Source organism: Gadus chalcogrammus, chromosome 18 (genome assembly GCF_026213295.1).
Source record: "Gadus chalcogrammus isolate NIFS_2021 chromosome 18, NIFS_Gcha_1.0, whole genome shotgun sequence".
NCBI lineage: Eukaryota > Metazoa > Chordata > Actinopteri > Gadiformes > Gadidae > Gadus > Gadus chalcogrammus.
The window spans coordinates 9,316,873-9,379,372 of record NC_079429.1 but is presented as its reverse complement, the minus strand read 5'-3'; the positions used below and the strand labels follow the sequence as shown (position 1 = coordinate 9,379,372).

Genomic DNA, 62,500 nt, shown 5'->3' with positions numbered 1-62,500 from the left:
CACGGAAATGAAAAACGAAACACAGTAGATTAAGACTAAGTGTCGTGGATAAATCGTCCTTTAACATGTGTTGGCCCAACAACATAGTATTGGAAAGCATCGCAGGCAAAGGGACGGGAGGTATTGTGAAATCTTGATTAGGTTTTTTGCTCTCCTTTTTTGCATGGTGAGAGAGAGAAAATCCATCACCCTCATGTGAATGCAGAGAAGCTTGAGGTTCAATGTCTTCCTAAGAAGAAGCACCAGGGATTAGTATGCAAACCAAGAATAACTGAAACCAGAGAACACACCCTCATCATTGTACCACAGTCCCCCCTTTCTTTTTATTTTCCTCATGATATAGATCAAACGGAATGTGAGCAATGGATCACGTTATCAATAGATAACCATATCTGTGTTCTCCTGCAATATATTTCCATAACCGAACATGACATATTTCATTTACAAAGAATCTCACGATCAGAGGGCTGTTGTGCTATGAGTCATCCTGCTCTGATTCCTCATGTCCTCATTGAAGACTTTCAAGACATTTTTAATTTGCATACACTACCCACATTGTAATTATACAAAGCTGGTTGAAAATCGATAGAGTATTCCTTTAAAAAAGACCTCTCTGTACAGAAAATCGTAATTTCCCAGAATGAACCGCTTCCATGTTTGATTGTGCTCCAAGCCACCATGAGGGCTTCCTCTAATACCTAAACAATGGAATTGTTTCCGGATATACCCCCAAATTATACAGCTGCAGCATAGTGGAGACTTCTGCCCAATTAAAAAGCATTAGAGTTATTTCCCTGCCAAAAAGTACCCATTCATGAGAACGACTCCTCTCTGTTTAAACCTTGACTCGTTATGTTTATTTCACAAATTATTTTGTTTTGGCCTTGTGGACTTTACGAACCAGACATGTCGGAAAGTCCTTATTATGTGGTCTTGGTCATATATGATTGTATGGGGCTGCTTTGTTTCACTGGGAGATACCGCATATAATCGCTTCTCATTCTTTTACGTTATCAAACGTCAGAGGTATGGCCCTTTTCTATCCGGTTTTTCCATATTTAGTGCTAAATGCTTCCAGTAAACACTCTTGTTTATGAAAGTATCTGCCGTTTACGTAGCTAGGTTGGGAGGTAATTAAATCAGTGGTTGTTGTTTTTCTTATTCGAGACCCACTTGTACGCACTTCAGCGATCAGTGATACGTCTGCACAGTGCATTCGTTTTCATGACTGAACCAAGCAACAAAAATAATCAAATAACTTTCACTGTATGCACAAGATTATCAAGAGACTTTCAGTGAATGCTATCGTGCCTCCGAGAAAGAATGAGCCCAGGTGTTTACACACAAAAGACAAAAGCGAACCCAGCTGTAGAGAAATACTGCCCCAAGGGTAAAAACAAATCCAGGATTTGAGGAGATTATTTTTTTAGCGGTGGTGCATGTGTGTGTGAATAAAGAAACGTGATGAGTCATGCCTCCTAGAGAGAAAAAAGAATGAAGCAACATACCATTTCTTCAGGCATTTGACTGACAAACCTTGCAGTAGTTTTTGACAAGTATAGTAGAAGTAACAAGCTATGATGAAAAGAGTGAATGACCAGTGGTTTGCTTTCTTATCTACAGGAGCCAAGCTAAAGTCCTTGGCTCATGTTTCCCTTTGGTGTGTCTCGGGAGACATTGACAACCCTTAAAGTGACCACAGAACCATAACACTCAACATTCAACAAGCCAATCATCGTGGGGGAAGCGTCTGTAGGGTTAAGGATATAGTAGTCGGATGAAAACTATGATTGATGCAATATTGTTCATATTAAAAGAAAACCTCAACAAAATAATTCAATTCATTTTACATACTTCATCAGCCAATGTATCACGCGCCAAAAGGTTTATACACCTCTTCGTTAACTTTGGGAAAACATGGCATCCACATGTACGTCTAAAATGGAGGCCTGGTAATGATCAGCCTCATCATTCATCATTCTCTCTTTTTCGGGGCCACAAGTGGAACATGTGTTCTCCCGGTGAATATTAGGATAAATATCAAGCGTTCATTCATCCCTTAACCTGTCAAACAGATTGCACAGTGAATACCTCTTGGCACGAGGAATTCAAACGCAACAGAGGCCTGGTATCAAAAAGGATTGGTCCTGAATGGACGGCACTTTGTTCTTTTTTCTCTCTTGTTCATTAAAGCAAACTTTGAAAGAATCAAAGTCAGGTGGGGTGAAGGGAGACGCAGGTGTTTCCCAGCCTGCTGGCCATTTCTCAGACGGCGTTAGGTGAGCGTTAAGTGTATGAAAAGAGCCCGATTAGAGCGGTGTGCTATAGTGTGCTGCTAAACAGTAACCAGCTGGAGATGAGGAGGGAGAAACACAGGGGGGCCACTAACACCTTCGGCTAACAGGTACGGCGCGCACGCCTCCTCTACTTCACATGCTCAACAATGCTTTTGTTTCAGCCTTGGCCGGTGAGCGAACAACATCTGCATTTCATCTACCTGATGCTGCTCAAAAGGTTCTTAAACTCAACATTGTACCTCAGATTCACGTACTTACACCCCCTCCCGGCTAAACCACTGTCACTAAATCTGTAATATTGTTGGGGTACATATTTCCTGTATTCACCTCACATTGGTGCAAGCCCCTCTGTTGGTCTGAGGAAGCCATCCATCTGAGGCTGAGAAATATCCTCAAGAGAATTGAACACTCACAAAAAGGTATGCAATCACACCCCCACTCACACACACACACACACACACACACACACACACACACACACACACACACACACACACACACACACACACACACACACACACACACACACACACACACACACACACACACACACAACCACAGATAATATAATTTGTGCGTCCTGCTGACATACTGTTATTTGTACAGGAAGTGCATCGTCTCCCTGAGAAGGAGTCGGAGTAATGGACCCCTTCCCTGTACTTGCTGTGCTACAGCTTTTCCCAACAGCATATCTGTTTCTTACACAACCGAACGCGGTGCATTTTCATTGCAGGGTCACTGGCGAATAACCTCAGATCCATCGCACGGCAGACTATATCGTCAAGGCTCTCAAGTCCTATTAAATATCAGTGTGCCTGAGCATGAAACGACTGATCCATTCGTCTTGTCTGTCCCACGTCTAGAGTTCTGTCCGGCCGGTACTAGATAATGCTCATTCCATCTGCCAAGGAGAAGCCTGTTCTGCTGCAGCACAATGAATTTGGGCAGCACAAAAGGTGAAGTCAGTCTGGGGAACGCTGCTGACACAGACAAAGGATAGAGCTCAAGTATAGCCTCTTAGTATAGAGGTGGGTATGTATTCGAGACACTCCACTGAGGTCTCTGTTTGGTGTGTTTGTTGACGAGTGGGACCATCCAGGGGGGGGGGGGGCGGTATACTTGAAAAAATTAAAAATAAGAAAGCGATTCTGTTGAAAGGTGGCAGCTTTTTGATTGACACCTTCATACAGATAGGCTCACACAGTGTCAATGTTTTCTCCGGACACTTTGGAGCACGGCCTCGCGGAAAGGCATGTTTGATATTCTTAAGCAGTCGAGTAAACACTTGGCATAAGGAAGCACTTGATTTGGCCGAGGCGATTTGAGTCAGACTGTGGAAGGGAAGAAGGGGGACATAAAAGAGGCCCTTCATGATTCTAACTGGCCCATAGGTTCAGGTTTCAAACAACGCAGTTTAAAAAACCCTCTCAACCAACACGCACGCACACACACAGACACGCACACAATAATACACACACACACACAAACCCCCCCCCCCCCCCCCCCACACACACACACATACACACACAGTAATTTGCACCACTGCACACATGCAAAAACAAGTTCAATGTTATACACTTAAACATATGTATACACAACCTTTAAGTTGACTTCAGAATTCATATATAAACACCTGCATGGTACACATATTTACTTTTAAAAGCATACATACTTCAGGTGAACAGACGTGCGTCCAGTAAAAAATAACAAATAAACAAAAAGTGACACACACATGCACACACATACCGATTAACACCAAACACGCCACTGAAATGTCTGTAAAATGTTTGTAGGGTGGATACATGCGCACAAGAATGCCAGGCAATTGGTTGTTTATTGTAAAAAATGCCAGGCATCCTGTCTAGTGAAACCTTTAAGGCTCTGTAAATGAGTTGAAATGCAGCCAAAGGTCTTTGCAAAGACAAACACTTACAGCTAGGCTAGCCTCCACCACATTCTGGCAGGCTGTTCAGAATAAATACATTAATCAAAGATAAACTATTTATATTTGGTTAGGACTGCTCTTTCTTTTGTTGGTAATTGGTCTGGAAACAAAGGTGCTCAGTGTCAACATATAATTATGCTTTGAGGAATTAATGTTTTCCTTTCGTAAGTGGTTTTGTCGTAGTTTTCTCTTTATTCTGTCTTGCGCTTAGAATTTCGATAACATAGTTTAATGATATCTATTCTTACATTCAGTACTTATTTTCTTCCCCAGTTCCAGGCTAGTTTAAAATAATCCCAATTGCTGTACTAAAATCCCCCTGTGCTATATTTATAATGGGAAATTATGCGAAGCATGTAGAATATTCCTATTTTGTCAAAATAAACACTCCTATGTGCAAGAGTCACATATCAGAGTAACTTTGAGTTTAAGATACAGACATGCAGCCCACATGATGAATAAAAATGAAGTCACAAGCTTTATTTGATCATTTATCATTATTTTGCTAACATTCAGAATGAATATATGCTTTCTGAAAAGGTGAACCACTCCATTCAATCTCAAGACCATTGTACAGTATCGGTGGTTCACCATGATGGACTCACCCCTCCTATTTAAAACCATGTCCAGCCATGTATTCTGCTTTGAAACACTGTTCAACCTTACGTTCTTCACGACCTTAAACTAATGAACTGATTCGTATCACCTGTTTGCCTTCTACCGGCACATTTGTCAACAGTGACACATGACGAACAAACAATTATCCACCGTGCAAATGTTTTTCGCTTAGATATGATTGACCCTGGTTCAGGGAGAATGTGATGCCACTCAGCCACAGTCACAACATTACTTTAGATGAGTGAATACAAAGCAGAATGTATTGAGTCAGTCTTTGCACTGCCACCTATGCACCTTTTCACAGTTATGTGGCACCATCTGAGTGGTAATTAACCTCAGGTGCCGCCTCTGGGACTCATGTTTTCTGGCACTTTGTCTTTCGCTATAGGCTGGAGGGAGGAGAGCTGTGTAGCATGTAGCATTTTGTGTTTGGGCCTTTTCTTTACCATCTATCGAATATATTTGCTATCATATAGTATGTTTAGAAGGCAGTGTGCAGCCAGTATGATGACTTTGATGGTGGTGTGGCTGCCTACATTCTCAAAGTCTCAACATTTATGAGTTTTAACTAATTGTTGATGAGATGATTGATGAATCTCAAATGACGGAGGAGACGAGGCAAACACCAACAGATTGCGATACAGATTGGTGCAGCCTTTTTCCCTGGACGGTTCCTCATGTTTAACAATCAACACTTCACCCCTCGGACCACAGCTGAAAGTACTACTGGTCTTCCACAATAAAGGTTTGTCCTTCAGGGTATAGACCAGGGAAGAGTTGTTATCATTTTGATAATTCCAGATCTATTCCCGTTCAATGATTAATAACATGGATTAATGTTTTTATTGTAGTCCTGTGGATATATGTAACTCGGTGACACTACGAACAAGGGAAAACTAGAATTCACTGAATATATTTAAAAACATGATGCTTAAAAATTGGGCTTAACATCAATATTACTGCTGGATTTGTATATGTACAAGATAGTCACATGGTCATGGTTCAAAAATCCACAATGTACCAATTTATTCATCAATAATTGCCTCACAACTTCATTACATTCTCGTCCAACAAACCAGAGACAGCTCTTCAGTAAAATGGTGGTCTCAGGATGCTCTACTGTTGTACAGGGCACTTAATTCTGCCAGAGAGACAATGCTAAATGAGGACAATTGAGCAGATGTTTTCCATCGCCTCGATTTCAGCGAAAGCTTAACTTGTCAGTTCCTTTAGAACCAATAAAGCAAATAAAGAATTGAGCTTGACAGCAATATAGATTTCCTATTTGAAGATCTCTCAAGAATGCTCACTTGAAAAATGGGAGATCTTGTATTAATTCCTAGGGGACATGCATGCTGTTTTCATTATATCATACCTCTTATGAATTCAGCTTTAGACACCAAGTTATAACTCACGTTTTTAGGATTCCAAAAAACAATTGCGTAGCAACCCCAATATTACTGAGACAGCGTATGGGAAGATGGTCCGGTTTTGACAATGAACTCTTTCAGGTGAGTGCTCTCATGTCACATCCTTGCCTCCTCTGTGCATCCCTCGGCTGGCAGGGGGTACATGAAGCAGGAACACATTTATCTGACGACCTCAATGGATCTATGACATGGCGGGAGAAAGTGGAGCAGTAACAGGCTCTGTTCTATGAGCATGGAGCCTCTGCAGTTCCTCAAGATGTATGACAAGGAAGACAGCCCTGATTACCCTTGGTTAACTAAGCAGGATTGGACTAGGACCGGTTTCGACTTTGTTTGGTCTGCGGTCAAGCATGTACGCATGTGCACGTTTCTGGAAGTGTGCACACATTTCTTTGGACTCTCTATTTCCCAGGCAATGGCCCTCACCACCCGCAGGACTGTACTGGAGTAGGAAGAATAACAATAATCACAAAACCTTAGAGTTCAATAAAGACGCATGCAAACAATCAAAGAATGCAATAAATAATCAATGCACATGGCCTAATGGGAAAACCACATGGAGGAGAAAGTAGGGTTCTGTCTGCCATATGTGCATGGGAAGATACGGCGAGACCTTCCCGTGACCTCTGGAAACCACAGTGCTCTGACGGCTATTCCCCATACGTCTTGACAAATTTGTGGGCTATGCGTTTCACCAGCGACCGCCCGAAACCCTGCTCTTTAAGAAGACCGGCCAAACCAAATACAGGCCGTACAATGGCTATGGCCTGGCTTTAACCTCAATGACCTTGCCTTGGGGTATGTTGCTGCTGGACGCATGGCGCACAACATTAACTGAACTAGCGGCCTGCAGAGAGTCATCTAGTCTGATGCCACAGGGCATGTGGCACCATCACAACCACCACCACCAACACTATTGTCCTCCACACGCCATGTGGCTGGGCACACCCATTGATAACAGTGGAAAGTCATGAAAGAGTGTAAGCCATGAAAGTGCCCTGCCTTGTCCGTCTAATAAATCGCGGTGAACAAACTTTAAAAAGAATGGGCTGATGTCATGTCACAATTCTTTTTACTTTCTTATTGGAAAATTAATGTGCTCAGTACTCAATGTTCTTTTTTTGTCGGGTAAAAGAAAAGTAACATACAAAACACAACGTCTCCTCCGCACACGTTTTTTTTTCGGGGAGGTTTGGGCGGATTTATGTCGGGAGAGAGGAAGAACAGATGGACTCTTAGGGTTGACGTGAGCTGGGGATAAGCGCGGTTTTTCTCACAAACCGCTTGCACCTCCCAGAGAAAGCATTCAGACCTTTGGGAGGCATAGAGTCCATTCCTCATGGCTGTTTGGACGAGGGCTTTGGGTGAAAGAAGTCGCTCTGTGAGATTAATGATCCATGGCCAATTAGAGGCTCAGCCCTCGGAGGCCCGTGTGAAGACACCGTGGTCTCAGACATAAACATTGGGCGGCCACTGGGGCCAGTGAATACCTGCAGTCCATAGAACGAGGGGCAAGGCCTCGGACCAACGGCTGGTGAGGGAAGAAGCTATTGTTGTCCTTAGTCGGGGTTTAGCGTAGATGCTCTCCCAAAACTCCAGATATGTCTGAACAATGGGAGCTGCTTACATTTTAAGGGGCCAACAACAGCTTGTCCCACCGCCACTGATACCCTAGCAGATCTCCCAGGTCTCTCGCTGATGCCATCCCAAGCCCAGGACCAGGGTGAAAGGGTTTGAGGGGCAGGGGGGCGTAAGGGGAGGGGGGGGGGGGGGGTGAAGGCAGTTTAATTTGACACCCTGTGGTTGACGAGCAACAGGGCGCCAGCCAGGGGCTTGTTAGACCCACTCTGACAACAAAATGTTGCCCTTGAAAATCAATTATGAACAGGGGAGCGTCTCCTGCATCTGTTCCTGCTTAGAGTTATGTTGCGCTGTCTGTCTTCCCCTGTCCTTTAACGGAGGTCTGACTCCACAGCCGTCGGGATTGGCCGGCCCTGTGGGATTACTGATGGCACTAAAGCCTCCGGGACAGCGATTGTAAATCAGCGCCGATGGACTGGACTGGGCGGGTTGGGAGGGGGGGCGGGGGGCATGGAGTGATGACAGGCTTCAGCGGGCCCTGTTATTTGACTTGGCCATTTATTGGGGTTCCATGGGAGAGGGTGTTCCATTGAGGATGCTTAGTGGTCTTCACGGTGGGGGACATGTAAAACAAGGATAAAAAATGATTTGGGCCATTCGTCCAGGGCCATATGTGACCAGCGTGCCGTCTGTGTGGAGTGAGAAAGTCTGTCTGTATTAATGTCCATTAATGGCCCTTCAGCACTTTGCTTACACAACTGGGGACCACTGCTACCTCCAATTGATTCAACATGTTACCTTTCACGTGACTAGCGAGCGCCGGGAATCTGTGTTTAAAGTAGAACGCCGGGTGAATTCCTGAACTCTTTCAGTCTTTCACTCTTACAGCCATTTCTCAGGGAACTGGACTACCAGAAAACTACTAGCATTGTACTCCACCATCAATCTTCAAAATTGCTCCTTTCCCCTCTTTCAGATGGGACTGTGTTGATTCAATTCAGACTAAATCCCCCAATTGCTTTTAATCAAACACTGGGGATATTCGACCAATTGCTGAATCTGAAAAATTAGGAGAATTTGTATTTCTTGTTTACATTCCAAACAGTTTAATCCAGTTTACAGACTACTTTAATTACAGTAGAACAGCGCGCGTGTGTGTGTGTGTGTGTGTGTGTGTGTGTGTGTGTGTGTGTGTGTGTGTGTGTGTGTGTGTGTGTGTGTGTGCACGTGCAATGGATGAACTGAGTATCCCTAGGTTTTTTTATTTTTTTTATTTTATTATTATTCAGGGATAATATTATCCATGATATTATATTAATATCCATATCCCAAACCCGATTCAAGCCTGATTTAAAGATCATTCTGCAGATAAAAGTATATGACATTAGGTGACCTTGGGTGTCTTGAAAGGCGCCTCTAAATTAAATGTATTATTATTATTATTATTATTATATGACTCTTTGCTCCTATATGCAGCAACAACAATAACAACAACAACAACAACAACAACAACAACACATCCTCCTTCAGTGTACTTGTGTGTCCCCCAGAGAGGATTTTTACAGCCTCTTCCTTTTTACTTTTCAAGATGCTGTGAAAGAAGTGTGATAAAGGACCCTCAATTGGGAGGACCACCAAAGATGGACTTGTTGTAAAGGGCCTCATTTGGAACAGACTTCAGTAACTCCTCCCATTGTGACCCAAGTCATTCAACGCCATTCGGTCCATCTGCTCTTTAGGTTTCTCCTTGTTGTCTACCTTATGGACAGAAGGAAGTGAAAGCATGTCTGGGTTTGTGACCTGCAAAATGTTCCTGTGTTTAGCCTTTTAACCACTGAAGCATGAGATAGGACTCACCCATAGAACTGGAAATCCAACGCAAATCTGAAAAGCAGATAAGTGTCATAAAACCAACCCTTTCAAAGAAGGTTTAAAAAAAAGAGCACATCGATAAATTAATCGTATTCTTTATCAAACACACATGATATACATGTGTTACTTGTTCTGCACGATTTGCATTTATTTGATGTAGCTTCAATTCCTCAGAGTTAAAACCACAAAGTTGAGTGGCAGTGTATGGACAGGGCAGGAAACGAGCAAAGAGATGAACCCATTTCACTGGGGGTTAAACAAAAGTCCCATTCATTGGCAGATGATGAACTATTCCTCCCTAAATAATGCTGTAAGCTAATATTAGTCTTCCCGCCACGGCAGAGGAGGGACAGTGCACACAAACACACACACACACACACACACACACACACACACACACACACACACACACACACACACACACACACACACACACACACACACACACACACACACACACACACACACACACGCACATACATAAGCACATACACAAGCAAGCATATGGACAAACACACTTACACACACACACAAACACACACACGCATACAAAAGCACAAGCAAGCATATGGACAAACACACTTACACACAAACACACACACAAATACAAAAGCAAACAAATGTACGCACATATATATACACAAACACACATGCACATACACAAGCACGCACATGGACACACACACACACACACACACACACACACACACACACACACACACACACACACACACACACACACACACACACACACACAATACTCATGAATGAGTCTGTTTGTTAATGTGAGAGGTCCTGACATTCTGTCATTCATTCGGGGAGATGACGGATTCAACAGATTGCTTCAGTGAAAATCCCTGTTCACAGAAAAAAAACATGACCCCCTAGATAATGTTAGGAGCCTTGACCTTACCGTCAAGAACAACCACTGTACCGCATGTTCAACATAATAAGAAATAATAAGAAATGGAATATTCCAAAAGAGTGTTCAGGGAAAAAAATAAAGGATGTGAAATTAAAAAAAGCATAAAGCTGAGGTTAAGGATTGATAGCAGAAAGGAGAAGCGGGTCACAGCGTAATGAAATCTTGTAGAACAGCGCATAATGGCTTTCTCCTGCAATAAAGGTGATCCTGTGCTGGCTCTGAAATGGCCTGTGTGTGTATTGTTGGCATTCATCAGGGCCGCATCTTGATGGCACAAGGAAGATTACGTGATGTAATCATGCCTGGGGAGCAAGAGGCCGGCTGGAGGCCGGAATGAACCAGATGAATCAGGAGAAAGGGACACACAGTTAGCATCACGCAGCACTGAAGGGTTATGAAGATCTTCATCATGGGAGTCCAGATTTAATTTTGCAGAGGGAATGAGATTCAGAGAAATTAAGAAATGCATTTGATGGATGAAATCGCCTCTTGAAAGTGCCATTGTCTCAGATTGTATACTATTAGGAATTATAATTATATGATAAATCCTAATTAGAAGTATTGATTTTCCAAAATAAAAGCAATTAAATATATTGGGCTGAAGGTATCATACAATTAATACATCATAACCTGTGTGTATATAATAATAAAAAATAACTGGTAATTTGACAAGTTTACATTATTGTTTTAAGTAAACCGACGCGTAGGGCACACTGGCCCTATGTTGGTGTTTATTGCCGGTTGTGACGCCAGTGTGCAGAGACCTTTACCCCTGAGTATATTAGATGATTTTAATAACACAAGAAAACATTGACTGTTATTCATTTTAATCCTTTCCTTCTCTCTGCAATACCTGTTTTGGAAATGAGATGCGAGTGCAAACATTAATGCAATGCATTCCTCACCGTCCCACCGGCCAGGCTGTCTGGATCCCTGCCATGATCACACACATAAATTACAAGGCCAGAAGCAGAGCCAGGTAAGGGACACAGAAGGGCGGGGGGCAAAAGGCCAGACATTGAATTAGAAGTAAATTGAGATTCAAACAAACCCCATCTCAGATTTATTGGTCAATGACAGTGTTCATCTGGCGGGCAGGGCTCCCACAAAATGAAATTCCAGGGTAATTCCCATCTGCTGCTCCCGCTCCATCTATCTCTCTCTCTCTCTCTCTCTCTCTCTCTCTCTCTCTCTCTCTCTCTCTCTCTCTCTCTCTCTCTCTCTCTCTCTCTCTCTCTCTCTCTCTCTCTCTCTCTCTCTCTCTCTCTCTCTCTCTCTCTCTCTCTCTCTCTCTCTCTCTCTCTCTCTCTCTCTAGTTTCATGGTTGAAACTTGATGTCATATACTCTCAAACTATGAATCAAGTTGCCTCTAACAAGCTGCAGTATAAATCCTAACAACACAGCATGCACAACTGAACGGTTATGGGTTTATATTCAGTATGATACTTACATTTAAGTTCCACAAAGATATCTATTACAGTGAATCTCGAATCACACGCACTACTAAACTATTTTGAATGTATCCATATTTTGTCTATCCAATTTTATAATAAAAATATTGAAAATCCGGATCTTTATTGTATTCACAAAAAATATTTTACTTTTGTATGTAACGTTGGGTTCAGGGTCCAGGTTATAAATGCAACACACATGTGCCCGGGCGCGAGCATGCGCACGTTGCACAACGGCTTGACAGCGGAAGTGATTCTCTCCCTCAGTAGGTCACAATGGCGGCGCGCTGCATGTGAAAAGGACATAACGCGAACCGGCTCTATGCTTTGAGAACATGTTTAAAACACCATGTACCAGACTGTCAGGTGAATAAATACAATATATTTGCGGATTGTTCTTGCTGCGTTGCATGTGAAATGGTATCCTCATGATAATTTGCTAAATGTAACCCTGGAAGCGAATACCTAGGCTAGCCACGATAGCACACATTACTAGCTCTCGTCTATAAGGTGGCATAACTGGTCGGATGTTGACCTTATGTGACCCTGCTATTATGATTCCGTAATAAACCGTTTATAGGCACTATCCGCGATGTAAATGTGGACTAATTTGAAAATGTTGATAACCCGTTTTTAATGTATTTAACAAACCCATACACCCTTGAACGTTCTTGTTGGCACAGTGCTTGGTTTTAGATAGTCAACAGCACTGACACAGCATTGGGAAATAAGTTATCTAATTGTCATGGTTGGTGTAGAATGTACGTCCCAGCGAGAGCTTGCATGGTGACAATAACAAAGTGTCCTCTATTTCTAGGTCTGGTCGGTGCAAGTGTGAGCCAGAAGTTATTAGGAAATGCTTCCATCAATTATCAGACTGCTCGCAGCCTTATTCATTTATATAGGAAAGACCCATCGAATTGGATAACATACCAGCAGCTGCATTTCCTAAAACGCCAGGTAGGTTGTTGATAGAGGTGCATCCACATTTGTTTAAATGTCATTTTATGCAAGGATTTCTAGTCTGCATCTCTTAATAGTTTTAAACCAAACTTACTATTTAAGACAGGAAATTAGACTGTTTTAGTTTATAATTTTCTAACATGTTTTTGGAGGTTGACTTCATACGAGAACTTGAAATTGACAATTATGATTTTGCTCCAACTTTGTTTATTTTACATTTTTCAGTATGTTACAAAGGGCAGCAGCGAGCTCCATCAGCGAGCCGTCCCTAAACAGACGCCTGCCATCCCAGTTTTGGATGAGAGGGACGACAGTGTGGTCCAACGGGTGCAGCATGTACAGGCTATCTATCCCCCGCACCCAGCAGACATTATGCCTCAACCAGATGATGTCACCAGTGAGGAAGTGGTATTGCCGGTAATATCTAATGCACTGCCCTCGGCTGAAACGACCTTACTGAAGAAGGGGAGGGAGACATCGGATGAGACGCCACATTTGCACGTGGAGACAGATGAGGCCAGAGAGGCCCGTCTGGACCGACAGTGGAAGGAGCTCAAGGTCGACGTATCCGAGCTACCGGGTGTCTATGCCAGGCTAGCCAAGAGCAGACTAACAGGTACAGTGCTTCAAATACTATGGTCATACAGAAGAGGCTTTTATCCAAAGTGCATGCATTCAGATACATGTCCTTATGGAGGAGTGGTCTAGGGGTAAGGCTTCCAGTGTTTCCCATACATTGACCAATGTGCGGCGCAGCGCCACAGAATCAACACCAAATTGACAAATTCTTTTTTTTTGCGATTTATAAAGATAAACATCGTTCCGTTCATTCATCTCCTCATAGCACTCTTTCTCCCTTACATTCTCGTTCACATACGCACACGAGCACGGACACACAGAGACAAGCGCGCATTCATGCCAGTGGTGCGCGGGTACACTTGTAAACAGCTGATTCGCCCCCGCTCCTCCTCTCAACGCGCCTATCAAAGGATAACCCGAAGCAGCGGGATATTTGGCACAGAGGAGACGGTCGGGCGACCGTTTTACCAAAGTTTAGCAATGTATACTGTGCTCAAAAACACCTGCCAAAAATGATTGTTAACTCAGAAAAGATAACGTTAGCCCTTATGAACTCAACGTTATTCATATTGAACATTCCAGCATAGATAACGTTGGTAACGTAGCAAACGATGTAATTAATATGAAATGCTGTTATAGTTGAGATAGGCTACTCTAATAAACTTACAGGAGTCTTTCCACGAAATGTACAGGATATGTACAGATAGTATTACTGAACAGAGAAGGATCTGTAATTATGTTTTGGTTTTCGCGGCACAGATAAGAGAAGAAGGAAGATTCTACGCATGCGCTTAGACATGGTGGTGTTGTGTGATGGTGTATCACAGCACCACTTATCCGCCTGACAGGCATACCCAAACGAAATCCACACACTTTTGCGTCACCGTATGCACGCAGATTTCCTCACGAAAACGCTTGTCTAAACGCAGAATAAAAAGTGAAGACGCGACGCCACTTTTGCGTCTTCTGTTCAGACCCTCATCATGTAAACGTAGCCTAAGTCACGACAGTTTTCTAAATTGCAACAAAGCAAATTTATTTCTCAAAAAAGGGCTAGTAAACACACATACCCAATGTCATCATGACCTTTATTAAACAAACATTTTTTGTGGGAAAAATATATTTTTAGTTACAGATTTCTTTTTTTACAGTGGCCGATTCAGAACAAGTCTGCAACCCACCAGTTGAGAAACACTGCTCTAGACAATCATTGCCCACAGTATTTTACTCAATGACATTTGCATTGCTTTGGGTAATGCACAGTGGTGTACTGAAGAATGAAACTTCTTGCATATCCCACATCATAGCACAATGTAGTTTTCAAATCACGGATAGGATCGTATAGAGTTAAACGTTTTCATTTTTATGCAATGCATCATTTTAATCCACATGCTACATGGTTTCAGCCCTGGTGGTGGTGACAGCTGCAGCTGGCTTCGCAATGGCACCTGTACCCTTTGACCCGGGGATGTTCGCCCTTGCTTGTCTGGGAACTGGTCTAGCCTCCTGTTCTGCCAACTCCATCAACCAGGTCAGTTACCTCCCCAACTCTCATCTCAGTGCGTTTATGTCGATTCTTGCATTGATGCTGACTCCTTAAGGTTCCCCATTCATCTGCACACCAGTTGAATTGTATCTTGTCATTAGTTAATGCCGTTACTTGGATTGTCCATTTTATATAATTCTCTTGTGCAGGATTGGTCAAATTTGCGCACAAGATGGGAACTTGGATTGGGAATGCAAAGAATTATTTTGTGTTGTTCCAGCCACTCCATTATTGCTTTGAATATCTTTTAGCCAGCGAGGCATTATTTATTTAATGTTGAATCCCATTATTTATAGAACACTATGCTAAGTGCCATTCTTTAATGGGCTGAAGGATGGATGCCCCTTACTGTCACTTCTTCCATGATAAATTGTGTTTATCAGTGCAACAAATAGGGCCTACTCAGACATAATGAGGTATGACATGCTCTGTTATTAGCCGTTATGCAATACCTTGAGTGCGTGGTAGAAGTTATGAAGTTCTATAATATCATTATCAAGGTTGCACACTTTGCTTGAATTGCTCTGCCAAAAAATGGATGCTTTACCAAATAGATTTCCAGTTAAAAATAAAACGGGTCTTAAAGGACAAATATTGCATTAACAGTCAATAATACAATTATTATCATCGTAGATCTGCTACAACCGCTGTCTAATCTAATGTATTAATTCGATTAGATCTATTTAAGTTTTTTTTTGCAGTGTTTTAATTCTTGGTTAATGTCTTCAAACAGAGTAGTAGCTTACATGGGAATTTTTTCTATATTATATTTGTTGGATGTATGAGTTCCTATGTCCTGTAGACACTTTTGGCTTTATTCTTATTATTTGACTTTAAAGATAAATTGAAAAGGATAGTTTTATGCATCGTATCCCTCAGACTTTTGGATTTTTCCTATCAACAAGGACGTTTGTACTTTACACAAATATTTTATAATGCGTACAGTTTAAGGTTTTTCTTTTTGTTGGATGACACTGGACATTGTGGGGGACTTTCTGTACATGCCACCCCTTTCGACATTGAAAATAGTTGAAAGATTTGATGAATATCTAAATGTCAATCATCTTTCAGGTTATTGAACAATGACAAAAATGTAGTTGATGCTATGCATCAATATATGCATTTAGATTGGTCATTAAAGTCTTCAAGCAAAGGGCAAAAAATACACATTCTTATGTGTGGCATTTATTTATGCCAAATGGGATTGTGTCTTCTGTACAAGGCCGGTACTGTATGTTATTGGACTGTAGCCCCGCCCACATAGTTATGTAACTGTATAGACCTAGACAATAATGCAGGAGCCAGAAAAGCCCTTTGTTTGACCTTTGCCTTGCATTCCTCCTTTACCGAGCATCTCAAATATGCATCAAGAGGAGACAGTAAAGCTGTTATTACGTCCCTGCCTGGAATCATTTTCTTTGTTAACTATAACCTTTTGAGTCTTGGCGTCGGGAGACTTTAAATGCCTGTCATGATTAGGGCCGCCGCCGTTGTTGCACGGCGGTGACGTTGTGCACAGGAATGCACTCAGTGACTTAAGAATATTAGTTTTAATGGGTGACCTCTCCCTCAGCCCCTGGATTGAACTCCACTCAGTGGCATGCTCAGCCTGTAATTTGCCCAGAGAGACCTGATTACACTGCAGGTTCCTTCCCCGAGGTGCAGAGGAGATGCAGACCACTGCAGCATGCCCTAGCTTCAGGCCCCGCCCGCCTCGCTCGCAACTGAAACAACCCTTCTTGACGAGGTCAACCAAACATTCAATTTATCCCAGGAGGCATCCCTGTTGTTTGCCGCCGCCGTACAATCACTAAGTTAGTAATTTCCCCCGTCGTGTATCACTTTTAAGTGGGGGCATCTATGAACACGCATGTGCAAATGTTTGAGGAGCGTTCATTTTCTTCTTCAAAGGGCCGTGTTTGTATCGTGTATAATTCATCTCCTGCGGTTTGCATTGTCTCGTCTTGTTAGCGTAAGGGTGATACTGTTTCGCCTCTTGTGTACCTTCACTTTGCACGAGAACAGGTGTGCAAATATCTTTTTTCGCCATGAGGTAATAATACCTGGTCACCTGCTCGCCCCTGAACTTAACAACCCCCGATGACTTCACACTCGAAGAGCCCCGAGAGCTGGCATCTAGCCCTCCTAGCTTGAGTCTTTATTTGTGGGCAGGCCAGAATCTGAAGCCCTGTCAGTCAGTATTTCCTCCCGCAGCCCCGGGCTAAGATATAATATAACTTCATGTTTCCTCTCCTCCTCCAGACAGGCACTGATTCAAACTGAGACCATAAAATAATATTACGACTTTGAAATGCCGCCTTGAGGTTTTGAAACATTATGCACTGCTGGTGCAACTGCATGTAACAATCCCCTTCTTGTATTTACCAATGACGAAAACAACAACACCAACGGGCGGGGGACGTGTGTGACACATAATCACCTGTTGTCCTTGCCGCCGTGGCGACACACTATGATCATCTGTCACTCCCTTTGTCTCCTCCCCAGAGACACACCCTCACCTGTATGTCATTGATCTCGACACTGCTGAGGTGAATTAGGAAGTTGAGGTGAAGAACAGCTTATAGATCCGGTTCCAGCTTTTCCTCCCCTCGCTCCCCTTCATCCGTGTCCACTCTTTCATCTGGGGGGTGGGTGGGAATTACCGCAGAATCGCAAAGGGGCTTTTTACTATTGGACTGATCAAACAACTGTACAAACAAATCAAAGCAAGGGGAAGATCCGACGGGAAAACACTTCCTATTGCTTGGGGTGTTCCTCTCTACTAACAGTCTATCAGTTGTACAGATCTCATCTTTGCAGACCTCTGTTTTGAGTTTCGATTGACTAGGATTTCTTGGCTAACTAGTCAAATGTGGCCAACTTTTGAGGGAAATATAAAATGGTCAAATATAAAATGTATGGTTCCCTCCTAGTTTTTATTTATGATAATGTCTAATAATTTACTATAATAACGTCATGTGAAACTTCTCTTTGAAATCATCAGTACAAGTTATCTGTAAAACTGCATTTCATTTTGCTTTTCGTTGTACTGGAATTGTATTATGGGAACACGGCATCTTGTGTATAGATCTAGACAGAAAAAAGTTTCTAATATATCTTTCTTTGGCTACTTTTTGGAGCAACATAAATGACGACATAAAACAGCATTAAAAGCCGTAGGAGCTTCCCGTTGTCCTCCCAAGGACGTTTATTAGGGCTTTTTACGATGAGTAAAGTGCTGCAACATTTACTTCAGTGTTTAGAATCTAAAGGGACAGAGGCGTGTGTAGTTATGTGACCACACACCTGTCAAATTACCTCAAGGGGAAGGGCAAATAGGTTTAGGTGGGAGATAAATGCTCTCGCTTTGGGAAGTAGCAACAGGACCTTTAGTCGGGCTGTCAAATCCCCAAGACTGTTCTTTGTCCTGCAGGGCAGTGTCTACACATGCAGCAAAGTGGTTACCGGATTTGCAAGAGCTATTAAGTACCCAGAGTCACGTAAAGAGGTCATCGGAATAGACTGTGATTTCTAGTACTTCGTTTCCGTCACATGCCATTTATTGTTCATATCAAACCCTTTTTAGGCCTATAAACTATTTTGTGAGCTTTGATGAAAGTCAGATTGCATGTGTCAGGTTCTCTGCTTGGATGTACATTATAGTTGAGGTAGTCTCTCAAATCTGACTTTACATATATTTATAAGTCCGATGATAGACGAGCTCAAATCTGGATGAATGTTCGTTTCACTTTCTTGCATCATTGTTTCAAACAATCATGTTGGAGGCGGAAATCTGGGAGCGTGTAATTGGCTATTAAAAGCAAACACAACTCAGCCAGCAGGAGTAAACTCAAAAAAATAACCCGTAAAGAGTTACAAATCTACATGGTGTAGACTGGACACTGTAGAAATACCTAATTAAAAGCTTCATCCGCAAGTGGGAATGACTTATCTTCGGTAGAATATATCCCTCTCGGAACAATGACCACGGGGGAGGTGGTGGGACAGTGGACATCATCGGGTGTTTTCCTCTGTCTTGTCCCTCTGTGGACCCAACGGGTAAGAATTAGAAGGTGGAATTATTTGGGAATGTCCAGGAGGTGATTCAGTCCTCCAAAAGCCCCTTTGGCGCACAGCCGTCACCATCTCCCAGGGTGTTCTAACCGTCATCACCCTCCCGTCTGGGGCCACAATTTCCACTAATTGGATAATTGTATCTGAAGAGAGTTTCAAGCTGCAACCTATAACACTGGTAACCCGAGGCTCCCGCCCCCCCACCAGTGTGACTGAGACCCGATATGGTCGTTTGACTGTCAAAACAAGATCGCCACACTGTTTTGACAGGGACCACGGTGTAAGTCACACCGCGTCGACACGTGTGTGTTTGTTTGGATAAACAGAAGGCGGCTTGTTTGCCCGAATGTCTCGTGTCATTTCTGCTTTCACGTCCACGGTGGCGAATCTTCCTTTTTGTCTGCCATCTCCTGCCGAGAGCTGTCTGAGGCTGGCACGCACACACAAGCAAGCCCCCCCATCCCATCCACCACAGCACTCGTAGCGTACACCCTTTTGGTCCTGTGTAGGCATGCATTATTTACTTTCTTGCCTTTCTTCTGTGTCCCTCTGCAAGTTATTTGCAGTGCACAAGGGTTTGACAGGACGTGAAAGGAGAAAAGGGTTGAAATTATTTTTGAAAGACACGACGGCTCAACATTTTATCATGATTACGACTTTCACATTTTTATTCAATATTTTGGGCTACTAAGCTGGTTCTGTTTAGTTTGGGTTAAATGCTATGGAGTTTTTCCATAGTAATGCAAACAAAGTGTTCTCTTGATAATGTCGATCACTTTGTAGTCAAGATGACTCAATTCTTAATCTGTCACGTATCCGTGATCCTGCGTGTAAAGCAAGCTCAGTTTGAGAAAGATATCCAATGCAACGTGTGGCTTCAATGAAGAATGGAACAGCAAAACCAAAGAAATTAGAAACATACACATTTTAATAGTTGTTGATACCAACCTTTAGTTTCACTCTTCTCCAGTATCTAGACGTGCTGCGAGATCCCAATGACTTCTCAATGTTGGTTGAAAAATATTTCATCCAAACTATCGATTTATTCACAGTGACACGAGTCAATCACTTAATTAATTTCTTCCAATCGTGTTAATGTTTAAATTGGTGATCTGCCAGTTGGAATGGGCACCAAGAAAAATCAGATAAAGTACTTTTATTGGTATGAATGTGAAATACCGATAATGTTTAAGGGGACCATTAACATTTTCTAGCTATACTTAGAAATTACAATAAAATGTATAGTAATGTGACGGAGAGTCAAACATTGAACATAAAAGCTTGCGCCTTTACATATTTCACACATGTGTGGGCTTCATCGGTTCAACATGATCCGATCAAATGTATTGGAGTCTCTTCTAAAATGACACCAATTGCTCAGGGTGCCTTGGCTTTGATCAAAGACCAAAATATTACACCTAAAGTTTCTTCGGGATACATATATGCACCATTACACCAAATAGTCTTCATATTGTACTACAAGCGTCCTTGACTGCAGTGACTGTGTATGAACATAAACTTGGAGACCTCCACGTTTGTTTTAAACGCACACAAGGCAGGGTGTAGTGTTTCATTAACAGGGAAAGAGGCGCTAGCCACCTACTGAGTTATTCCCCCCCAGGCTCCACTGTCTGCACACCCAGAGCCCAAACCTTCAAGGCTGTCAGAACAATTTTCAGGAATTTGACTCCTCTTCTTGTCGTTTTGGATACCCCACATAGCCTGCTTTTCCTTTCTTCTTGCAAAGATCCCGTTTTGCAGCTGCTTGGTCGAGCTCGACGAATACAAGCCGAATAATTAATGACCTTAGTTTACCCGTGTTGAACAAGTGATTGAACTGTTAATGTATGGCTGACCCAAATAATTTAAGGATCCAGCAATAGGTTCTGCACCTTGACATTCAACTTACAATTCAGTATTCAAGAGTTTTGTTACATTGGTTTCCTTTATATTTGAAATGCTAATATCCAAGAGTCCATGACATCACTTTGTTCATGTCGGCCTCTTAGCTGTGCTAGAACGTGAGAAGACCACCATGTTTTGGAATGGCAAATAAAAGTCACTACAACTGCTACCTAAATGATAGAAATAATAAATAGCGTACACTTCATTGTCGTTCATTGTTTGTATATTGAACATTAAATGATATTCACCAATGGTACACTTTTACTTACTTTTATGTTGGAGTCTAGCCTTCACTAAAACACAAGCACCCTCTGCCACGAAAATGCACCAATTTAATACAACTTGGTAAATAATTAGGTTACTGCCTCAACCACTTTAGACGTGGTTTGTCTTCGCCACAGTTTGTTCCTTCGGATGCTTTTGTTATTTTTTGATCAGTTCTTTGTTTTATAGAACCGCCAATTATTTTGATCGGCAGTTCTAATCTGTTTTTTTACAAACTGATTAGAACCGTGAACAAAGGACAGATTTAACAAACTCTTTATCCTTCTGTCGGAACAGATGCTATTCCTCAGATGTTGTTTACCAGCACCTCTCTTAAAACAATAGAGCCGAAATTACCCTTTGCCATGGAGTGCATTTTTTCCTCCATGCGGTCTATTCTCCAAGGAGAATGGATGGAAAGATCTGTGTAATCGTCTAGTGTGATGGCTTGATGGTTGTCTTTCATTTGCCATTTGGATTAAAATGAATATTTAAGCAGACAGCCCTGTTAAATATTTAATCACCCTTAAATCCTTTTGTGTCGCACTGCGGGGTGCCGTGTCAAACTGTACACATTGGAACTCCTGCTGCGCGGGGAATGGCTTTCTCCTAGTTTAAACGGTCAAGCAGTATTGCAGCTATTGTATGATCGCCCGAAAAATAAATGTATAAAGCTCCTTCTGCTTGTAAAATAAACAGTATATAATGTGTTTTTTGTTATCACTGTAATTCCCTTGGATACAGAAGGTTCCACTTTTGCCAGTAAACAAGCCATGTCTGGTTGTTTGGCTAGGTAAGAAAGCATGTCAAATAATAATTAAAAGTTAATGGCTTTAAGGGCTACAAATGGAAAAGATTAGTCAACGGCGACTACACGTTACGCAATGCATCGTTATATTTCTGCTGTGTCTGCCGTTGCAAACGAAAACCGCATCTTACACGCAAGGTTTCATACCGTGCCTTCAACGCAGCCGCATGTTTACAGCAAACGCGCCTGCACCACTCGTCGCCACAACAGTCGGCGAAGGGGGAAGAAAAAAGCCTGGGAGTGAGTGACAGGCAGGTGGATCTGCTTGCCCACAGGTCCTCAGCTCCTCAGCTCTGCCTCCAGGCCTCAACAAAGCACTGTGATTACAGGCTTCATAGCCAGGGGAGATGAGTGAGAGACACTGCTGAGACCTGAGCAGGAGAAGGGGTGAGGGGAGCAGACTTCCACTCAACAAGTTTGTCAACGGCGGGTGCTTGCGTACAATTCTCTGAAAGGATGATCATTTTCTGTTAAGCCTCGTGATGTTTTTAGGAGGATGTGGTATATATCTGAAAAACACAAGAAGAAGATCAGTATTAGTTCCGCTGATCACCTCAGTTTCTGTGTGTGAATAAACGTGGGAAAGGAGCATGTGAACTGTGATTGTGTTTCTCAATCCGCTCATGAAGCAGTGCTTCACAGTTCCCTGTTGATGTGCGATCAGGACTTAAATTTGTTTCCACATTTCTAAAACTGCGCCTTTGGTAACCTTTTGAGCAAATTATGTTGCTTCCTTATTCCTCACGGTGAACCTTTTCTGTGAAGAGGACTTGCTTATGTTGCAATTGTAACTGCTAGTGTAGTTTGACGATTCCCATCGTCCTTGTTTGTTATTGTTCTGCATGACGTGTCTATTTGTAAAGAAGCATATTCACATGAATAACTGCTCTCTGTAGGCCTATGCTGCTCCCCAAAAGTATTATAAATAGCCAACTAACCTTAAAATTCAATCCTACGTTTACTGAAGGCTCAAAACGGATGTGCCAATGGTTGGCAGAGGAAAGCATTTCTGCTGAGATAGGATCGCGGAAACATGCCAGCATGCAGTTTCCTTGATAGAAATAGGCATATCATTTATTTATCCACTTGGAACACATTGAGATTCCGGATGTCTTTTGCAAGGATGACCTGGCCATAATGGAGCTTTTATTAATATGATTAATGTGAAACAATGTTTGATTTCCCAAAACAAGTTATTCTGTTTATTTGTTATTCGAATGGAATGAATTGAGGGTTGGTAATGCATTGATTGACTCTGGTATAATTGCTTGCCGTATTATCGCAATGGCTTTCCCTTGCAATTATGCACGGATACTTCAGAGTGAGAGAGTTTAACAATTGAGTTGGTACAAAACCCTAAACCATTGTTAACTCTCAGAAGCCAAGCGCCCAGAAAGACCAAACTAGTGGGACACTATCAAGTTAGCAAGATCGATGACGGTGTTTCAGAATAGAAAGGGGTTTCTATGTAGGCCATGTATTTCTTTTTCCCACCCCAAATCTCTAGCTTGCCCTCTCCATTGAAAGGTAACGCAGCCAAAGGCTAGCAAGAACACTCCATTTAATGCTGGGATGCGTGGATAATTAACAAAAGCAGCCCTGTTTATGGAGTGCCCGCAAGCTAACATTGCATGCTAATTTATTTTCAGCCCAGAATCTTTTGGGGGGCAACGGCTTTGCTCTTGGGGGGAAACAAGATGGCTTCCAGCATGGAAAAAAGCCTGTCCCTAAGCCTGTCCGGACGGCTGCTTGTGGCGCCTAAAACTCTCTTTGACATATTCTCGGGGGTATAGTTTAACTAGTGTGATGTACAAGCACTGCTCGGTTCGTTTGAAACAAAGCCGTTTATCTGGCCTGTTTTTTTTCCCTGGTTGGGCAGATGGTAATTTATTTTTGGAACGTAGCTCTGTAAATGAGAAGAATCAATCTATGCTGTTGTTGACATCAGCCTTGGCACATTGCCTTGTGTGCAAACGCTTCAAGCCATATATTACCCTAATAGGTTTTCTAATAGTATCAAGAGCACCATAGTATATCTTTTTCCACCCATTTTGTTAAAACTGGAACTTCTCCAATCTCCAAACTTTTCCTCGCATGGTTTTTCAGTGTACGGTATGTTAATAATCTTTTTTTTTTGTCACAAACCAATCCGGCCATTATTCCTCATAGTACAACAAAGGGCTGGTTTGATTTCCCTCTCTTCAGACGGTTGTCATTACCTTGCACCTGGCAACATTAATATCAGCCCCTGTTCCTAATTGCATCTATTATTTGGAATGTCAATAACTGTTGTTGAAATGGCACATCCTTCATTTCATCGCCTCCAAATATACATTGTGGCACATTTATTTGTGCCACATGTCTGCAATTGTGAACATTTTTATTATGTTCCTTTCACGGTTTATTTTTTGGGGTAATAGATTTTGCCTTGTAGATTTGAACCCCCCTATTTTACAAAGTATACTTCCCCGTCTACCAGAAATGCTTATTGTTGTTCCTTATGAACACCTACGGTCGCTCTCACTGAGTTTTTGACTGGCTAACTATATTTGGTTCTCTTGCGTAACCATCAATCTCACACACACACACCTACAAACGCACCTACCTGTTAGTTTGGGTGTGGTTGTGGCTGTCATCCTCAAGCCTTCCTTTAAGTCACTCCAGTGGTTGAAGTTATAGTCTTTTGTCGCCGCAGCTGTGTTAGATGCAGACAATCCGTCACTTGCCGTTTTGTGTTTGCCACTAATTACTGTTCACATGACAGGCCGTAGAGAATGTGTGCACGTGTCAAATGACTAGAACCAGACCCCTGTTGAATTATGAATCATATAAGTTGAAGTCTACATGAAATGTAAAAATATTCAATGCCAATCATACAAGTGTATGTTTGCCTATGTGTTTGCCTTCTACAAAAAATATTTCTAATTCAATGGCTCACCTGCAAGCTTGTTCTTTGATACCTCGTCACATTCTATCAACCAGGAAAAAAATCACTTAAGAGGTGTGGCTCCTGGGCTCAAGTGGGTTTTTACGTCAGTTATGAGGCCCTTGGTATTTGTACATATTGACTAAGACAGGGGCTTAACATACGCAGCTTTTTTCTTTTCTTTTTTTCTCCATGACTCCCCTGATCTTTTATTTTGGCGGGTGATGAAAGAGCTGCCGTGGCATCAATCTGTCCTACTCCGTTGCAAACGGTTCTCCATTCATTGTCTTACTACCTACACCCATCAAATGCAACGTCCCTGATCACACGCAGATAAAACCAAGAACCTAAAGCCTTGTTGGATCCAGATTACTCATTCATTCAAGAAAAAAAGGCAGTAACCATCACTTTTTACTGGCCATGTTCAACCCTGTCATTTGTAGCCAACTTTTGTTCCATGAGCGTGCAGTGATAATGCGTGTTCTCAATTTAGAAAGGCCTCCTTTGGTATTCCATGTAGGACCAGCTATGTCAATTCAGTGTTTACACGGGATCTGTTTCTTTCTTTAGGTATACCTGCAATTTGCTTTTAAAGAATATCTGGTACTCTATTCAACACGCTTTCCTCGTTGGCTAGGCTAATTTTTCTTTATACCATGTAACACAAGCTACAACATTTATGACTTTATCTCCACCATCCATCCATATATATTAATTGATCATTAAGGCTCTTAGTGCCCATTGAGTGCACACGCTAAGTCTGTTGTGAAGCTCCTGAATCGTGTATTTTCCAATAGCCAACATTGATTTAAATAAACAAAAAGTATGAAAATGGTCAGTAACCTCTCCAGACTGACAGGGTTATCTCATGCCCAAGCGCACTGGAAGCTGTGTCATGCCATGTCCTGACAGAAAGCATTTCAGCCCCCGCCTGCTCAGGGGGACAGAGGGCTGACAAGTCACTTCTGAGACCCGACGAGGTGCTAACCGTCTGCCTTCATGCTTGAGGGGACAGGGGAGGGCTGGGAGAGGGTGAGGGCGGGAGGTGTGGAGGATGGGGTAAGCATGGAGGAGGACAGACGCTGACAGGGACTGTGTTCTCTCCTCCCTCCCAGCGAAGCAAGCAAGGAAGGGTCAAACCCCCCGGACACAATTTTAATCACTTTTCTATGCTCTCTGCTTTGGTCCTTTTTTTGTGTTTGGCAAACTTGGTAACCCATGTGCACACACAATGGTGCAACTAATACAATAAGCAAGTGGGCCAACAATATGAGTTTTCTTTTTGTCCTTATGTGGCTGAAAAACAATATTTTTGCTAGTATCAAATTATAATGCTGTTCGAACATTCTTCAGTTCCTCCCACATTTCGAGCCCTACCCCTCACCCCCTCCCTGATGAACCAATTGAAGCCTTTGAAGTTTCATTGAAACACAAAAATGGTTCAACCTAAATTTGAACAAAAATATCATGAAATCAACCTTTTAACAGATCTTCACGAAAACGTCGCCCAACATTTTCTTTGTTTACTTGTAGTTGAGTCATGCCCCCCCTCCCCCCACCAGCTTTATCCCAAAGGCTGCCTCCTCTTGGAGAGCCGCACGACCCTCCTGCCATAACCGCTATCAGATGTTTACTTTTGCACGACATGCAGGCACACAGAAGGCGGGCCGGTAGAAGAAAGGTTAGCCTGATTGAGGAATGTACACACAGCGGGTCGGGCCTCCACTGCAGCGAAAGCGCTCCGCTCTCAGGAGGATGATAGACGCGGGCCCCGCGACCCGTGTCCCGGCACGTCCACGGTCCAACGGCGCGCCAGAGACCGTCCAGGAATAAGACTGAAAAACATTCTTCTGGGTGTTTCTTCTGCATAACTGCAGCGAAAACAGAGAAGTGAAAGCTTATTATGGAATGCATGTAGAAGTTGAGCACAACATGTACAGAAAAGGAGGGGGAGACTTGTGTGCTCCATGCTGTTGGTCTGTTTCACCACACAGACAATGCATTAAGTCTATCTTCACACTGCCCGACCCGGCGGCGTTGGGAACTCGCTATGTAAAGTGTTTCTGATGTCGGCTGCTTGAATGCCTTCAGAGACTAAACAGTGTAGAGGACAAAGGTGTGAGAATCGGGGTATCTGCAGGGTTTCGGTCCCTCCCCCTCCCTTGTTCGCCTTGATCATGCTTTGAAGGACCTGATGAAATGATGGATGTGTCTGTCCAGACCGACGGAGTGGATTTAGCCACGGGTCACCAGAGCCTAGGGCCTGGACACAAGCCCCACCAGAGGTGCTGATAACTGCTGTCAGCCCGTAAGGAGGGCCCTGGCGTATATTCCACCGCTGTGCCGCGTTTTAATGGCCGGCTATACTCGAGATGCAGACTGTCTGTCTGTCTGTACCCCCGCCATCTCTATACACACACACTCACACACAGACGCAGCACAGTCGGGGCCTGCGGTTAGACACAGCTGGGGAAGAATAATCTAAACACTCGCATTCTCTCCAACATACACACGCAGTCATGCACAGGACTCCTTTTCAACCGCAGCGGCTCCGACCGTTGAGAGGCCTTTTCCAAAGGCATGCCATGTCACTCACACCAACCGGGGTCACTTTCCAAATGCCCAATGACAGCGGAAAGAGGCTGTTTATATTTTGCTTTTTAAACAAGTGTCTTGACCACACACGGCATGGACCGGCACAGCCAGGCCTTGGCTGCTCACATCACACCCACCCACCCTCCCTTCCAACGTGGTGCTACATGGAGACCGGCCCGGGAAACGACAGTAAAATGCCCTTGGCTTAGTCAGAATGTTAACTTAATCGGAGGAAAGACATAGCCGGCCGACCAGAACAAAGGGATTTTTCGTATTAGCTCAATCAAAGGTGTTTACAGATGGGTGAAAACGAGCATGTCGGCCAGAGAGCTGTGTGTTTAGTTTTCTGGTTAGGTCGGCCTTAGTTGGTGGGTGGTTCATAATGTTTCATTTAGTTGCGCGGCAGACGGCACCTCACCACTTCCCTGTAGTCGCCGGTAATTGTTTTTCTTTTTCGAATGTCTCAAAGCCTTTAATGTAAAAAGTTACAAAGGGTTCAAGGGAAGAATTCATATTCTGACAGGAATATTATTAATATCATGCAAAATAAACAAGACCAGATGCAACCGTTGCCAACTGACCTCCTTCCCAGGGCCGTGCCGGAGATTTGCAGTCATAATCATCATTCGATGAGCGCGGCGTGGCGAGTTCCACCGTGTAACCCAAAACTCCTTTCACAGTCGGGAGGCGGCGCTTCCTGCCCGACGACGCTGCAAAAACGGATGAGAGTCGTGATTGTTTATGACAGATAATCACCTACGAGACACTGCTTCCACCGGAGCAGCTCAGCACACCGTCACGAGCGTCGCATTGAAATAGACGACGTTCATCTCTGTAGAATGTCCTGAAAATCCATAGACGGAAAAATAGTATACAGCCACTTATGCTTTGTTCAATGAGACCACCCGCACTAAAACCCTCCGCTTTTAGGTGAAGTAAACCCAGCATTTCAGCTCCAGTTTTGTCTTCTCCGACTACGCTGTCCCCTCTTACCTCTTTGTGGGTCAGTGCGGGGGCCCGGGCTGCCTCTGCCCTGCAGGCCTGGCTTGGCTCGGCCGTGGCAGCCGAAGGGACTGATTATCAGCAGGGCAGAGGTAATGCTGCTCTGCTCAGCATTAATTGGCTGATTAACATGAGGACAGTTTAGCACTTCACTGTCCCACACTCGGGCCATTAATCACGGACCAGGCGATGCCAGCTGAACGTCTGCCAACAGCTTTAAACAGCCATATAAAGAGAGGGATTGGAGTGTGTGTTTGTGTGTGTGTGTGTGTGTGTGATGGGGAAGGGGGGTATATAGTTTTACATGCACAACCAAGAGGGAGATGTGACCCACTCTGTCGGCCAGACAAAGTAATGCAGTCTCGGGGCCGTGGTGCCGAAGGAAAACCCAAACGAGACGCACAATGACTGCACGGCTAAAAGTACATTGCACCTGTGTGAGGGATTTGGCCGAGCACGTCGTTAGTGTCTTGGCCGGCTACATCTGCTTGGGGGGCTCCCAGGCTACATATAAAATGGTTCCACTACATGCATGTGTTGCCATTGCAGTGCCTCTAAAATGGGCCTTGCAGCTGGGGAAGAGATGTGTGGTTCAAAGGTTATGCCGGTCTTTTTTCCCCCTTCCTTTCTCAAATACTCCTCCCCCTCGCAGGCAGCTGATCGCATACAGACCGAAAGGGTTTCCATGTTCGGATCGCACCAAGTGATCCTCCTGTCATTGCATCACGTCTCGGGATCAGAACGGCCTCCAAACTCCCGAAACATCTGCCAGCTGTCCCGCAAGTCGCATTCCAGACCCCGACGCTGTCTCCCGCTTTATCTCATAGCCTATGGCTGCCCTGGGTGTAAATTAATTAAATAGTTTTTTATTTCCCCCTGTGATGAGAGTTAAGCACTCGGCAACGGATGTCTTGGGACCTCGGGCAGCAGGCTTTGCTTCGTTCAGCGTTTTTTTTTTAACTGTGGAAGCTGGTAGAAATGATATAGACCCCGGTTTGGTTTGGATGAATCACACAAAAAAAAACACTACTTCGACACTAACTCTGACTGCAGGAGTGGAGCGACAATGCTGAGGTTGTCATTGCCACCTCAGCCTAGGTCTAGGCCATTAATGTCCTCTCCTGTCCAAAGGCCATTCTACCGGGAGGTTGCCACAGTCTCTCTCGGGCTTCCCACGCACACGTATCCTCTTTTTGTATTGGTACCAGTTCCAATCTGGTTTTACACTGGATGGATTACCCGTGCACCACATCCTCAACCCATACATCCGGCTGCCATTTTAGTTATGTTGCATCTTTCTAACTTGCCATTTAGTCATTCATCAAAACGATAATGAAATTAGTTTGGAGCGTACAGTTTGTAACACTCCTCATTAAAGAGTGGGAAGGGCATTAGTTGGGCATTAGTTTCCTAACAGATACATCGTGGACATTGGTGTTCAATCCCAGAGCCTTTCGCTTGGGAGTTAAGCACCCTCTATACTCCGAATGTTTCTCTCAACCCATCCTCCTTTTTTTATGTCTTATCTTTTGAAGTCACCTTGTTCCATTCTGTCCAAATCGAAACATCCTCCCACGCCCGTGTCTCTCGCAGCGCGTCTTCTCCGGCTGTGCTCAGCGCGTTATCTCCTAAACGCCTCACAGTGGGATCGTTAGGGCCGTGTTGCTACCTCAGGTTAATGGGCACTCTGAGACGACCGTAATCTGGTAAACAGGATCTTCCAGCCAAATGTGTAAAACGTCCACAGCGTCGCTGTCATCGCTCCAAGGCTATTCAACTTGAATCATAAGTCACTAAAAGCTTTTCAATGGCTGCAGTAAGAACAACTTTATTTTCATGGTCACCCCGTAATACCCTTAGTCTGGCTCAGTTTGGCTCTGTGTCCCGGGCTGGTCCATTCGCATGTGTTGTCTATATAATTTCTGCGTTTTTCCATTTTACTCATCAAAGCGTTTTTTATTTTTTTTGTTTTATTTTTTTTGCCAGCGCCTTGGAATCCACTTCGGAAACCCCTAATCTATGTGAATCTGTTGCTCTTCGCCAAGCAGTCGATCAGAGGCAGAGTTCATGGTCGATATAGAAAGCAGGCTTTCCCCGGATTTTCATGGTGTGCAGCATGAAGAAAGGACGCCCGGCAATCGTAGGCCCGCGCGTGCAAACGGCTGGCATGTCAACGTTTTTGTCCTTTTATTTGCACCTGGGTTGCTCGGAGGTAGGGGAGGCGTGGCGGGACGTGCTTGCCAGCTGATGTTCCCCTTTGGAGCCAAGGTCTCGCAGCTGCAGCAGCTGTGTGTGTGTGCATGCTCAACGCTCGCTTTGAGTCAGGAAACACACACCTGCCGCTCGTGTAAACACAATATGGCAGGTGTTTAGTCATTGCATCCCCCTTTGTTCTTCTCTTTCCCTCTCACACCCTTCTCCCCTTTGTTCCCCCGACCTAGAGTTGCCTACCTGTTGATGTGTTTGATTAGTAGGCTGTAGGGGTGCGTCGGTCGTGTGTGTGTGTGTGTGTGATTTCTGGAAACCCTCCCTCTCTGCCATTCGATACACCGGAAGCGGCTAGGAAACCATTAAAAATCGAATGTGTGGTTGAATCCACACACCCCCTCCCCCGCTCCCAAAAAGGAAAAAAAAAAAAGCTGAACCGGATGCACACATTTCTGAGTGGTGTTCTTCATGTGGATTTTGGCGTTGAGGAGGTACTTACAGGATCGTTACAGCTATTCTGTAACGAACGACTCCTTCAAAGACTTCACAAGGCGACCGTGTGGTGTGGGCATCTGTGTCAAATATCAGAACCCTCTATGGAGCAGATGCTCTGTGTTTGTGTGTGTGTCTGTGTCTGGTTGTGTGTGTGTGTGTGTCTGGTTGTGTCTGTGTGTGTGTGCTTAAGGCCATTATACTGTTCTAAAAAATGAATGCGATACCAAAGCCCAAAGTTGTCTTCGTTCGGTGTGCACTCGACGACAGGATGCGCCGGCCTGCAGCCTGTTATCAATTGTGAGCCTCGGTAGCTGGTCGGGGTGGATCACGTTCTGTCTTTGATAGGCCTGAGGACCTGGCAGCTGCACCACCCCTCCACCTCTGCACTCCTGCTTTGGTCTCGCCTCGCTTTTCCGTTCTATCATCTGGCGGATAATTGTACCCGCAGTTACGGGTTGCTTTTGTGTGTGTGTGTGTGTACGCGCGCGTGTGTGTGTTTTATAATTGGAAGCAGCAGCAGCGGCGAGCCAGAGCTTCCAGTGTGCTCCAGCAAGCTCACCTCGGTGGGGATGATACAGTGAAGCACGTACAGGAGCGTTGCCATTATAGTTTCATCGCTGGCAAAGCACCGTGGGATTGGAGCCGCGCTCTGCTGTGAAATGACAAAAAGCCAGAAGGAAGTCCTTTATGTGGCCTTTGTGGCTCATTAGCGCTTCCGAAACACATGGGGGACATGTGTTGTATAGTTTAATGGCAAAATATCAATATTATAGTGAGATTTTGTGCGTCTCTACTTGTATGTGTTGATTTGCACTCTGCAAACTATCTTTACTATCTGTTTTGACAATTAAGTAAAGAATCTGCAAGCATAGATCAACCAGGTGATTAATTATAATGTAATGTATAATAATTATACATTTATTTTCATCAAAGGCTATTTGGTTGAAGTTAATTCCCACCCATCTGCTCTTGGCCATATGTCCTTACCCAGTATCTTGGTATACAGAGGGCTTTTGCAAGCTTTTCTATTGTAACAAGTTTTAATCATAAGTACGTAATCTCCCGCGACCCCATATGCGTATCGGGGGATCCAACGAATATCATGAAACTGTCAATGTGCTGTGGACAGATTTTAATAAATCGCAGAATTGGACTATAATGAAGGTGTGTTGTACAAGAATGATTTGCAAACGCAATATGACGTATGACTCCCCTTCACCTCTCGACCTACCTGCAATTAACTTGTATATTGTTATTCATTTGAATGTAATTTAACAGCCACTTGTAGATATGGGCTTTTCACGAGCAGGTGGAGGTTGGTCATTATGCTCAAGGATGCCAATTGCTAGTTTATGGGCCTTGGGGCATCAAACCCAGCACCTTTCATCTGTGAGTGGAACCTGCTAGGCAGGCCGCTGTCTTGCCCCCATACCTGTGCAACAGTGCAATGTAAAAAAAACCAGCCCAATTGATTTTAATGACTTGACGCTGCACCACGCGCTGGCTCTGGGCGGAAATAATGACACGGTGCGCTCCGCTGATGTGATCCAGATGAGCCCCCTCTGACTCAGAAGGGGCGAGGGAGAGAGGGAGGCGAGGCATCACAACGAGATACGAACCAAAATCATCACCGTCGCTTATTAAAGCGGCCTCCGCAACAGTCTCGAGTGTTTTGTTCAGATAAAACTGTTCCATCTTGTCCTCTTTTCCCCTCCGCTCTGCTGTGGCCCCTAAACTGCCGTCCCCCACGCCACCCCTCCCTCCCTACGTCCCCTCCCGCACCTTACAAGCCCGGCCAGAAATGTCCCGGAGCTCTGTCTTTCTGTACAGCGTAGCCTCTATTAGGTCAGTAAGACGCCATTGGGAGAGGGGATTCCTTCATTTTGATGCGTCTCCTTTGGGCCGCCGCGCCCAGGCTACGGCCGGCAGAGACCTCGGTCGCCCACGGAACCGGGGCCCTGCTGCGCTGCGGGGCCCCCGCCTCTCCTCAGGGTGGGCCCCCGTCGGTACAGACTGTACTTCTCTCACGTGGCCCCTGACCTCCTTGACGCGTTTCCTGACCCAGGAAATGGAATTAACACCTCTGGCCAGGGGGCCTCCGGGGGCCCACAGCCCGTCACAGCTGTGCACTAGCTCACCCACTCCCAGCCCCCGGCCCGGAGACAGGAGTTCTAGAGAGTCCCGCTAGTTGGCTCTGAAACCAGGGCTCTGGCTCGGTGTCCACAGAGCAACGGCCATGCAAAAAAAAAGAAACGCAGGCGGAATTCCATCGGAGCCTCGACAGAGACGGGGGGAGAGAAAAACCCTTTTTCTACCGCCAGCTTTAAGCACTCACACTGGGTGGTTTTTGAGGGGGTGATTCGAGTTCCACTTCAGTCCCAGAAGGCAACTTAAACCAAATGAGAGACATCATATTTCCTCCGCCCCCCTGCACCTCTTGAAGTGCCGCAGGCGGGGCTATCAAAGAGGAAACCCGGTCCTCCAGAGCTGTTATCATGCAAATGCTGCCTTTGAAATGAGCCGAGCAAGGCCTCACTCTGCAGGGCCTCTCGGCATTGATCACAGGTGAAATGTTCTCCGGTACAAGACTGTGAAGGTACTTTCCAGAGTATCGGTGAAGCAGTAGAGAGCGGGTTTACGGTGATCCTTTCCACAGTCAGGCTTTTTACTCCCACACTAAAAAAAACTTGCCGCCATCTTCATCATTTTAGGCGCAGACTCCCCTGCAGCCCTTGTGCAGCGTTAACAGCCACATGCCGTTAACGCTGAGATATCGCCGTCTGCGCGGTGGCTATTTAGCCTTGGGCTGTTTTCTGATCTGTCAAGTGGGCTGTAAATGGAAGGGGGAAGAGGAGGATGGGTGCCGAGGAGGAGCAAAGTAGTTTGACTCTTTATTAGACGTTAAACGTGGGACGTATTTATGGTTCCCTCTTAAATACCGATGCCTAGAGATATTCCTTGGGTTATGGTTCCTGATGTCCTCTGGGGGGGGGGGGTGTGTGTGTGTGTGTGTGTGTGTGTGTGTGTGTGTGGGAGACCCTTTCTGTTTTCTTCATTAGCCCTGTGTGTCCACACAACCACACAGACACACACAAAGGCTATTTGCACACTCAACAGATTGTATAGTTCCTGCGTTTAAGCGGCCCATGTGTTTGCATTTTAGTCACACATCGGCAATCTCACGGGGCCACTTTGAAGCGTACTCCTCCAGCCCTGACCATAAAAAAAAAAGGAACAGGACAAAAAAGTCGTTTTTCACATCGTTTTGGAGGCCGGAACACACTGTTTCCCTAATACCCTTTCACCTTGTGCTTCATCCTCCATCATGCACTTACTGCCTTCAGCCCTCCAGAGTGCTGTGGTTCTCTGTGGAGAGAGTGTTTTCCTTGAGGTACTCCCTCTGCGTATAGGAGTTAGGGTTAGTGCAGTATTACAGTTCCACATGGACGAATCCTTATTGGGGCTTGTTCGTTTCCATGACATTCCTTTATTTAAAATCAATTTGAATTAAAATGTGGTACTGCAGCCTCAGCGTTGTTTTCCATATTTAAGCTCTGCAAGCCTTCCAAGCCTGTCTTTTTTAATGTGCTTGTGTGTAAAAAAAGATGCATCCCCTCTCATGTCCGGCCCCATGAGGCCTTATTAACAGATAATAATGGAACAACGCATCCAATGTGTCATGTGTTGTCAGTATCACTGTGTCTAACCCACATCTGGTCTGAGGACGACTTCGTGCTTGTGGAGCCATGTGGCTTAGAAAGCGCTGTGCTTACTGGGCCAACATTGTCTGACTCTTGTCTCCCGGTGTCTTGTCTGTCATTCTATCCTTCTGGATGTGACCCTCGCATTGACCCAGCTGTTCCCCTTTGTCTCCGCAGTACTTTGAGGTGCCCTTCGACTCCAACATGAACCGCACCAAGAACCGCCCTCTCGTCCGGGGACAGATCAGGTACTGTTTCACTTTTTTCACTGTTAGATTTGTTTTGATTTCTAAAATAAAAATTGATAATATTAAAGAATGAACTTTTAGAATGGCGTGACCCAGTGAAAGTGCTCGCTCTGCACTTTCCCCTTGCACGTCAAGGCCTATTCCTCTTTTCTTCACTGCATTTTCACCTCTCAAAAGATTCAGTTTTTCTGTTTCTCCAATTTGTATTGCATGCTTTGATTGTTTGTTGCATCTTCTGGACACTGGATGGATGCATGTGCAAAATGAGACTATATTCAAATCCAACATTACAAAACAGAGATGGGATAGGGTGTAGAATGGAGAGTTGGAAAAGCATTGCAGCAACACGGTTATCCAACTTGAGCCATTTCTCTACCCTACCAATCGGGGTGTGGCCTAATGCACTTTAATTCCCCCTTATTGAAGTATCGAAATGGTTATCGTACCCATCTTATCGCTGCCATTCATTTCCATACATCAGTCCTAATCTATAACAGAACCGGATATTTAAGTGGCTCCGGTTTTTTTTTCTGCCCTCCCTGATTATTATTAGTACATTATCAGTACACACTTTCAAAACAACAGCAGTACTGGAGCACTCCTATCGGCTCTATTTACACTCCTCCCTGCAACCATTGACATAACAGGTCCTTAACTGGCCAAGGACCAAAATAGCATGCCAATCATCACACACACACACACACACACACACACACACACACACACACACACACACACACACACACACACACACACACACACACACACACACACACACACACACACACACACACACACACACACACCAGGTGTGTAACACAATCTCACTGCGAGGCCAGAAGACTAGATGAATTTGAGGATAGGTTGTGTTCTGTCCCATCTTGCCGCACTGTTAGAGAAGAGAAGGCAGATAACCCCTGTATTGGTGAGTGGTAAACCCCTCGCTTCCCTTCCGAAAATGACTCTGTTACCAGACACTCTCATTAGGTACCTGCCCCCCTTGTGGAACCCTGCCATGCTCGCACACACACACACACACGCATGCACACACACACACACATATACACGCGCACACGCACGCACACACGCACATATACACGCGCACACACATGTGCGCACAACCGCATGCACATGCACATGCACATGCAGAGCGCAACACACACACACCTCCCAGAGTATTGTAATTTACCACATCCCTTTGGCAAGAGGCTCACAAACACTCCTCAGCTCTAGTTTCATTTCATTCAGGTGCGACAAAGGTAACCGGTGTGTTGACGGAGGGCGGCACACCCTCTCGCAACCCAGCCTGTCCAAACATTTCTAATTGTACAAGAATGAACCCTTTCCCCCCCTCTCATAGCTCACTATTGAGGATTAATGAGTGTGACCGCCATGGAGCCAGCTTCCACTCAGGTCCAGTCAGGGCTGCACAATTAATCGCAAGTTAATTGAAATCACGACTTCGGCCTCAAGTTGCCGAGCCTGAGATGCTGCAATTAATGTATGAAAAAAATAAGGAAAAGTAAATTAAAAATGTTATTTGTACAATTAAAAAGATCAGTTTTTTCTGGGCCCGTTCCACTAAGAGCCGCCAGAATCTTGTTTATCCACCCACTGTCTGAGGATGCGCTTAAAACCTGACACCAATCAACGTGATGTTGTGGCCAGGTTTCTATGTGATGTGGGAGGGGGGGTATCTCCACCTAGCTTCAGGGATTCCCCACGGACGTGCTGTTTGAAAGGCGTGCTTGTGAGTCAGCCGCCATGAGTGTTCTCTCCTGCTGTAAACACTGGACGACCTTTGAACCCTCCGCAGCCTCTCCCAGTCAGTGATGTGCGTTGACCTGGCGACGTTGACAGAGAGAGGTGTGTGTGTGTGTGCGCTCGACTGGCTCTTTGGCGCGCACGTTTATCTCTTGCCCTCTTTCACGCTCTCACTATCGGACCTCTCGTTCCATAAACACACACACACTCATACACACAGCTTGTGTCCAGACAGGGAGCAGCTGGGCTGCTGCACTCTCTTGTCAAACAAGCCGTCAGAAGTGCACATTCTACACATTCTCTGTATCTTCCCCTCCATTGTGTTTACCGCCAACTAGACGATGGGGCCCCCTGTTCTTCTGCTGTCCTTGAGGGACTCTCTGCCTCTTGTGAGCGGATCAGCGTCTGAGGAAGGCTGTTGGTTGTTGGCCTTATTCCATCGACATGGTGCCCGGTGACACCTGATTATGCTGCTTGATTTATAATTAGAGTGTGGCAGGGGGGTAGGAGAGTGTAGTTGGTTGTTTGATACCCACCCGCAAGGTACGGGTTCGATTCCATACTTGTCCGCTGCCTAACCTGTAGGCATCCTTGAGCAAGTATTGTAATCCTAGACCTATCTGCATTCACTGAAATTTGCTCTGAATGAAACCTTCTGATATGAACTGACTAAATGATAAATAATGAAACTTATTGGCCATGAAATGAACAAGACCAGTCTCGAAATACAGGGAAAATAAACCAGTGCCAATTCCGAAAAACAAACCACGCACTGTGCCTCAGTTGCTCCAGTACAATGTGGTTGATGTGTAAACGATAGCCAGATTCTTTCCACGTCCCATCACCATCTGTGTAGTGTCCTTTCGCTATAGGCGCGGCTGGCAAATCGGCTTCCCTCACAGAGTAGCATCTTCTGCGCCTGTGTTGTGGTAGGAAGCGAGGCGGTAGTTTGAGGGCACGACATGTGGCGCTGCGGAATATACGCGATTCACTTTGCTCCACACACACACACACACACACACACACACACACACACACACACACACACACACACACACACACACACACACACACACACACACACACACACACACACACACACACACACACACACACACACACACACAGGCGCGCGCCAGTCCACACGACTCCCCTTATGCCCTAAGAAAAGGGACGGTTTCTCAGCCTCGACAAGCTCCGTGCACATTAACGGCCTTAATAAAAAGGTTCACAAACCCCCCAATCACCGTGCCTTCTCTCCAACGCATGTTAGGCTTTATCTTTCGATGGCTTCATCAAATAACTCCAAATAAAGTGCAAAAGGACCGACAAATTAAACATCAGAGGAGTTCGCTGCCTTCATCGCTCTCGGGTCTCATCCCGGGTCCACATTCCTGGATGGCCACATCACGCTCCCATTTTGTGTTTCCATTACCCACCTGGCATTAAGAGCGTGGCCGTGTCACCCTCCAAAAGCCAAGGACAGGAGCTACTCTTTAGTTCCCTGTGACGCACTCCCCTCCCTTCCCCTAGTTCGCAGCCCCCCCCTGGGCGAGCCCAGGGCCAGATTATAGCCAGCCCCACAGCCAGCCTGCACGGCCCCACCTCAGCCCACATTAAACAGTCATAACACCACTAATCACATTAATGCCCCAATCTCCCCGTTTCGGCAGCACGCCAAAATAAGAGCCCCCTGTTTGCTTTCAGAAGAATATAGGGCCTGCCTTTGGTCAAGATTTTAATCTCTTCCTTCTTCTTTAATTTACTGGTGAGCGTATACTGGTGGATTTGAACCAGACTCTGGGCATCCCTGTTTTTAATAAAAGACGAGGAGGAGGAGGAAGATGAGTGGGCAGTCTTCCCCCGGCTCCAAACGCGAGCCGCTGTGGTTTCCGCCGTGCCCTGTTTTGATCTTGTAAGCACGGGCACGTGCACTTTGTCTCACCACACTACTTTCATCCCTGACAAACTATTATCAGATAAGCTTCTTCTGAGCTCCTCTGCTCGAAGACTCTGTTGTTGATTTGGTGTGTGTGGGTGTGTGCTTTGCATCTATGTGTATGTATCAGTCTGTGTGTGTGGTGGACCATTATCCTCTTATCTTTATTCATCAGAAGGCCTTGTGACTTTCCAGCTGATGTTCCTACTGTTGCCGGGGAGCTTTTGTTTTAATAGGTGTGCATTTGATTTGTTTCACGTACGAATGAACTTTATTTGCAAGGCTTTTCAAAACGAAGATTGTGTGATATCAAATGAGGGTATAGCTAAAAGTAGAGCCAATTAAAACAAATACACTAGGGATTAAGGGTTGTTTTTGTTATTCCTTTTTATCTATCTTTTTTAAACCCAATCCTTTCTCTCAAAGTAAAATAAGAGACAACTTAGGATAAAAAATATCATATATAAAATGCTAAATAAATAATCTCACCCCGTCAGCCCTCTGCACGCCGTCTCCTTCGCCCTGGCCTGCGGCGTGCCGGGCGTGGCCCTGCTCACGCTGGCCGTCAACCCCCTCACGGGGTTCCTGGGGGCCCTGAACATCTTCCTGTACACCTGCTGCTACACCCCCCTGAAGAGGCTCAGCATCGTCAACACCTGGGTGGGGGCGGTGGTGGGCGCCATCCCCCCCGTCATGGGCTGGACTGCAGCCACCGGGAGCCTTGACCCAGGTACCCGACACACACACACACACACACGCGCGCGCGCTCAGAGACACATGCATACTAACCGAACAAACACACGGACAGACACAGACACACGCATACTAACACATACGGACAGAGAAGCACACGGACAGAAACACACGGAAAAGTCCAAAATATGTGCCCACAACGTTGGCATAATAATGCCAAATTGACAGAGCGTATGTGCGTTGAATTGAGTGTGCATTTGGAATGATGTCTGTGAGTGTGTCATGGGGCATGGCATACGCGTGAGGGGCATAGTGTATGCGTGGGGGGAATAACATGCGCATGAGGGGCATGAAATACGCGTGAGAGGCTTGACGTACGCACAAGAAGCATCGGGTTTTGCATTTGCTTCAGAGGGTTATCACAGGCTCACAGGCTCGTCAAACCCTTTGGTTCGTCATTCACAGCATGTCATGTCTCACACGTTACGCTGTTCGATAGGCCAGGCTGTGAAAAACCCAGCACATTGCGAGGAATAGTAGTAGTTTGTCGCCGTCAGTTCAAGACGCCGCCACTGATTGGTCAAATTTGCGGGAAAGTTGCGACACCGCCCCCAATTCGCGGTGATTGGTTGATGTTGCGTTGAAGTTGCAAATCGCAACATCGCAAAATCCTGGAGGCTCTGTCTAGTGTCTGCTTTTGTTGAACTGTGTCGTCAGTCCGTTCATTAACTTCAAAATGGACGTCCTGCAAATAGCGGGTGGGTGCGCATCAGGGGGGTTTCATCTGGACCACTGTGACCGGGCATCACCCAGCCCACCCGCCCACCCATCCGGCCACCCCGTGATATAAGTGGTATTTACACACGGCCCAGCTGCCCCTCTCCAAACCGTCCGGTCTGGGGACGGACTGACGGGGGGACTGCAGAGGATGCTCACAACCTGCTTGTTTGGTAGACATGTTGAGTGTTCTGTTATGGCAACGCTTTAAAGACCTCTTCCAGCACGTCTCTGCTCTTCTGGCACTGGAAAAGCCCCAAAACACACACAGACACACACACACACACACACACACACATTCACATCTCACAGGTTTACCCTCCTCCTCATCCACATTTCGAGGTGGGCTCTCAGCACAAAGTTAATCATGACTCCATGATACCTTTATGCCCGGAGCAGAAAGCGGTTCTTTGATAGCTGTTGTGCGGCCACTCGTTTCGAGAGGGGGTGCTGTTGAAACCCATAGCAACTTATGCCATTCACGCTATTCACAGCGGCCTCTCGAACCCCCTGGGCTGTGACTCACTTTGATAGGAGTCCAAGCCCCCACCAGCACCTCCAGCCGCCCATAATGAACTTGAGGGGTTATCAAAAGATTGAGGCTGGATGAATACAGAGAAAGGATTTGTACAAGGCCACTCAGACCGCCCCCCTGCTCTCAAGAGACCTATCCCTTCTCCCGGGTTAAACCCAACGGTCTCCCCTGGCTGGCCGTCACCCTCTCCCTCGTCTCCTTTGGAGTTAGTGACAGTAATCAGCAGGAACCTCGCGAAACGATATCACATCCATTTTGGAGTTCAGATCCTATATGTTTTAAGATTCTGTAAATGTTGCAATTTTGTGTGATTTATTTTTTTCCAGCGTGTATTACGCTGCAGGTCCGCCATATATTCTAATGTTGATAGTTGATGCTAAATGATTATTGGCAAATACTCTATAGCGCCCCCTTTAGGACCATGTCATTATTTCGTCTTTGTGACGAGCATTTTCCTTTTTTGTCAACCTGACGATATTGTGGAAGCAAAGAATCCTGATTCTCACATGAATCCTTCTTTCTCCTTCCCTACTTAAGAGCAGTGTTTACATGCATGTATTGATCGCGCTATGGACTCCAGGCAACCACTAAAACACCTTTTGGACATATTTCACGCACGTTTACTAGAATGCCAGACGTGTATGAAGATGAAAGAACAAAACTCCTCCCTGGCCGCGCGTCGTGCTGCCTCTGCAGAGTGTCAAGTTGTTGTTTGCTCACAGCGATGAGCACAAATATCCCTTCCCACGTACATAACCACAGGGTAGATTGCCTCTTGACAGAATGCAGTGTGCAAAGGTCGACTGCACCGCACCTCCAAATGTGCTCGCTATGCATGCTTTGATGCATGTTTAATGCCTCCCTCCCTTTTCCATTTCCTTAGTTTGATAAAAGAATGTGAAACGGGTTTCTTTGTTGTTGGTTACTTATGCAAAGTGTTTCCTTGGGTTGACGGGAAGTGTCCTAGACGTTTTGAGTCATATGTGTAGAGCGTCTCGACACTTATGACAGATGCATGTGGGCAGTGGAAAACAACACTCTTGTGTGAAAATATAATGTGCTGCAAATTAACATTGGACTGACTAGCTCTCTTTCCTGCTCTTTCTCTATGGCCCTTTCCCCTCTCTGTCCCGCTCTTTCTCTATGGCCCTCTCCCCTCTCTGTCCCGCTCTTTGTTTACGTCCCTCTCCCCTCTCGTTCCTTCTCTCTCTCCCATCCTGCCTCTCCCATCCCAGCCGCCCTGCTGATGGGGGCCTTCCTGTACAGCTGGCAGTTCCCCCACTTCAACGCACTGAGCTGGAACCTGCGCGAGGACTACTCGCGCGGCGGCTACCGCATGATGTCCGTCACCCACCCGGACATGTGCCGGCGGGTGGCCCTGCGGCACAGCGTGGCCCTGGTGGGCCTCTCGTGCCTGGGGCCCGCGGCCGGCCTCACCACCTGGACCTTCCCGCTTGTGTCGCTGCCCATCAACCTGTACATCAGCTACCTGGCGCTGCGCTTCTACCACCGCGCCGACCGCGGCAGCGCGCGCAAGCTCTTCTTCTGCAGCCTGTGGCACCTGCCCATGCTGCTGCTGCTGGCGCTCACCTGCAAGAAGCCCGCCAAGGAGCAGAGCGGGGCCGACCTGCCCTCAGCCAATCCCGTGCCCAGCTAAGCCACCGGCCGTCCCAGACTGGGCCACATGTTGAGCGGTCGAGACGGATATCGCGCTGAAGGAACGACGAACACTCGCACACACAGGCATGTGTTGCTCTGTACGACCTACGGGTGCGTCATTGTAGGTCAGGGATTGTGTATGCAAAAACGGTTCATCAACGGATAACATTCAGAATGGTGGAAACCCCTGAGTTGCATCAGGTTGTAATAATTTCGATGTATGTGTGTGTGTATATACAGTTGTCTATTTATTATTATGGTTTCCCACCACACCCTCACTATGCTGTATATGACCGGTCTTGAGGTGATGTCTGATGTACATTACTGAAGCATTTAAGCCAAAAGATTCTCCAAATGGAACACATTGCATTATGTAAATGCAAATCGACCCCAGGAAACATATGTATGTGATGTAAAAATAGTAGGACATTCTGTTGATTAAAGCTTTGTATGTTTGACATTCTAACAGAGAAAAGAATCACCCTCTACCACTGTAGTTATTTTATTTTTTAAGAAATCAATTGAATCGTATAGGAATAATGTAATCTGCCTCACCGACTTCTGCAACACCTCGATCTAACACAGTTCACCTGCGCCAGGGTAATGAAATAATTAAACCTGTTGAACAAAAGAAAAGGCTCAAATGTTGTTCTCTTGCACTGAATGTTTTATGACTCAACTGCCATTGTGTGTAATAGTAATTAGTAGTTATCTTTAGCTGCTCACACCTGCCCTTAATGTCCTCTGTTAAGTCTATTTAGAGTTCCTTTAATTATTCATCAATGGCTTTGTTTTTGATACCTAAGGTAGACCAGTTGATGGTGTTCTCGATTTAGATTATCGTTGATATGCCCTGATTGAACATGTTGTCTCGGTGTCTGCATGTTCAATGCAGGGCTGAAACTATTAGTCCCTTAATCTAGCCGTTAATGGACAGCAATGGGTTGATCGATTGATACCTTTTTATTGATTTATCATTCAAGCCAGTTATCAAGTGAAAGAATTGTGATTAGGGCTTTGCCCTGAGTTTCAACCCTTAATGTCTCCTGTCTCCTGTCTACCTGTAGGAATCTGAAGTGCCATGCTTAACCCTACCTGCTTGGCAAATCTAAAATGCATTTAGTCTCCTTGGATGAAAGCTTTTGCTCTGACTAAATGGTCGTACATAAAGTAAAGCGACACATTTTTTAATGCTAATTTGCAGCATCAGAAATTATTCTATTTGATAGCTTATCTTCCATTTAGGTGGTTTCTCTTAGTTGCTTGTCTGAAAAAGCAAGCGCAAGTTTGGACCCACGACTCAAAGGATCATTTCAGATATTTCCTTTTCCATAGTTCAACCGAGTCCAAAGACTAAATGTAATTGTATCGATTTTGAGTATACATGTACGGGGTGAGATTGGTGACGTTTGGCCCTATTTAGCAACCCACCTCTGCACCTGTCACTCTACCCAGGCTCTCACCCCTCCCCTCCGCTCTTTAACCTTAGTTTTGGTATTTGGTTACGTTTCCATCACCAAAGCCCATCCAAACGGAGCGCTGTGTGTGTGTGCCCTGGCCTCATCCTTGGCCCATAAAAGGGGACTACTATGGGGGGGAGGGATTATTCAGCCAAGGCCAAGTGAAAGCATGGAGACCTGCAGCTCTTAATGCCCTCGTAAACTGTCTGACCGGACCGGATACGGCATTTCATATCAGAGAAGGCCAAAGGGTGGTGATGGTGGGGGTGGGGTGGGGGTGGAGGACCAGCTGTTACAGTTTGGGAGAGGAAGTGGGAGGAAAAACTCACCCGACCTGTAGGGGGGTGGTAGAAGGATTGAATGTCGAGGCCAAACCTCCCTGTAGTCTGGTGTGATGTCATGTTTGGGGACCTCCACGCCAGTAGGGGTAGTAATCTCGAGGGCGTTGCCATCGTGGTGGCGTTAGCTCTGGGTCTGGAATACCATTGTCCTTACCTCACTGAAGTCTCCTGTTGGTAATGTAGATGGTTGTCGAGTTCAGAGACTACGTGGGATATGGCTCATATATATATATATATATATATATGTATGTATATATATATGTATATATGTATATATGTATCAATTGTACATTCAGCTTTCCTGTTCACCTGTTGCCCTATAGGCTACAGTTTTGACAGGGTAATATTTTTCTTACAAAAAAATTGAATAATTTCCTGTTTCAGCCTACTCGTCCACAAAATAGATATGAACTTGAATCGCTCATTTATATACAGCACAGGCCAACTGGTTTAAAGTGAATTTATAAAAAATTGAATACTTACTAATTGTTATTTGAACAACTTTTTTTCACTAAGCAAAATGGTTTGAAAAACAGTTTGAAGTTCTAAAAGTTTATGTGCTTTTTATTTAGAAAAGAGGACCCTCAATAGAAACGACTCCATAGGCTACTCAAATAACCGCGGAAGAAAACTTCATGAACTTATGTTCAAAGCTACGCACAAGTTGCCTTCCCTGTATTTCAGATCTGCCTTCTCCATTTTACGCAACGAGATCAGTGGCTGTATCAATTATTCATTTAATTTTCTCTTTGAATGTGAAGGGGAGCGTTCTCCAGCAAGAGGGTCTCCCAGCAGAGAGAGGGTCTCCAGGCAGAGAGCGGCTCTCCAGCAAGAAGTCTGACAGCAGAGAGCGGCTCTCTGCCCCACGCCCGCCGCCGTGCAGTTCATTATGACTATACACTTAAGTGGTCCCACATAAGCCTGCTTGAAAACGGCGGAAAGCTCCGATTCCATCACAGCCATGTCGTTTGTAGGCCTTAGTAGGCCTATCCATACGCCCTCCTCAATTAATCTCTTTAAAATAAGCCAGAGACCGTCATCATCTGACATAGCAATTCGTATACCCACTTTAAATAAAAAGACAGGGTTATCAGACAGGAAATCAACGAAGCCTACTTTTAGACTTATTTTTAACCTGTTTTCTAAATATTCACTAGGTCTGCACACAACACACTTTTCGCAGCACTGCCCAGAAATTAACACTTTGGGCCAACATGGGCTAATTATGTTATAGTGGACGGATGGGTTGTTTTATCCTCCCACACCTTGCTTCTCTGTAAAGAAGTACATAACAATGATTTTAAACTTTCCTTTGGGGCTCTGGTGTCATTATTCTCAAGAATACGGATCAGGCCCCGTGTGCCTCATTGCAGAAATAGATCAGGGCCTGGAATTGTGAGCCCAAAGGTTTTAGTTGCTTGACCCTTATTTATCTCCACCCCGGAGGGTGACATCGTACGAAACATCTACCACATGCACAACTACGATATACATATAAATTAATTAAAGGTATGTTGGATTATTTAGGATAATGGGGATTGACACGGTCCTGGGTCAAGTCACAAACATTGACTCGGGTGTCTGAAATACAATTAGGCCTATTTTTGTATATTAATTTATTTATTTATAAAGGAGTTTATATTTTTTATTTAGCAAGCGCATTCATGTCATTAGTTTAATGTCGTGGACTCCGACGGCCGCTTGCCCGAAACCAAGTGGAATCGCAGTTGTGTTGTGTTGCTGTTGCGTTTGTTTTTGCTGCTTATGTTTTGTTTTGGTGGTCGAATATTTTAGACGTATGAACTGATTATTTTAGCTTAAAACGTGATCAAAATATAAGTTATAGGCCTACAAGATAATAACTGTTTTGTAGTAATTAATATAATTAACGAATACTAATATTTATTATTATTAATAATATGAAAAGGCTGTTAAGCCTGCTGTTATTATGCGTAGGCTACTATTAGGTTATTATTATTTGAATGGTCATTGTTTATAATATAAATCATGTAGGCCTATACATTTATTTAGGCTACATAAAATCTATAATTATTTTTTTATGTCGTTTTAAAATAATTATAACTATTGCTGTTTTGTGTGTTGTGTCCTATGGTTTTGCCTGCTCCTTAATTTATCAGCAATAATATAACGGTTTAATGCCTAACTCACCATAACGCGGCCATTATTTGAGTGGCCGTCCGTTTTAATTAGTTATATATACCTACTGTTTGCGTTTATATTATCTTAAGACATTTATGCAAAACAAGAGTCTGACTCTATAGTTCATGAAGAGTTGGTTAATTAAATGTACATTATAACGAGTGTGTTGATGAACACATACTCACACTCACAGACAGGCCTGCACACGGCCATGCGCGCGGCGCATGCACGCTCCTGGAATCGCGCTCCAGGAACCAAGTTCAAGAACATGTCTGACTGGGAGAACGAAGTAAGAACAAAGTAGCTCCTAAACTATAGTTACATTCTGACTCCCAAAGTGCACTTCATACGTTTTCAATCAGATGTCTCCAACTGCAATGTAAGATATAACATCAGCAACATTTTCATTTAGAATAAACTAGGCCTACGTCTTCAATTGTAAACGTCTAACACAATTGCCATATATATATATATAATTGTATACAACTCTATCAACTAAACCGCTGTTTCTTAGAAAACAAAGTAAAACCCTTAAGATTCACATCCCGAGCCGTGTGGGCAACATCAGGTCCGAGAATCCCACGGGTCGAGACATCCCCCTATTCTCCCTATTCGACGGGTCCTGCAATGACGCGGCTACGAATTATCTTCCCCGAAGCCCATTGGCTGGAACGCGCGTCTATCATTCAAACGTTCACGCCCTTCGCGCTCTATAAGGTCTAGTTCTCATCGGGGAGCTTAAACAAGCCGGAGGAGCGCGCGGAGGTTGAAGGCTCTGGCAAGCCACTGTTGTGCGTCTCTGTGTCAGCCTCTCTCCGTCTTCCATGTTTACACCCTAATTATGGTGAAACTTTGCTCAGTGACTTTTCATTCATGGATTTATAGCAAAAACTGAGAGCTGTGAATAGCATTCTTTTTGGACTTATTTATTATTTTAACATTTTACACCAATCGGGCATGTGCGCAATCTTGCAAGGATTGTAGAAACCAAACGAGTATTCGTTTTCTTGGGGCAAATATGCGTCGCTGGAATATGGTATGCACTCGAAAGGCTTATGGAATATAGCCTGTTTTGCCAAAGTCTGTATGCTTGCTCGTCCAGCCCAGTAAAGAAGAAACTCTTCCTACTTGGCATCATGTTCTTACTGTGGGTGTACATGCTCTACTCCTGCGTGGGCTACTGCTCCGGCATGCCTAGCCTAGTGGTGGATAGTTACCGGAGCAAGGACACCGAGTCGTCGGTGGGCAAGCGGACCGAGAACAGCCGAGTGGACCTGATGTCCCGACTCATGCCCGTGAAGCCGCAGCAGCAGGCGTGGGTAGACGACGTGGAGGCAGACTACGACGAGCCGTCCGTCAGGACAGCCGTGTCCAGAGACTTGCTCCATAACGAGATCGAGACGGACGAGAGGACGAGCGACGACTGGGACGGAGAGATGAGAGGGGAGCATCAGCAGAGGTCCGCCGCCGAGCCCAGCGCCATGTCGAGCTTCTCCAACGGCTCAGGCAGCAAGAAGCTGCCACAGGCGATCATCATCGGGGTGAAGAAGGGGGGCACGCGGGCGCTGCTGGAGTTCCTGCGGGTGCACCCCGACATCAGGGCCGTGGGCGCGGAGCCGCACTTCTTCGATCGCAATTATAACAACGGGCTGGAGTGGTACAGGTAAAAACAAGTCTTTACTGGGTTACTTTTTTTGGGGGGGGGGGGTTGTAAGATGGGGCGCATTCCAAAGCGTATTGGCTAGACTTCTGGGTGGATCGCGCGTCCCCGTGGTTAATTACCGACTTTTGTTAGAATTGAAGTGTGGTTCCGTTATTTTTCCTGTTATTTTATTTTAACTCGATGAGCACACACACACACACACACACACACACACACACACACACACACACACACACACACACACACACACACACACACACACACACACACACACACACACACACACACACACACACACACACAATTTCATCTATTAGGTTAATTCCAAAACATTACCTGGAAAGTACAATCATTCGCCGAACAATAATAATTAAAGAATTATGTAGATGGGTTATCACGTTTTAGAGCTTCTATTTTCATCGAATTGCTTCCAATCATAAATGGGGTTCATTTACAAGAAGAAGCGACTGTTTAGTCGAGCTTTACGCGTCGGGGCAGGCCGACGTGTCTCTCCGCTCCCCCGTCCGTCCCGATCCAGCGATGCGCAGTGATCTCTATTGGGCGCAGCGCAACATTACACACGGTCTGCTTTCACCGTCGTCTGCCTAGGCTATACGCCTAAACATTTGAAATAGCAGCCTATTGACCCATATAGGCCTACAATTTAGTTGTATGGATAACATTTGATTTGATTACTTTTATCATCACGTCGTTACGCGCAAATGCTCGTTTAAATGACGTAGGCCTGTTTAGATCTGATTCAACTGTGAAAGTTCAGAAGCACATTTTTAATCCGCCTTTCGGGTCGGCGTTTATGTCGGCCTCGTGTTTTTAGTTCAATAAACCCGATTGGAAGCCATTGACCACCTGAAATGTTCTGAATTCAACGTCCCCTTTTCTGAAATATAAGTGGGAAGATTACATTTAGATATTTATTTTTGGTGGCTCCCTGGGTGTAGAGAACATTCTCAAAAGCAAGGACCTGTAAGACAGGCTAGATCCTCTCGGCTTTCAACAAACCTTTTGATGATCATTTGATCCAGCCCTGTGCTCAAACGAGGAATCGCGTGTGATCGTGATTCAGTTGTGGTAGGCTTCCTCAGGGCCTTATTGATCCTGAATGACTGCACTGGTCTGTACAGAACCAGAAGCAATTCAACAGGCCCAATAGCCTATATTTTCTTAATAGTTATAATACTAGTTCCGTCCTGTTTGGAATAATATAGGGCTACAGCCTACTTTATTTGTAATTTAGACATTATGTTAAATACTTATTGTAGGCCTACTCATCATCGCGTTTCCTACACATTATTTCAATCAACTCTAAACTTAGTTTATGTTTGCTTTATAACATGGAAACCTTTTTCCCCCTCTGCTTTAATCTTTACTTTTCTTCCCGATGGGGAAGGGGCTGAACTAAAAGCCCATCTAAATGCCACTTTTCATTGCCTGGCCGTTTGAATAAACGGATTTGGTATACTGCCTTAGGAGATCCCCGTTAAATATGCAAGGCCTTAAAGGGGGCCCCAAAAAGTAGAGCAAAACGAGAGAAAAGATGAATGGTAAGCCCGGGTGTTGGCAGCGCTGGAAATAAAGACATGCTTCTCGATTCATTCCGAGTTTAAGAAGAGACCGCGGGGTTACTTTGATATTGTCTACTACAAATTTGCTTTCAGTTCACTATTCTCTCACATGCAAATGGTTGGAACACGACTTGTCATCTAATGCCAGCAATTATTAATGTATGTGTTTTTAGAAACAAAGCACCGCAACTCAACTTGTATCGTTTAAAACTAATTTAAACCCATGTTGAGAATAAAGACGTTAAATCCATGGTGAGCAATGCGGGTAATAATTTATCCTGGAAGATACGAAACAAGTTCCTATCTAGCGTAATATCCGACTTGAGGTCTGTCTTTAATAATCCCCAAGCATGACAGCCTCAGTACCTGCAGGCAGACCTTAGAATATCACATTCACATACACACACACTCCACAAAGTGCTTTGTCGTTTTTTCACGCTTCTTTTTCAGCAGCCTGAAAAGCTTTTAAAAGTTTTGTTCAAGCAAAAACTTTATTTTGAGTAAGTTTGAATTGTTTTAGTTACTAATTAAATGTCTGATGACATACAGGCCTATATTATCACATATACTTACGTCCTTTTTTTGAGACGCCAAGTATAAATATCTTCTTCATATGCAAACGAAACTAATATCTTCTTCTTATGCAGAAAATACTTTATTTAGTCTTTATTTATCACAGAATAAAATGTGCTTATATGATAATTTTGCTCCCCACCAAATGGTCTGGATGATCTTTAAGATTTGCTGAAAGTGCTGCATATTCCACCCTAACAGCTGGTGCTCACTACTACACATAGTCAGTAAGAAGAGTACCCCCAAGAAAGTTGTTTTAGGGCAATTATTTATCTTGAGCGACCATCCACTGAGATAGGAAAGCCTAGTGTAATCATAAATTGCTGACCCCCCTAACAAACTCATCATGAGCCCTGGACACTGGAGAGGGCTTGGGGAGACTACTGGAATGCACCGCTTTCGTCCCACCAAGAGACTCCATTACACAGGAATCCTAAAAAATGTACATTTTAAACCTTGAAATACAGTCCATGGGGGTAAGACTCCGCCAGGGTGAGGCATTATTCGGGGTGATTTGTGCGTGCGAGACAGAAATGCTGCTACTGCTTGCTTGCATATTTGCACAATCTTTTCCGCTTTCCACACCTCTAGTGAGCTCGTACCACATTCTCCTCCTTGGAGCCAAGGGTGCTCACGTTAAGAACCTGGAAGTCCACCAACTTCGCAATGCGAGGAAGAGCAAGAGGGTTGTGTGTCAGATATGAATTGCAAATCAAAACACAGACAGAATCACATAATAATTATTGGCATCGTACATTGCACTTTGTTTTGTATTTGTGCCAAAGACAGATATCTTATTGACTTGAAATATGCTTTTTTACTGAAGGGTGCTTGGATAAGGGGGTAGGCTCCACATTTGAACGGTGAGGTTGTGAATGTACCGGGGAGAGAGAGAGAGAGAGAGAGAGAGAGAGAGAGAGAGAGAGAGAGAGAGAGAGAGAGAGAGAGAGAGAGAGAGAGAGAGAGAGAGAGAGAGAGAGAGAGAGAGAGAGAGAGAGAGAGAGAGAGAGAGAGAGAGAGAGAGAGAGAGAGAGAGAGAGAGAGAGAGAGAGAGAGAGATGGTCAAATAGAGCTTATGCTATCGAAGGGCTCTTGTGGCGTGAAACTGAATAGGACTCCTAACTTGTCAGTTTCTTTTGGCAGCTGTTTCGTAGGGTTAGGCAATGGACAGCAAATGGCAGCTTGTGGGATTGAGTTATATATGCCGTTATTTTTATAGGAGATACTTGTAAACGTGATATGCTGTATATATGTATAAGGCTATTCCTCCTGCAGACTGTGTTTGTTTACGCATTATTTTCGTTGGCTCGGGGAATGCTTTAATGTCGTTAGATCCCGAATGCTTGGTGTCCCTTATTGAATTGCAGCATATTCTGATGTATCCGTTCCACCCAGGAGTAGAGGGTAACATGCTATTTACAAATAGGCTACTCATTGACTGCAGTCTTCTTGTCTTTCTGTCAGTCTGCGGTGTGTGTCCCCTCCTTCTCTCCGTTCATATTCCATTTGGCTCTATTGGCTATGAAGGGTCTGTGATGTGTAATTACCGGGGGCTGCGGTTTCGCTGTCGTGTCGTCGGCTCTGGTCACAGGCTGGGCTGTGGGGCCCTGGCACTGAGGCCCCAGTGTTGTGTTTTATCGCTCAGCTCGTAGGGACTTGGCTTGAAATGCATAAGGGGAGGGGACGGAGGGTCTGGTTGTTTCATTGGAGTTGAAGTATATTATGGGCTAGGATCAGGGTGCCTGTGTTGTGTTGTCTAGCGTTTTTTTATTTGTTAATAAGTTGAATCACTTTTTGTGTCATCAAGTCAAAGGTTAGCACTAGCATGAGATGTGCACTGTTAAAAAGTGTTTTGGTTTTATTCATCACATTGTGTTGACGCTTGTATTAGCACCAGAGAGAAAATTCACTCCGCAGAGCTAGCTTTAGGTGTAGAAATCTGTGTGTGTGCGTTTGTGTGTGTCTGGGGTGGGGGGAGGCTGATGATCAAAGGTTATGGTCTTTAAACACAAACCCCTGATGGGTCTGGAACGGCGCCATGCCTGAGTTGGGGAGGTGGGGGGGGGGGGGGGTTGTCGCGGTGGTCAACCATTGTATCTTGTCTGTGATAAAACCCCAAATCCTGCAGAGGTAAACATACCTTTGAAAGCAGCGGTGGCCGTGGTTGCGGTGGTGGTGGTGGTGGTGGCGGATGGGGGTGGCAGTGGAAGGGGGGGTGAGGGGCCACTTAGAGAACCCCACAAGAAAGAAACAAGGCGGGGCTCTGTTGAGACCGAGGGGGAAGAAAGAAAGAAAAAAAACAACAACGGCGCGTTTGTTCTGCCGTTGCTGGCGGAAGTCGGCGAGCCACTTGAACGTCGTTATCAAAAGGCGGGGCCGCGACGCCCGGTGTTCCCCCGGCGAGCAGAGCCGGACCCGCCGCCGCTGTCCCGTGTCGAGGACAGTTCTGGGTGGCTGCACCCCCATTCACGGGCTCACCACAGGAGTGCTCCCGTTTCCAATGCAGGCGACCCTCTCTCCACCCTCTCCTCCTCCTCCTCCCCCTCCTCTCCTCTCCACGGCCCCCAGCATCCACCTGGGTCCCTTGAGGTCCCCTTGAAAAGGCTTCAAGGCGCTACCACAACAAAACACATTCACCACAGGGTCGTGTTTGCCCACATTGGGACACTGTGTCTGTGTGTCTGTCATTATTTTTGGTAAAAGTCAAGGAAACACGACACAACGTTAAGGGAGACACCGTTTTCTTCCACGAAGGCTCCCTGCAGTGTTGTGACAGGCTCAGCTGCAAAGGCGCACCTCATTGTCATCTCCAATCACACACACACACACGCACACACACACACACACACGCGCACAGACACGCACACACACGCACACGCACACGCACACACACACACACACACACACATACACACACACACACACACACACACACACACACACACACACACACACACACACACACACACACACACACACACACACACACACACACACACAGCGCAAAGACAGCAGACAGCCCGACAGCGCAGACACAAATGTCACCGGGGCTGCCGGGCTGCCGGGCCCCTTCCTCGGAGACAGAGGGCTGTATTGATCGGTCAGGCCTGATTGGAGGTAATGTGAAGAGCCGGGTTAAGGGCCGTTGATGGGGTGGGGTCAGGTCCACGTCTGCTGCCTGACAAGATCTGTGTGTCGGCCATCTGTGAAGCAGCCCTGCTATCCCCGTCGGGGATTGATGGATCCTCTCTTCCACCAACGCATAAATAAGAGCGTGGCCTTTTCTACCTGATCCGTTACATTTGGTTTGATCGTCTGTTGTCCCTTTTTTCTTCTATTAAACGTCCTTCATGTTCAATCTGGCCGTGTATCGACCTTGTTTCATGTGAGGGGAAGCAGAAAATGTCAAGTTGCGGGATGAGTGGATCGTTGAGTTTCTCGACTTCCTTTCATTGAGGCTGGACCTGTTCCACATCCTGGGCAAGCCACACAGTAGCCGATCCCATTTGTCACAACACAATCTACCAAAACAATCCCTCTGGGTTGGCTTAACTTCTACCTCAACCCCCCCCAATGAGCAGATTACACAGCTTTATGGTGGTTATCCTGTCCCCCCTGACCCCTGTTAGAAAATGCAACCATCCTTCATGATCCTCTGTAGGTCCCCGTTTACCCAGATGCGAGCTTGTGCCATTGCTGTGTGTTGTGATGTGGTGTTGTGAATTCTGCCATTTTGTTTTGCTCGGTTCACCCTGATCCTGGGCGGGGCTGGGTGCTGGCCTCAGTGACCACGATAGGCCACCTTCCACACAGGCCTTTTGCTTTTGGAGAGAGAGAAAGAGAGAGAGAGACGGAAAGTGAGAGAGAGAAAGCAGGAGAGAGAGAGAGAGAGAGAGAGAGAGAGAGAGAGAGAAAGCAGGAGAGAGAGAGAGAGCGAGAGAGCGAGAGAGAGAGAGAGAGAGAGAGAGAGAGAGAGAGAGAGAGGCCCTCTACGCTTCTGCTGCCTAAGCTGGCATAGCCCGCACCCGAACAGAGGAATACCGGGGGGTGGAGGGACCAGAGAAAGGGACGCTTTCATCCCCCAAATTACCACCGGCTAATTGTGAATAGGCCGACCTGTGGAGAGGGGAGTGGCAGCCACCCACCCTTACTCACCCCCACCCCTCTCTCCCTTCTCTCTAGACACCCCAGTGTCCCAAAACAAAGTACCCAGGAACAGTGAGGTGAAAACGGGCGGCCTCGGGGAGCAGCCTCCTATGAGAGTTACGGGGTGGGGGTGGGGGTGGGGGGTGGGGGGGGGATAAAGGCCACGGAGCCTGACAGGGACTCACTCTTAGACGCTCACACTCGGCTGGGAAGAGGATAAATGGACTTGGATGGAGATGACTGGCTCGCAGGGCTGGGAGAGCAAAGACAGGCAGACAGGAACACATGCATGCATGCACACGTGCGTGTATGCAAACACGCACGCAGAAGTTTATTTGGAAAAGACTTGGGTGGCAGTGGTTGGTTTTCGGCGAAATTGCGACGATTGTGTTAGAAACTCTGATGTCGGTGAAACCGAGGATAACGGCGGCATAGCGCAACAGAGACAAGGGGTTTGGAAACCAGTTGCTTACTTTCCCTGTACCCCCTTTAATAAAGACCACCCCTCCCTTCTGTTTGAATTAGGCCCTCTTTAATGAGGTGATAATTCGGAAGTTGGAGCACATGACTGAGCAGAACCCCAGACACCGCTACTACCCCCCACTACCCCAACAACCGCCCAGGGTTTACGGTCATTTGGTTTGCTGCTAAATAAACACTCATTAGCGCATTAAAAATAAGTGATCCCGGAGGCTGAATGAAGGAAGTGAAACAACTGTTTGCTGTCGCGCAGTTCTGCTGACGCTGAGCTGTTCCTATCACTGGGTCGGTCAATGCCCCCCCCCCCCCCCCCCCCCTATTCTCCCCTTCCTGCCAGACCATGGAGACTGACTAATCGTTGCAATTTTGTGGCTGTCGAGAAGGAGGAGGGAGAGGAGGAGGAGGAGGAGGAGAGGGAAGAGGAGATGGAAGAGGAGGAGGGATATGTGATGACAGCCGACCTGTAAAGCTTGACTTGTCCTAGGTATTGAATCCCATAGGTATCCATTAGACTGCAGGGGAGTCTGATAACTGCCTGTTCTGGGGAAAAAAAAAAAACGGGGGCAGATATTGGGAAACAGATAGAGAAAGAGCGGAAGAGAAAAAGAGAAAGAGAGAGGAGGACAAAGGTATTTTGCAAACAGAGCAAATGCAAGAAAATATTTTTGGGAGGGGTGCCAGAGAGATACAGAGAGCAGCTAGCGAGAGAGAGAGAGAGAGAGAGAGAGAGAGAGAGAGAGAGAGAGAGAGAGAGAGAGAGAGAGAGAGAGAGAGAGAGAGAGAGAGAGAGAGAGAGAGAGAGAGAGAGAGAGAGACTCCCATTAGCTCTGGCAGTAAAAGAGCACAGAGCTCATTAGCAGAGTTGTGCTGTTATCTCCCAGCAGCACCATGGGCAAGGAAGCCTCCACTCTCAGCGATCTCTCCTTGGAGCTGCTGGGTGTTCTCCCAGGAACTAGGTGACAGGGTAGGAGCCCTTGGCACCATCACCACGACAACCACGACAGATTCATGCTCGATAGGCGGCGGATCAATTTCTGCTTTCAACTTCTTGTTTTCTTTCTTCTTGTCTATATTGTTTGGTGGTCGGGAGTATGAGACAGGGTCCTGCCTTTAGTGTCTTTTCCCTTAGCTTCACACGCCTACATGCCACAATTCAGAAATGCTGTGGTTGGCTGTAGATTTGCATCTATTTTATTGAAACAAATGTACTCCCTTTCCTTCCTGTTTCCTTCCGTAGAGTGACTTGTTTCCCATGGCAAAGATTAAAAGAAGATATTGTCTTAAGCTTCAACTGGATACAGTCGGAGGGTAAAAATAAAATATATCATCAGTCAACCCAACTACCTCCAACTCCCCCCCCCCCCGCCCCCCCCAATCCCAGACACACTTTAGCAGCACAAACAGTCAAACCTTGGCTCCGTTCCTTAGAAGTCATTATCTCGTCAATGAACCCAGAGGTATCATATGAGGCGCTACGTAGGCGAGGGTCCAAAGAAAACCTGCAGCAAACATGCCTCGGGATGGCATCTGTCCTCTGCCTCCCTCCACTCATTCCTCTGAAACGAGCTGGTAATTGTCGCGACGGGTGCTGCCGCCACCCAATTAAGCTAATTATGCTCTAGCCTGGGATTCCGTCGTCTAGCATTTGTAAACCATTAACCCCCCTGCCACATCCGTGCTGTAAGTAATGGAAGCAAAATAATATGAGCGCCAACACGGGAGGTTGAATCATATTCAGAGTCTATGGAAGATGAAGTCCCCCTCTCCCCCCCACCCTCCCCCTGACTTGCTCTTGCTATAGCTTTCCAGCGTAGCCTTTGTTGCTCCCAAGCCTTTCAAAGGTACGCAGACAGCTATGGATGACAGCCTATTCAAACAGGATGCAAATTCTTGTTTTCCTCCCCTCTCATTCCTAGTGTGTGTGTGTGTATGTGTGTGTGTGTCTATACATGTGTGTATGTGGGTGCATTTTCCAACGCTGTGTGTGTGTGTGTGTGTGTGTGTGTGTGTGTTCCCATGTGCAAGTTCATGTGTGTGTGCGAGCATGTGCAAGCCTGCTGTGTGTGTGTGTGTGTGTGCGAGCGTGTCTTCGTCTTGGGATAGGGGGTGGTGACATATATGTTCTTCTTTTCCACTGTGTTTCATCTTTTATTCATCTGCGCTGCAGCTACATCAAGGAGTCACGCGCCTCTTGCTGCTTGTCAAGTGTCGGTAAATCCGTCAGAATTTCGGCGCCCTTTGACTGCCACACACACCGGCATGCACAATTGCCCTGGAACAGTATTTCAGGCAACACATACACAGGCACACACACAAACACACAGACACACAAACACACACAGACACACAAGTGTGAAAAAATAAACCAAAATTCAAGAGATACGAAAACAGGGGCCTCTCACACAGCAATTCAACATGGCCGACACCTCTCACCATTGTTTATTTCCATTCGCCCAACGACATTGTTTGCCATTGAAACCTTATTATTTAAAATGTCTATTTTTTGTATTACTTTCCCTCTTTCAAATTGCGTTTAGCTGTTTTTTTCAGTTTCTTCAGCTTTAGAGCTTTTGAAAGCACACCCTTAAAATGACTGTGTGAAGCTGAGGGCTCACTGGTGCTTAGCTAACACCTTCAGCTAATATCTAGCACAAACAAACTGATTGCTTGGAATTACCAGCCCTAACCAAACAAGGCGTGTGCCTCAAGTGTGTGCGTGTGTGTGCGTTTGTTTAGCATTGAGGTTAAAACACAATAGCGACCCATAGGCTCTATTCCGTTGTCCACGCAACTCATGGAGCTAACTCCATGGGCACAGGCTAAGTAAACAGCTCTCCTTTGTTTGCGATATATGATGCGTTTTCCCCCCCAGCAGGCCATTAGTATTACCACACCAGTGTTAGAGAGTGTTACAGAGTCAGAGCAAAATACAGCAAATCCACAGTGCGGACTCGGCAGGTCCGGAAGGGCATGTGTTCGATTAATGATGGACGTGTGTGTGTGTGTGTGTGTGTGTGTGTGTGTGTGTGTGTGTGTGTGTGTGTGTGTGTGTGTGTGTGTGTGTGTGTGTGTGTGTGTGTGCCTGTGAGCCCTCTCCTTTGCAATCGGTCCAATCATCCTTTTCAGCAGCTCCTGGGGTTTTATTTATCCCACATGCTAACCCTCCTCCGCCATCGCTCCAGGGTTACCACCGGGGAGGGCTGCAGGTCGCTGGGCGATCCACGGCAGAGAGAGAGAGAGAGAGAGAGAGAGAGAGAGAGAGAGAGAGAGAGAGAGAGAGAGAGAGAGAGAGAGAGAGAGAGAGAGAGAGAGAGAGAGACACAGACAGAGACACAGAGAGACAGAGAGAGACCTAAATGGGGGTCTCTCCACCACATTCCTGCATTGTTTTATATTTTAAACGGGTGAATTGGCAACGTATACCCCTTAAAAACCAATGTTTCTCCCTAAAGAAACGAAATAAACCTCTCGTGGTTATTATCGCATCGGGGGAGAGTTGTGCGTGTCACGCCTCGCTGCCGTCGCACCACCGGAGAAAGGTTTTCTCCGACACCCCGACCTCACTCAAGTGTCTGCAGGGCATCCCGGAGAGGGCTTCACCTAGATGTGGCGGGCCGTAATTGCGTCCGTTGTGCTTTTTGACACGCAGCCCGGAGACACAGTGTAGTCCGTGGCACAATATGTGCAGCGGTTGAGCTCTCTGTTTATTTGTTCTTCTGAATGGTCTCAGCTGCCCCTCCCCCCCCCCCCCCCCCCCCCACCACCGCAACAGGCACTGGGTCTCAGCCTGAAACCAACACTAGGGCCGGCCTGCTGACCGCAAGATCTGTACACCGCTCTCCCCCTCCCTCTCTCTCCTTCTTTCCCTCTCTCTCTCTCATTCTCCTTATTATACTTTGTCTTTAGATCTCTGTCTATTCTCTTTGTCTTTTTTCTTTTCTTGCTAAGTTTCACTCTCTCACGTAACGAAAAAGGAAAAAGTCCAAAAAACAACAACCCGGCACCACCACCCATCGCGACCCTCGACTCCTTCTGATCCAGGCCTTGCGTGATGGATGGAGGTTCGTCTTCTTTCTGGGGGAACGTTGTGTTTAGACGCAGGGTCAGAAGCTTCCCATGCCGGGCTGACCCGCGGCGCAGCGAGCTCTTCATATGGAGGGTTATGGTCCAGCGTCTCGGGCCATGTGATCACCCACTCCCACACCCACTTAGGGTCAGAGTAGAGAGGCAGAATAGCCTACACAGTGAAAGGGCCCACTTGATTTCAGTTTTTTTTGGCTGCGCATGTACAAGCCTTATTCAAGCGAGCCTGTCAAGTATAAGAGTTTGGCTTTTCTATCTCCCTGTTCTCTGTGATCTACTGCACTACAGGATCCATGGCTAAAATCATAATTTCCCTTATGTTTGATGGATGAAAAGCTGCATTACAAGAGAAATTAAGATGTCTTTCATTTGAAATGATCAACGGAGAAGTCTGTACCTAATGTACCAGACACGTGTTCTCCCCATCCCCCCAAGGTCGCACTGCTAGATCTCAACCTGAACCACTGATCTCTGCTCCTTCTCGCGTAGGAAATGTAATCTTACAACTCGTTAAGTGGCAGCAAAGAGCAACGACTGGGCTTCTGTAACTGACTGATGTCCACAGGACCTCTCCTCCCCTCTGTGGCGACGTCAGTGGGTCAGGCTGCGCCATCAAGCAACCCCTTTATTCTTTTTCATTTACAGCCAAAGCCATGTTCTGCGGTCGAGTATAATGTTAGACTCCAGACTCGGCAAGGCATATTTCAAAATGTCGGACCAGTCTGATTTATGTGGGAGTTCCAGCGCTGCTTCAGAAGTATGCAGTGGTAGCTCCATATGATTCTCTTTGTGCACAAGTGTGTCTGTGCCTTTTTCCCCCTGCTTCTTTGTTTTGTGCCGTCTTCTCCCTACGACTCCATTTGCAGTTTATTGAAAATTCATACAGAGATTCTTAAGGTGAACTTCCATTCAAAAGATCGTAGTCAGTCTTCCATTGCAACATGGTCTTTTTTTAAAACTCGTTATGCACTTCATCTTAACAGTGTGGTGTCTTGCACTTTAGGGATCAAATTTGCAGTTAGATCACTAAGGGAGCAAGCAGTGTTTGAGATCCTTATCGCCAAATAAGGAATAAAGATGTGGCTTTGTCTTTTCCATACTTCCAACAGACTGGTTCACATGGCGGGCAGAGATAAGAGGCAGTTGAGAGAGAAAGGCTGCCTTTGAGTGCTTCTCTTTCATGTCCTGCCTCTCCTACTTCTCCTCGACACTTGAAGTGTCCTTTAACCATCAGATCAGCCCAACCAAAGGCCCCTTCTGACGGCCCTCCTGGATCAATAGACAAAAGAGCAAAGTGGTTGAGTGGCTGATGTTGAGAGACAAGCGACTTTTTCTATTTTGCCTTTTTGACTCAAGGATACATCCTGCCTGACAGACATTCTCTAAAGAAGGCTATGTTACTCTTCTTCGATCATACTTACGTTTTTTTTTATTTATTACAAGCTATTGCCCAGGGGGTGGGTGAACTGTTTTGATGCCTTCCTTTGGGGTACCTCAGACAGCTCGAGCGCACTGCTCATCCACGCTTGTTTTTGTTGTAGAGGTGTTATCTCTCCTGGGCTCCTCGCTCCCAGGTCTTCAAGGCAGCATGAAAACAAAACAGCGGCGGTAGTATCAGCATGGAAAGCTTCCAAAAGTCGCTTCCCTTTTGCCTTAGCCTCCGGACACAGAAAGTGCCCTCTGGTTTTTCCTGTATTCAAATGGTCTCAGCAGCCACTGAATCATTTGAGATTCAAATCGAGGAGGTGCACGGCAAGAGATTTGAGACAATTGGGATCCATTTTGTATCACACCCATCTGAGGACAGACATGAACTGATCGCCTGCCCCACCTACACACCCCCCCCCCCCTCCCCCTCCTCCCCCCGTCTTTGAACAAACCAGTCTTTTGGTGAGGGCTGGTGGAGACGCCACCGCGGCAGCCCGCTATCATCAAATCAAATCTGACAGGCCGAGGGAGGCATAGGCAGCCCACAGCTGCATAAGCCCCTGTTCTTCCACCCCTTGCTCGCGTTCAGCCACGATGGGATGAGGGCTTGTTTTAAACACAGGGCCAAAGGGCCGTTAGATGCTAACCACGTGACAGGAGCGTCTGCTCCGTGTCTTATGCTTGATAGTGGAGCAGCTTTCAAAGGAATATTCACAAAGGACATAGGGGAGGCAGAGCAACGGAGAAACAAACAGACTATGAGATATGAGGCGGAGGGATTAGTTATCATCCGTTTGTGTAGGCAGTCCAGTGTGCCATTGAACCCGTTTCCAAGTCATTTCAGGCAATTAGCCTTGCCGGCACAATACGAATGTCACATTTGTTTGGAATCCGCTACCACGGCAACCGTGTTTACCCCTGATGGTGCTAACGGTGCTAATGATTTCTCGCCTGGCCCGATGGCCTCCCAGGCAGGGGGAAGCCCGTGGAGGCTTGGCCCCTACGGAGGTCTGTTCAGTAGGGGGATCTCCACTGGTGCGGGACCGGTGGGGGTCCGCAAAGGTGTGGGTGGGGGGGGGGGCTGGGGAAGGAGCACATCGACACACGTTCCACTTCACAGCCCTCCAAAAGGGGCTTCTCTTCACTCCAGAGCGAAAGGGGAAGGAGAAGTGTTCCACTCGGTAACCCCTCTGCAAACACCCACACACACAGACACAAACAATGACAGAACCACACGCACACACACACAAACGCATTCAACCCCTAACACCCCCCCCCCCCCCCTTCCCATGCACCTTGCCCCTGTGCCCTGACCACTGGCCTACTCGCCCTTTCAGCCAAGAGGGACAATGGGCGGCTTTCAATGGGAGCCGGGGAGAGGGAGAAGGGCCTGTGTCACCCAATTGCCTGTTTGCTGACGGAATCCTTTAAAGCAGCACCTCATAAATCAAAAAAAGGAACATAATGGGCATTGTTCTGGCGAGAGCTACTTGTCCCACTAACACCCCCTTCCTCGCTCTCCCCTTCTCCCTCTCCCTCTCTCTCTCTCTCTCTCCCTCTCCCTCTCTCTCTCTCTCTCTCTCTCTCTCTCTCTTTCTCTTTCTCTCTCTCTCTCTCTCTTTCTCTTTCTCTCTCTCTCTCTCTCTCTCTCTCTCTCTCTCTCTCTTTCTTTCTTTCTCTCTTTCTCTTTCTCTTTCTCTTTCTCTTTCTCTTTCTCTTTCTCTTTCTCTCTCTCTCTCTCTCTCTCTCTCTTGGGGGGGGGGGGGGGGGGGACCCCGGGGT

At 45.8% G+C, this 62,500-nt stretch overlaps 2 protein-coding genes across 2 annotated transcripts; both read left to right on the top strand.

Annotated features, from left to right (window-relative positions):
* The first annotated feature begins 12,347 nt into the window (after positions 1-12,347).
* LOC130371326 (protoheme IX farnesyltransferase, mitochondrial) lies at positions 12,348-44,140 on the top strand. The gene is made up of 7 exons (XM_056577065.1): positions 12,348-12,486; positions 12,938-13,080; positions 13,309-13,699; positions 15,069-15,193; positions 35,364-35,434; positions 39,635-39,867; positions 42,378-44,140. Exons 1-7 carry the CDS (start codon positions 12,456-12,458, stop codon positions 42,797-42,799), a joined length of 1,416 nt encoding a protein of 471 aa, XP_056433040.1. The 5' UTR covers positions 12,348-12,455; the 3' UTR covers positions 42,800-44,140.
* A 3,376-nt stretch (positions 44,141-47,516) lies between these two features.
* Positions 47,517-48,436, top strand: hs3st3b1b (heparan sulfate (glucosamine) 3-O-sulfotransferase 3B1b). The gene has a single exon (XM_056577318.1). The coding sequence runs from the start codon at positions 47,818-47,820 to the stop codon at positions 48,427-48,429; it is 612 nt and encodes a 203-aa protein (XP_056433293.1). The 5' UTR covers positions 47,517-47,817; the 3' UTR covers positions 48,430-48,436.
* The last annotated feature ends 14,064 nt before the right edge of the window (positions 48,437-62,500 follow it).

Bases quoted from the DNA above. Each gene is read 5' to 3' on its own strand.
- hs3st3b1b (XM_056577318.1), top strand. From the start codon at position 47,818: ATGGAATATAGCCTGTTTTGCCAAAGTCTGTATGCTTGCTCGTCCAGC.
- LOC130371326 (XM_056577065.1), top strand. From the start codon at position 12,456: ATGTTTAAAACACCATGTACCAGACTGTCAG. The intron at 12,487-12,937 runs GTGAATAAATAC...CTCTATTTCTAG, and splicing joins ACCATGTACCAGACTGTCAG to GTCTGGTCGGTGCAAGTGTG. The intron at 39,868-42,377 runs GTACCCGACACA...CTCCCATCCCAG, and splicing joins CACCGGGAGCCTTGACCCAG to CCGCCCTGCTGATGGGGGCC.